The sequence below is a fragment of the Papaver somniferum genome, unplaced genomic scaffold, assembly GCF_003573695.1.
Source record: "Papaver somniferum cultivar HN1 unplaced genomic scaffold, ASM357369v1 unplaced-scaffold_19, whole genome shotgun sequence".
In the NCBI taxonomy this organism is placed as follows: domain Eukaryota; kingdom Viridiplantae; phylum Streptophyta; class Magnoliopsida; order Ranunculales; family Papaveraceae; genus Papaver; species Papaver somniferum.
Genome location: NW_020628818.1, coordinates 19,557,664 through 19,629,752, shown reverse-complemented (window position 1 = coordinate 19,629,752; position 72,089 = coordinate 19,557,664). Strand labels below are relative to the sequence as shown.

Below are 72,089 nucleotides of genomic sequence, written 5' to 3'. Positions count from 1 at the left end.
AGAACTAAAGTTTGAAAAGATAAAGGCAGTAACAAGAAAATTTGAATGCTAATCTACAAAACCTTTTACAAGTGTTTTGTAAGATTCAGCAAACTAAAATTGATTGAAAACATATACGATTTGAATAAGAACAAAATTAACAGATTGCGATGTTTACAAAACTCAAAAATCCAAAACTAGAGATTCATGGGGGAAAAGAAAATTTCAAAAACTATCAGGTCATATCCAATTAACTAAAGGTTGTTGCGCTATCTGATCCGTCTCATACTTGAGGTTAAATCAGTTTGTTTATGCTAAGATAAATTGTATAAAATACTAAAATAAACCAGTTCGTGAACTGAGCAAATCAGTACGTGTACACGGGTTAATTGGGATATTAAAAATCAAATCTTTGTATTTACAGGTTTAAGTTCCCGAACTAGTGAAATAGTTTGTGTACTCTAAGAATTAACTTGACTACTCCTTCTTTTTTGCAATGTTCATCATAAATACTAAAGACATATGACATGTTTTGGTAAACAGAATGGTAGATAATGTGAGTAAATAGGATAATTAGTTTTCATTTAACTTTGTTGATGAAGTTTATGTTGACGACATCTTCAGTCTTTAAATCTTCAAGGTCGATTGACCAATTCCGATACTCAAGTACCATGTTTTATTTCTTGTATGAGACTGACTTTAGTAAACTATAAATCAAGACATGATTTTGATCAACTAAAATCGACAACAAGATTTATATATAATATAACTTGTGAGTTTGACCGTGATGATGCTCTAACAATAGTAAATTTGTGACCACTCTGGTAATCCTTGCATGTATAGAAGATTTACAAAGGAAAAAAAAAACGAAAAAAAATGAAAAAATCAAGATGAGATCAAACATAAACATAATGAAAGAATAGATTAGTATCTGCCTTTGGATTTTTTTTCGATATCAGTGTAAAGACCAGGTCCTTTTCCCATTATTTCCTTATTTGAAAGACGCAAAACATCAAAAAACGCACGCCCGTCTTGTTAGCTATTTCATGTAGCGATTAAGTCAACTTTGAAATTAATTTCTATAGATAAAGAAGTGTCCATAATTTAATTATGAATTATTATCTCATCGTCCCTATACGTCACAATTTTAATTTGTATAAGCAATAAAATTTGTGGTTGCTGTTAAATTTGTATATCAAGAAAGCTACAATCTTTTTACTGAGAGACATTTTTATGGCTTTCGAAGTCATTATCTACGGTCCAATTTGGTGTTGTTCAAAAACCAGAAATTATTATGAGTATACGTTTTTGAATTAATCAAATAATAATTTACGAAACCTATTTTTGTATATGAGATGAAAATATTCTCACGATAACCTGGGGGAGACTATGTTAGAGCATTGCTCGGTTGAACCCACCAAGCGTTGGTATGTCAAGTTTGGTTGTCATATTTTAGTGAATCAAAACTCATGTTAAAAGTCGCTTGATTATGTACTAGAGTTAAACTTCGTATAGGTTAGCTTGAAAGCATTAGGATATGAGACATTACAAGTATTGCGAAGTCTTGAAGATGTGAATAAGCAATGAGATACAACGACAACAATCATCCTTCCACTTGAGGTTAGTGATATTTGACTTGAACTGTTTCATTCCCTAACGTATCTTTCAAGTCGTGCATATTGAAAACATAACTGCGAAGCATATATGAACTCTTAGACATAGTATTAAGGAATACAATACGAGGTTTATTTCTTAACCATTAAACTTTGTAGATAAGACATCGCCATAATCATTTGAATGCTATTGTGATTATGTATGGGTATGAGGTGAGGATTTCACCGTAGGGAACAATGTTTACATGTGTTCTAAGGAAGTAAGTTCATAAACTTGTTTGTGGACCGAAAAGGAAATTTCCAGGAGTTATTGGTTTTGTTATTCATTGCATATCTTATGAACAACCAATATGTATGATAGAGTATAACCGCTCACAACTTGTTGTGTTCTTGGTAGAACTATTCACAAAGTCCTGACTTTTGTATTGGTGTAACTTTTATTAGTAAAACCAATCTTAAGTAATCACCTGTGGTATGATCGGATTATGTCTGTCTTGGGGAAAGGGAACCGATCCTAGTAAGGGAAAGGGAACCGATCCTTATAAGGGGTGCAGTACATCAAGGGGAAACGATCCTTGTGTGGGGTGAAACAAGGTTTATATCAAAAAGGGTAACCGATCCTATGGAAATGTGCAACACATATAAGTTAGATGCCATATATATGTGGGTAACCGATCCTAGTACCTAGTCAACCGAATCTTTGGGAAGCTAGTGTGACTATGCGTAGTACTCACATGGAGGTAGAACCGAAACTTGTTTTGGTAGAACCGTAAACCCATGATTGTGATTGAATTTTGGTTTGATCAATCACATAGTTCTTGAAAGTCAGATGAACCAATTATAAACTTGTTTGGAAGTGTGCAAAATCGGTTTCAAGGTTGTAAGTGTGAAAGAGAACTTACAAAGTAAAGATGTCGACAAACTTTGAACACTTGCTGTGAATGTTTATTTATATAATTGTTCAAAGATATTCTTTAACGGCTAAGGGAAGAGAATCCCAGGATCGAAACATAAGTAAGTTAAGAATCTTTTAATTAAGGTTATTCATTTCACTTTGTAGGGAAATTACAGAATTAGTAATGTGCATTTACTGCTTAGATTTTGTGAGAGATTTCGATTGTTATTTTTGGACAGAGCACTTCCAGGAATTACGGAAACCTAATTTGTGCTTTAATGAATATCTTGAGAATATTTTCGGTTTTGGAAATTCCTTGGTGTCCAAACTTCCTTGTCTATAAATACACGAAGTTTGCCTTTCTAGCAAACTAATCCTTAACAACAGACTTCCTCTTTTGTATTTGTTACTGGTGTAGCCGCCTATCGGAGAGGAGAGTAATCTAATTAGGTGAAATTACGGTTGCTCGTTTTAAAGTCTTCTTTGGGATTGAGAAGCTCTAGCGCCACCCGTTGGTGGGAAACTAGACAATTGCGGTTTATCTTTGTTTTCGATTGATTTGATTGAATAACGGTGGTTGAAATATGATTGCACCTAGTTTGTTTATTCTTGAGAATCTTCTCTTCTGATATAAGATTCACTCAAACTAGTTTAGAGTTTCGACAGGGATCTTTAGACTGTTGTTAGTTCTAAAGATGATCTTGTGATAATCCATTATTAACAGACTCCGTTCTGTGCGTGATTGATCACAAGAGATTCAAGTGATTGTGTGCAGGTTTTTATTGAAGATTTAAGAAGATTTGAAGACAAAGAAGATATTGAAGATCTGACTTGGGTTTTATAATCTTTGGTGTGCACAATACTTGTTTGGATAAAAGAGGATCCAATTAATAATCGGTTTATCCTTGTGGTAAATTGGATTGATTAATTGAGTAGATCGACATCAACACGGTTATTTGGATTAATGGTGTTGTTGGCTTAATCTTAATTGATTACCTTTGGGTGATTGAACATAAGATATATCTAGACCCGACGAAGGAGTTTATGTTAAGATAAACGGAAGAGCCTTTGTCCGACTCATATCACTTGGTTGAATAGAGTTGATACCAAACAGATTTCTTGTTCCTTTACTGTTTGGAATACGAACCAAAGGGATTGTTCCAAGTACGTGACTTATACATAAGTCGGAGGCGTGGGAATACAGAAGGAACTAGGTGAATTATAGGGTTAGTTAATTGGTCTCAACTATACGAATTTAAGTGTAATTTTGTGTAGCGGCTTAATCTTGAGAGTATTCAATTCTGGACTAGGTCCCGGGGTTTTTCTGCATTTGCGGTTTCCTCGTTAACAAAATCTTGCTGAGTCATTTACTTTTATTTTCCGCATTATAATTGTTATTATAATTAAAGTAAATTACACAAACGTTAATTCCTATTTACTTGATAAGAAATCCTATTGTGTTTGGTTGAATCTGAACCTTTGTATCAAGTAAACATACTTCGTTGTTGTATTGTCTCGATCTCGTATCCATAGACGATCACATGAAGTGTGAAACGATTAGTTGTATTGTCTCGACTCAGTCCATAGACAATCACTTTCGGAGAAATGACTTATAGGTAGGAAAAGTTTTAGCTTGAGTTAAATTTGGGTACCGTCTCCTTTTCAATTGGTGTCAGAGCAGGCAAACACGAAAAGATCTGACAATATGTGTTTGATGCGATCCAACCTATAAGACATGAGTCAAAGTAGAGTTAAGCGAGAGCGAAAACTAAAGAAAGACCCAGTTAACGTATCACAAGACGTTGAAAGTTTTGATTTTAATAAATACTTAAAAGGATCTTCTTCATCAAGTTCTACTTGCTTTTCTGAGAATAAGTCTGAAGGTTCTCTAGACGAGACTAAGTTAAGCCCTGGATTCGAAATCAATGATTTAGACTCTGAAAATTATCATTTTGATAACGAGAAGTTTTTGAGTTCTATACTTGAGATTTCTGATGGAAGATCAAGTGTAAAAACATATGACCTAAAGAAATTGAGCAAAAAATTTCTTTTTAGTTTTAATGAACTTCTTTCAGCACTTGAAATAGAACGAGATTTAGCTTTAAAGTTTGAAAATCTCAATGAAAAGCATAACTTGCTGGAAGAAGAATCCTCACAACAATTGCTTATTTACAAAAAGGTATTTGAGGAAAATCAGAATGTTTCTAAAGCAATGAAAATTGAATTTGAAAGGATGCATCAAGATCACAAGAAATTTAGGGAAGATACTTCTCAACAAATACAGGGGCTTGAAGAAAAACTTTCTGAATCCGATTCAAGGATTAACTCTCAACAAAAGAGTTTTGAAGAGAAATAAGGTGAATATCTCTCCCGAGAAAAATGCCTTGAGGCTGATCTGGCAAGTGCTCTTGATAAAATCAGGATGTTGGAAGAAGAAAATTTGGACCTTAAAAAGTTCAATGCCAGCTCAAATAATTTAACCTCAATGTTAGAAGCAAGTAGAAATCATCGTGATACACGAGGATTGGGATATAAGGGAATAGATGCTTCAAATATTAGCAAAGAGGTAAAATTTGTTAAAGCTACAAATTCTTCTCAATCAGAGGCTTCCACTGATGACAACGATGCTCTTATTTCTTTTAAAGAAGAAAAGTATGTCAAGCCTAAGAATAATGTTCAACCAGCAGCAATCAAAGAGAGTACTTCTGCTAATGTCAAGAAAGCAACAACGTTGAACAAGGATCAGAAGAAGAAGAAGAAAACTCGTCGTGCTCCAATGCAAGAGGATCCACAAAGAGGTAACGTTAAAACTCATACTTCGTATATTTATACTAAGCATTATTTTTATTGTGGTCATAAAGGACACTTGCAATGGGGATGCAAAGTTCGTAAGATGCAATATGCACTTTCTAGTGTATCAAACGAATTGGCTAAGTTTTCTCCTCATAAGAACTCAGATCGGTATTGTCCTAAGTTTAGGCAAAGAACTATTATAATGATAGTTCAAATTTTGCATATCACTCGACAAGGTCATTTTATAAAAGGCCCAGTTATAGAAAGAGAAATGACTTTTTAAATGCAAAAACAAGATATGATGTTCCAAATTGGAAAAAGGGTGATTCGCAAAATGTTCAAAAGGACAATGATCTTAATGGTATGGAGTAGAAAGCTGCTCCTGCGAAATCCAACTCTAAATGGGTCCCAAAGTCCTCCATAGCCAAGAAGGGACCAAAAGTTAGTCACAAGAATGACTCTCAGCTGTTAATTGTTGGTGACAATAATTACAAGAGTCTTCTTGAAAGACTAAAGAAAGACATTGTGTATGAAATCTCTTGTACTAGTAAAGATTGTGATAATGACACTCTTCATCACAAGTCAAAGAAGAAAAACAAGAGATGGAACAAGAGAAAACAAACCAAGCAAGAGGTCAAGAATGATGATTCGGTCTTAGTCACTCGTGACGAACAAGACAAGGATCAAATCAACACAACCTAGTTGTGTTATAATGTGCTTGCTCACCTTATTGCTCAATCTTTTTAAAGGTGAGGAAGCACATGAAAAACGGAGCACATGATCTCTCGATTATTATATGACTAATTAACATCTTTAGGGAGATTTATCTTCTATACTCATACCTTATCTATCTATATTTGAGCTTTTGATAGAAACGGTAATTTTGATTTGATGATGTTGATATCTACTGATCATATATGTGTATCTCTTGCTTTTGTGGTCAAAAAAAGCCAAAAATCACTGAATTCGGACATCGTATGCAAAAGTTATGTCGAAAACAGTTGAGTGTTGTGATATGTCACAAGTACCCTCATGGGAACCGATCCTAGTACCATGTCATGGAACGGAACCGATCCTAGTGAGAGGTCCTCTTACGAAGAAGTGTAAAACTATTTTTCCCATAACTTCTTCGTCCGAACTCGGAATGACCTCATTCTTTTTGTGTTGTTTTGATAATTCAATTTCCTACAAGATTGAGGTAATTGCGATACTTGATTTTATGTTGAATATTTATGGTGCATTGCAAAGTGATTTATGGGATGTTTGTTTTCGGTTTTACTACCTTAATATTCGATCTCATATATTGTGAACTCTCATGGTTTGGGTGACTTTTTGATTTAGCGGGATTAAGTTCTAGCCCTAGTAGGTAGGCTTTATCAAAGGATTATGAGGGGTTCTAATAGAAACAATATGTGAAAAAGTCACTGTATGTTGAATCGGTTTTGGTTTAGCACAAAAGCATATGTGTTTCGACGGTTTTCAACTTTTGCTTACAATTGTTAAAACTGGTTTTCAACCTTTCTCTGGTAAAGGTTGAGGTGTGTTGTTATTCTTTTGTTTATGCATAAGGATGACAACGTGGTGATATTTCGATATCAATTCTCCCTGGACGAAGATACTATCATATTGGAGAAGTGGATGCGAAATTTGAGGTAACAATCTTGTTAGTTAATTGTTTTCCTGTTTAAGAAAATCCTTAGTTTATATTATATATATTTGTTGTTTTTTCTTAACAAAATTTAGGTTTAATTGATATTTATTCCATGATGTGTGTGTGGATGTGTGTTTCAATTGATTCATGTTAAGAAAAACTATTGTTATCTTGCTTTATTGTGGTATCAATCGTTTAGGCTTACAAAATTTCGGTACAACTGATGTGTTTGTGATTCAATTGGTTCCGGTTAAGAAAAACTATTGTTATCTTGTTTTTGTATAGTTTCAATGGTTTAGGCTTACAAAATTACGGTGCAATTGCGGTGCTTTTAATGTCTATGTTGTTTAAATTGCTTTCGGTTGAGGTGAATAATTATGCAAGTTGATTTATGTTGGTTTGTATGAATTATTTATGGATTAACGAAATAATTTATGTACGGGATGAGTTGTTTAGTCCAATTCGATTCCGGATAAGAAACTAAGTTAATTCTGATATTAGTTTGTCTTATCGAAGTGAGGTTTCGGTTATTCAAGTCTAACCGAATGCCTAAACAAGGAAATGCTAGTTACCTAACCTAGTATTTGGTTTGTTTAAAATTAAAAGGTCTAAGTTTATGGATAATTAGAACCCGATGAGAAAAATGGAATCTATCTTTATTTTGGTCTTATCGAATTAAGCGGTTGTTTTTGAACAATCGGTTTAGCAAAGGGACTAATGTGATTAGTTGTTTTTGGTTTGCTAAACTAATCAGGAAAAATTGTTTCGAGCAATTTTTTCCTTGGTAACATATCAAAATAAGACTACTTTTAGTTTTGGTTTTGATATTGGTTAACAGAACATGATGTGCGGAACCCTCGTGCCTAACTCTACAGGTTTGCAAGTCTATTATGAGATTTGTAAGATTCTTTTCGTGTTGTCCTTTATTTTTTCGTTTCTTTGTCATTTTTGTGACAAAAAGGGGGAGAAATATATGGAGTAAACAAGTGATACTGGCATTGATTTTATATTGATTGGTATCACTAAGGAAAATAACATTGGTACATGAATGTTTTATCTAACGAAAGAGTGAAAGCACAGACTAAGGGGGAGTAACATGTCATATTGATTGGTTTAATAAATACATGCGGATTGAATATCTACCTATATTCCTTAGCGGGAGTATTAGCTTTGTTATTATAATGTCAACAACGACATTTTCAAGGATTGAACGGAAGCAGTTTTTTTGTGCTGTTGAATCGGGAATCAAGCGGAGTGTAATGAATCCTTGTAATTTGTTTATCCATATGATGTAAGAGTTTTGTCACTAAAATTGACAAAGGGGGGTATTGTTAGAGCATTGCTCGGTTGAACCCACCAAGCATTGGTATGTTAAGTTTGGTTGTCATATTTTAGTGAATCAAAACTCATGTAAAGAGTCGCTTGATTATGTACTAGAGTTAAACTTCGTATAGGTTATCTTGAAAGCATTAGGATATGAGACATTACAAGTATTGCGAAGTCTTGAAGATGTGAAGAAGCAAGGAGCTACAACGACAACAATCATCCTTCCACTTGAGGTTAGTGATATTTGACTTGTACTGTTTCATTCCCTGACGTATCTTTCAAGTCGTGCATATTGAAAACATAACTGCGAAGCATATATGAACTGTAGATAGACATAATATTAATGAATACAATACGAGGTTTATTTCTTAACTATTAAACTTTGTAGATAAGACATCTCCATAATCATTTGAATGCTATTGTGATTATGTATGGGTATGAGGTGAGGAGTTCATCCTAGGGAACAATGTTTACATGTGTTCTAAGGAAGTAAGTTCATAAACTTGTTTGTGGACCGAAAAGGAAATTTCCAGGAGTTATTGGTTTTTTTATTCATTGCATATCTTATGAACAATCAATATGTGTGATAGAGTATAACCGCTCACAATTTGTTGTGTTCTTGGTAGAACTATTCACAAAGTCCTGAATTTGGAATTAGTATAACTTTTATTAGTAAAACCAATCTTAAGTAATCACCTGTGGTATGATAGGATTATGTATGCCTTGGGGAAAGGGAACTGATCCTTGTAAGGGGTGCAACACATCAAGGGGAACCGATCGAGGTATGGGGTGCAACAAGGTTTATAGCAGAAAGGGGAACCGATCCTATGGACATGTGCAATACATATAAGTTAGATATCATATATATGTGGGGAACCGATCCTAGTACCTAGTCAACCGAATCTTTGGGAAGCTAGTGTGACTATGCGAAGTACTCACATGGAGGTAGAACCGAAACTTGTTTTGGTAGAACCGTAAACCCATGATTGTGATTGAATTTTGGTTTGATCAATCACATAGTTCTTGAAAGTCAGATGAACCAATTATAAACTTGTTTGGAAGTGTGGAAAATAGGTTTCAAGGTTGTCAGTGTGAAAGAGAACTTACAAAGTAAAGATGTCGACAAACTTTGAACACTTGCTGTGAATGTTTATTTATATAATTGTTCAAAGATATTCCTTAACGGCTAAGGGAAGAGAATCCCAGGATCGAAACATAAGTAAGTTAAGAATCTTTTAATTAAGGTTATTCATTTCACTTTGTAGGGAAATTACAGAATTAGTAATGTGCATTTACTGCTTAGATTTTCTGAGAGATTTCGATTGTTATTTTTGGACAGAGCACTTCCAGGAATTACGAAAACCTAATTTGTGCTTTAATGAATATCTTGAGAATATTTTCGATTTTGGAAATTCCTTGGTGTCCAAACTTCCTTGTCTATAAATACACGAAGTTTGCCTTTCTAGCAAACTAATCCTTAACAATAGACTTCCTCTTTTGTATTTGTTACTGGTGTAGCCGCCTATCGGAGAGGAGAGTAATCTAATTAGGTGAAATCTCTTACGCCCTCTCGTTTTAAAGTCTTCTTTGGGATTGAGAAGCTCTAGCGTGACCCGTTGGTGGGAAACTAGATAATTGCGGTTTATCTTTGTTTTCGATTGATTTGATTGACTAACGGTGGTTGAAATCTGATTGCACCTAGTTTGTTTATTCTTGAGAATCTTTTTTTCTGATATATAAGATTCACTCAAACTAGTTTAGAGTTTCGACGGGGATCTTTAGACTGTTGTTAATTCTAAAAACGATCTTGTGATAATCCATTGTTAACAGACTCCGTTCTGTGCGTGATTGATCACAAGAGATTCAAGTGATTGTGTGCAGGTTTTTATTGAAGATTTAAGAAGATTTGAAGACAAAGAAGATATGAAGATCTTACTTAGGTTTTATAATCTTTGATATGCACAATACTTGTTTGGGTAAAAGAGGATACAAAATTAATAATAGGTTTATCCTTGTGGTAGATTGGATTGATTAATTGAGTAGATCGGCATCAACACGGTTCTTAGGATTAAAGGTGTTGTTGGCTTAATCTTAATCGATTACCTTTGGGTGATTGAACATAATATAGATTTAGACCCGACGAAGGAGTTTATGTTAACATAAACGGAAGAGCCTTTGTCCGACTCATATCACTTGGTTGAATAGAGTTGATACCAAACATATTTCTTGTCCCTTTACTGTTTGGAATACGAACCAAAGAGATTGTTCCAAGTACGTGACTTATACATAAGTCGGAGGTGTGGGAATACAGACGTAACTAGGTGAACTATAGGGTTAGTTACTTGGTCTCAACTATACGAAGTTAAGTGTAATTTTGTGTAGCGGCTTAATCCTGAGAGTATTCAATTCTGGACTAGGTTCCAGGGTTTTTCTGCATTTGCGGTTTCCTCGTTAACAAAATCTTGCTGTGTCATTTACTTTTATTTTCCGCATTATAATTGCTGTTATAATTAAAGTAAATTACACAAACGTTAATTCCTATTTACTTGATAAGCAATCTTATTGTTTTTGGTAAAATCCGAACCTTTGTATCAAGTAAACATACTTCGTTTTTGTATTGTCTCGATCTCGTATCCATAGACGATCGCACGAAGTGTGAACCGATTAGTTGTATTGTCTCGACTCAGTCCATAGACAATCACTTTCGTATAAAGGACTTATAGGTAGGAAAAGTTTTAGCTTGAGGTATATTTGGGTACCCTCACCTTTTCAGACTATACACTATCACAAGTTTTTGTAAATTAATTTAAAAGTTATGTCAATTTTTCTCCCATCATGATGAAATTGGTAAAAGCTGCCTGTATATGATTGGTCTGAAATGTCTCATTTTGCTTTTATACTAAGGTTATGCCCGATGAATAGGAAAATCCAGTCACACTTGTAACATTAAATAAGGGATACGGATAATGCTCTTATGAGGCTATCAAAACATGATTCACATTCTCTAAATTATTATTTCTTCATTCGAAGATGAGGAGATTATAATGCTTGTGGGTACTGGTACTAGTAATTTATTGAATTTTTCAAAGTGTGCATACAGTAGAGAATTGTGTGGATCATAATAAAAAAATGACTGTCAATTATTCATTTATAGTAGCTATTGAAATAAATTATGGTGGTCGTAAACTCCTCTGCAGAGAAATGTCGACATATGTGATCGGTTGGTGCACAATCCAAATTAAGTTGGATTAATCTCCCGATTGACGCAATTTTGGATCCAAGACTTAACGTCTTAAAATTGCCAAGTCTGGAAATTACAAGTTGGTGTAGTGTTCATGCGTTATAAGAAAAACATGATCATATGATGCATTTTCCGTTGTAGCCCCTAAAGGATTCATATTGCATTCATATACAAAATATTGTCGGGGAATATATTGGAATTTGTAATCCTTGAAGGATTCAAATTATATTCGGGCAACCACCTGACTCGATTATGTAAGATTTAACAATCATTTATGTGTTTTTAGAAATTTGGTATATAACCAAAAATCTGGATTAATTAATATATGTTATCAACTGTATAGGTCTCTTGAGGAGTTCTTAAAAACACAAAAATTAACGTTTTAGAAACATATATATATATATTTTTCTCTTAATTATGGCATTTAATATTATGCTTGCGTAAAAATTTGTATTTATAATTTAGACTAAAATCATGATTTTAACCTTTGTTTACTGTAATATACTCGTATAGTTGAGTTAGCGTCCATAAGTCATCAGTAGTTATACTCTTTTTCCTCCCTTACAGGTTTTTTTCTCATATGATTTTTCTTGACAAGGTTTTAACGAGGCAACATCTCACTGGCGTTTAATTTCAAAATGTTGATATTGTACTCTTTTTCCTTCGTCTAGATTTTGTCCCATTGGGTTTTACTGGCAAAGTTTTACCGACGTAAGTTTATTGAACATGGTGGTTATCCTGTGGGGATTATATCAATCTCATTTATTTGGTGGATTCCCACCATTAAGTAGGTCATTTTATTAGTCTTACATGGGTTATTAGCAAATATAAATAAATAAGTAAATAAATAAAATCATTTTGTTAGACCAAATCAACATAAGAAGTCCTTAGAACTTGGATGTCATTTTGATCCAAATAAGATATGACTACAATTACAGTTTCGTTCACTTACACTAATGTGTCTACATCTTGGCCATTTGTTAAATAAACTACATCAACTACTTATGAAAATCGTCTCTAAGAAGCTAACAATCCTTGACATAAGACCCTTTTGTATTTAACGAAGCATAAAAACTCATGAACAGTACTACTACTAGACAAACACAAAAAAATACTTTATCAATTAAAAAATTTATTCATGAAAGAACAACAATCTCATGCATTCAGGAAGTTCGTTTATCGAAATTGGAAAGTCTCGACTCAAAGATTTGCAAGATTTCACTAAAGTACTTATCAAGGGGAGTCACAATAAAAATTATTTTTCTGGACTATGGCATTGTACTCTTTTTCATTCGTCAAGGTTTTGTCCTATTAAATTTTTCCTTGTCAAGATTTTAACGAGGCAACATATGCATGTCCAATCCTGTTTTAGGTTTTCTCACAATTGTACTCTTTTATTTTGATCAGGTTTTATCCATTTAGGATTTCTTGACAAGGTTTTAACGAAACAATTATCTTAGACACAATGGTCACCAGGGGGTGTTCAATGTTGGGAGTGTTATAAACGTGTAATTTAGTTTATAAAATGAGGTTACAGTTGTTACTCCAAGAATCTCCAGAGATAAAATTATCATAGGTTTTTGGTCCTGTTTAATGCAATGAACTGGATCGCTGATCCAACCCAGAAATATCAGGGATTAAACATGATCCGGCGAGCCCTTACATCTAACAGTGATTAGTCCGCCGATCCTACTGATAGACACATATTTGTGTCTGAAATATCCTCAGTGTCTGTATTGCTAGTGCTTGATTTTATACTTATTATGGTGTTTTTATGTTTGTATAGGTGTTTTTGGAGAAATTCACTTGTGTGGAAAAAGTTGCTCGAAAAGTGCTATTTGGACCCCCGGAGGACATTTGCTAAACGGACCACCAAGTCGGATAAGGAGCACCTAAATTACTAAGGGGCACCTTCTTCACTATTTGCACCCTAGGGCGCCACCTGCTATTTGCACCCTCAGTTTGGTTAGGGAGACACCATCTTCTTAATTCAAGTTTCAGTTTTGGCGGGAACTTTTGCAGCCACCGGCCAGAGATCAGGGTTTGCGATGTGAGCGTGTTTTAGGTAGATTAAAAGGCTGAAAATCATTGGGTATTTTTCTCTGGACTAGACAGGAGTGGTAGGATCGCTAAGATCGATCCAGTTGGGATGGATAATTATTTGGAAGCAAAACATGGAGTGAGGAAAAACTCGTGTTTTCCTGCATTTAATCTGTGAAGATTGATGAAGATATTTGGCGAGATTCTTGGCTTGAACTGGATTGGTATTGATCTGTTATGCTAAAACAGGGGTGATCACTGCATTTGATTCAGAAAAGGAAGGTCGATTCTCTCATTTAAAGAAAACTGGGCCCATATATTCTTTGTGAAATATTCTCGGGACTTCTCGTTATTTTGGAAAGTTATCTTGTGGTAGAGGCGTGTTTGATGTTATCTGGTGCGTATAAAATATTTTTGGAGTGTGTTGCATATCTGTAGACGCATGAGAAGGCAAATCAGGGAAGAAAATATTTCTGAGAACATTTTACTTCACTGCATATAATGGGAGATTTTGTGGAGTAATGAGGAGTTATTCTTGGTCCTGTTGAGTATAAATACGACTCTGGGGTAGCATAGAGGGGGGAGGAAGAGTGAGGGGAGGAAACAGAGCGTAGAACAGGAAGTTGCAGAGCTTGTCTCTTCTGCTGCCATTGAAGGAGAGAACGAAGAACATAAGACGCTAAAAAACAGTCGTTCATCAACAGTGACAACGACACATACTGAAGCGTTGCATTTGCTACAGTGACATTGGCATTTTCCATTTATCGTTCTTCGTAACAGTTTATTTTGCAACACCTTTATACTATTGCAAATATCTGTTTTCTACTATTTTCCAATAAAAACACCATTTGAGCTATGAGTTATCTTTTTGAGTGTGTTTTCATCATGAGAAGCTAGACCCCATCGATGGGACGACGGACGAAGCTGAATTTCATCATGTGGTAAATTTAATTAATTCCTTATTTACTTTTTGCACCGAATATAAATGATTTCTGATTTCTATTAATCAATTGTTATCTTGTTTGATAGTGTATGCTTAGTCTTAGGTGTTTTTGATACACTATGCTTGTAATTTATAATTGATGTTTTACGAGATCTATTTTGGAAAAGAATAGAGTTAATATTTCTTGTGTTTGGAGCTATAATTGCCTAGTATTAATTTCTGAACCACTTGAATATGAAAAATAGTGAAATCCCGAGTCTCAGTGAATTCTTCATCCCGTGACATATTTTGTATGTAATTTCTTATTTTTATATTTTAGCCTAGAATCAATTTCAACAAAGTCTGAGTGAACGACAACTCTATTTACCACTATCAAAAATAACATCATTTTGGCGCCGCCGACGCGGATTTGTTTATAGATTTGTTTTTAGGTTTTATTTTTATTTGTTTTTTTTTACGAGTTTTGGTATTTCTGTTTGCTTTCATATTTGGAGCTTAGCTAAAGGAAAAAGAGAAAGTGCTGAAAAGAAAGGAAAAGCCCAAAAAGGAAAGAAAAGAGAAATCCAAAAGGAGTGAAGAAGAAGATTTTGTAAATATTTTTATTTTTATTTTTTCAGAAACTGTAATTAAGGTTTTATTTTTGTAATATTTTATTTTTGGATATTTTTTTCTTCGTTTCTTTTGGACATTGAACATTGGACTTTATTTTTAAAACCCTAAGGAAGGATTAGTTTAAATATAAACTGCACAGGGAAGGATGGCGATTACGATATCGCCTCGGCCCCTCGGGTTCGTACACTGACATTGGAGTCGGTAGCCCGAGTTGACTTCAATGCTTCATCCTTCGTATGGAACGGGAGGTAAGAATTATAAACACCCTCGAATCCCCTGTCAGCGGGTTTACTGGATGATTTCGTATGCATATATGTTGAGGACCTGAAATCGGATTTAATTTTCTAGTAAAAGGCAAGGCCTGGCCAAATCAAGATACAGACTCGGATTTCATCACCGTTTCCTTCTTGTCCGCCTTAGGAACACGTAACCTACGTGAACCTAATCCTTAAAATTTGGACTAGAACGAGACCGATTGGGTAACGATCTTATTAGGAAAGTCGTTCAGAAACTACTGGTTACTCTTTTGAGCATACTTTGAAGTTCATGATGGTTTCTGTGAGTTGAATACACCGCCTTGTAACTCCGGTGAGGCCTTGGGTATCAAAGCTCCACTGAGCTTCCCTCGTCTCTATTCAACTTACTTTCACTCCGATTGATTCCAGAGAGGTTTGCTCAGATTGTAACGAATTCCTTTTCGAAAGAATAGAAGTTGGTCTAGAAAAAATCTAAGGGAGCCATCATGCTTTTTGTTTGTTAGATAAAATAGGCTTGTTGTGGTCGAGTCAGCCTTCCTTGTGCTTGTTTAGAATTCTCTTGCAGTTAGGATGTCGAACTGGTATAGCCAATATAATGATTATTCGACTGAGCAACATGAACATTATTCTTTTTATGACCATAGTGTGAATAGTGGTTGGGAACGCGAAACTTTTGAAGGTTATGGGTCATACCATGGTGAGCCCAATTATTATCCACACGGGCATCAGTCATACGGGAAAGAAGATTATAATACTAGTTCTCCGTCTTTAGAGGATACAATCAGACTATTGAAAAGTAGTCCTTTTTATGATCCTTCAGTTCATATTCCTTCTCTAGAAGAGTCTCTCAGGAATTTAGCCGAGTCATCACGTAAGTTAGCTGAATCGACATACAAGGTAGATAAGGTGAACAACGTAGTTATGGACGAAAGAACTGCAATAACGACTGAATCTTCTTTGGAAGATATCCTCAATAGGTTAAGTGAAAACTTGGATCCAACACTTATGGAGATTTCTTTAGAAGAGACCCTTGAGAGGATAGTTGAGTCGACACGTAGACTTGAGTTAGAGACGAACGAAAGTATTGCTCGAAATGACTTGAATTTCCAATATGGTGTATCCAATAATACTCTTGAAAATGAGGATAGTTATTTGCATAATCAAGATATCAAGGTTAGAATTGGTGACACTCCTTGTGTAGATGAGGTTCAGCCATTTCCATGTTATGATAATGATGAGTATGATGTGGACAATGTTGATGAAGAATCTAAAGTATTTAGGCTTGGTGATCAGGAATTTGTTACTCCTATTGAGCTTGATAATGATAATGATATTTCTGGTTCAAATCCAGATAATTTTAAATATTATCCACCTATTCAAAAGGAAGGGGATTTGACTAGAGATAATACCGTTTTATACGAAGTTGTACTTCCTTTTGATTACGAAGCCAATGATGGTTTAGAGGAACTAGTTTATCCTGAGAATATTGTTTTCGAGTCTAGAAATTTAGAAACTATACTCTTAGAAGAAAATTAACTCATAGAGATGAGTGAGGATGAACCTGACTTAGAAGAATCAATTGACCATTTCCAAGAATCTGATGACCTAGAAATTAGGGAAGTTGTGACTAGTCTTTCTAGAGACACTGAAAACTCTAAGTTTAGGGGTGATCATCATTCTCCATTTGCTTTAACTCTTAGAAAGGCCCCTCACTTGGGACTTGACATATGTGCCTCAAACATTTTACAAGATTATCTTCATACGCGTTTTCCCGAACCTAATAATGTCCAGAAAGAAGTTCAGTTGTTAGAAACCCATCCTCTGGTTGATGTGGTTTACCCAGGCTATGATACCCAGATTGATTTTGTTTTCCCACCAAAAACTTTTATTTCAATTGTGGGAACGTTTGAATTTGAAATGTGTTAGTTATTGAGTTTTGAGACTAAACCTAATTACTTTAGGAGATTAGGGTTGACACATTTGTTTAAGGAAGACCACCTCTTTCATTGTGGTCAGCTGTGTGAGTCAAATATGACTGACTTAGAGGATACCCAATTATTCAGGCTTTTGTTATGCGCTTCTAAGTTCTTAATTGAATATTTCCAGACTCTTCAGCCTGATCTTCAGAATGCCTTGGAGGAAATCCAACCGATGAAAACTTTTTATTTAGACCCTTTTATAGAGCCTGAACCTGAACCACAACTAGATGTAGTTTTCTTAAGCAAGGGTATGTTCGGTATCTTCTTGGTCTATTGCAGTTTCCTCTTCTTGTGGATAACACTTTTTGATCCAGATGACCCACAGTTATTCCGGCTACTGCTATATGATTCTACGAGGTGACTAATTCTTCCAATGTCTGGCTGAAGACTTTAAACTTAGCACTTCTTGGGAGGTAACCCATTTTCATGCGACACGGTAATGTTCATCCTTATTTCATTTCCCTCAAGTGGTAATAGTTTTTCCTTGTTCATGTTTTTAATTTTATCTTTAGAACATTGAGGACAATGTTAAATTTAAGTTTGGGGGTAAGGGAGAAACTTCTAGCGTCACATAATATCCGGTTAGCTAAGTTTACATATTGTTTCTCACCAAAAATATAGAAAGTGGAATTGTAGGGATAACATTCTATTAAGACATTAGAGAAAAAGACATTGAGATCTTTGAAATTCAGGAGAGAACTTGTTCCTTTTAGAGGATAACCATGATGGACCTAACCATCCATGATGGAAAGGCAAGTAGGTCACAAGGAAACGCCAGAAAGACAAAGCAACCTCACAATGTAGTCTTAGTTACTGGATTACAACTCTCTCTCAGTAGAAACTTATCATCATCAACAAGCAGAGCGACATCAAAATCTATGAAGAAAGTTGAAGACGTTTAAGGTTTAGAAGCAACAATATAAAAGAATAATTCAAAAAATCAAAGTTGAAAATTTAGTTAAAATAAGTTATAAGAGCAAATGATATAAGTTGTTGAAGTTCATGATACCAAGACATCACAAGTTGCGAAGATCCAAGTTCTAAAGTCCTTCTCTCATGGCCATTTAAATTTTTGTCTTGTTATTTTTGTGTTGAAATAAAAAATAAAAAAAAATAAAAAAAATCATCGTTGGTTTTTGTTCAATAAGGCCATAGGGAAGTAAAAATCTATAAGGAATTTTCAAGAAAGAAATTAAGAAGAAAAGTTAAATTGTCAAGGTTCTACGAGGTTCTAGAGTTTATCATCAACAGTTGAAGCCAAAGAAGGCGTTGTTTCTACTGAGCACTATGAGAGAGTCGAAGAGAGATGTGCATATTTGTTGCTTTTTTAGTCCGCTTTCCATTTGACACAAGATCTTTCTAACACTGGTTCAACTCATCACACATAATTAGTCCAGCTGTGTAGCAGATGTCCCTCTCATCTTTATCTCTCTCCTAATCTTATCTAGCTGTAAAGCGGATGTATCTTACAATGTTTATCTAGCTGTGTAGTGGATATATCTTTATCTAGCAATGTTGCGGATGTGTCTCCCATTTTCTTTAGTCAGCTTTAGAGTTGACACCTTTAATTTCTCTGGCAGTTCTAGTTACTTGGAGATATGTTGAGAATATGTATGTCCTCATAGCTCTTTGGATACTTGTGACCAATTATAAGTCATGGTTTTATGGGTACACCTCTGGTAAACCCTCCCGAGTTTATAACTCGGTCACTAGAGCCACCTAGTGAGTTAGGATTATATATTCTAGATTATTTTTGCTCGCGGACTAGCAAATAATAAGTTTGGGGGTATTTGATAGACACATTTTTGTGTCTGAAATATCCTCAGTGTCTGTATTGCTAGTGCTTGATTTTATACTTATTATGGTGTCTTTATGTTTGTATATGTGTTTTTGGAGAAATTCACTTGTGTGGAAAAAGTTGCTCGAAAAGTGCTATTTGGACCCCCGGAGGACATTTTCTAAACGGACCCCCAAGTAGGATAAGGAGCACCTAAATAACTAAGGGGCACCTTCTTCATTATTTACACCCTAGGGCGCCACCTGCTATTCACACCCCCAGTTTGGTTAGGGGGACACCATCTTCTTAATTCAAGTTTCAGTTTTGGAGGGAACTTTTGCACCCGTCGTCCAGAGATTAGGGTTTGCGATGTGAGCGTGTTTTAGGTAGATTAAAAGGCTGAAAATCATTGGGTATTTTCCTCTGGACTAGACAGGAGCGGTAGGGTCGCTGGAATCGATCCAGTTGGGCTGGATAATCATTTGGAAGCAAAACAGGGAGTGAGGAAAAACTCGTGTTTTCCTGCATTTAATCTGTGAAGATTGATGAAGATATTTGGCGAGATTCTTGGCTTGAACTGGATTGGTATTGATCTGTTACGCTAAAACAGGGGTGATCACTGCATTTGATTCAGAAAAGGAAGGTCGATTCTCTCATTTGAAGAAAACAGGGCCCATATATTCTTTGTGACATATTCCAGGGACTTCTCGTTATTTTGGGAAGTTATCTTGTGGTAGAGGCGTGTTTGATGTTATCTGGTGCGTGTAGAATCTTTTTGGAGTGTGTTACATATCCGCAGACACATGATAAGGAAAATCAGGAAGAAAATATCCCCGAGAACATTTTTCTTCACTGCCGTATAATGGGAGATTTCGTGGAGTAATGAGGAGTTATTCTTGGCCCTGTTGAGTATAAATACGACTCTGGGGTAGCATAGAGGGGGGAGGAAGAGTGAGGGGAGGAAACAGAGCATAAAACAGGAAGTTGCAGAGCTTGTCTCTGCTGCTTCCATTGAAGGAGAGAATGAAGAACATAAGACGCCAAAGAACAGTCGTTCATCAACAGTGACAACGACACATACCGAAGCGTTGTATTTGCTACAGTGACAATGGCATTTCCCATTTATCGTTCTTTGTAACAGTTTATTTTGCAACACCTTTATACCATTGCAAATCTCTGGTTTCTACTATTTTTCCAATAAAAACACCATTTGAGCTATGAGTTATCTTTTTGTGTGTGTTTTCATCATGAGAAGCTAGACCCCATCGATGGGACGACGGACGAAGCTGAATTTCATCATGTGGTAAATTTAATTAATTCCTTATTTACTTTCTGCACCGATTATAAATGATTTATGATTTCTATTAATCAATTGTTATCTTGTTTGATAGTGTATGCTTAGTCTTAGGTGCTTTTGATACACTATGCTTGTAATTTACAATTGATGTTTTACGAAATCTATTTTGCAAAGAATAGAGTTAATATTTCTTGTGTTTGGAGCTATAATTTCCTAGGATTAATTTCCGAACCACTTGAATATAAAAAACAGTGAAATCCCGAGTCTCAGTGAATTCTTCATCCCGTGACATATTTTGTATATAATTTCTTATTTTTATATTTAAGCCTAGAATCATTTTCAACAAAGTCCGAGTGAACCACAACTCTATTTACCACTATCAAAAATAACATCACCTATCCGTTCGTGTTATTACGAAACTTGAGTGGGATTCAAATCGTGTAAGTTGAATAAAACGCTTGTGCTCTCTTTCTTGGTTAGATTTTTTTTCTTCTTTTTTTCTTTTTACAAAATGCAGGGACGTACCCTGAAATCTTCTTGGGGTAGGGATGTAATATCACTAGTTGATGATGTGGCCGAATATGGTGGAAAATTCTTTTGAACAAATCGCATGATTGGTGGTTAACTGAGATTCATCTATGAAATACTAGATAGGTAAAAGATTAAAAGGCACAAAGCTAATAATGAAAGTGATTAGAGAGAAAAGTTATAAATATTTGAAAGAAAAATTGAAAAATAAACAGATGAGATGAAAAAATATTTAATGTTTAATGACGATAACGGGCTAAACATTATTTAGGCTGAAGCTATATTAACTAATCACTAATATTTTTATGAGTCCGGAATAAGCAGAGAATAGGTTTATGGGAGGCATGCAATGGGTTAAGGAGATGAATGTAGACAAGATGAAGTTTGAGGTCGAAGATGGTGGTAGATGCTGTTAACAAAGATGATTTTGACTGGAGAACTCGTAATTTAATACTAGACATTAATAATTTATTTCGAGATTTTAAACTTTGGTAAAGCAGGAATATGCCAAATGAAAAATGTAAAATAGCTGACATGCTTTCAAAGTTAGCAAGAATAAATAGAATGAGTGATGTTTGGTTATTAGTTCCTCTTGATAACATAACTATTCAGCTACAAGAGGAGGTTGTTTATGTAAACACTCAAGTTTTTCGTTTAAAAAGAAAATGAAAAAAAGTCACTAATATCAGTTTTTGTTTAAAAAAAAAGGAAAAAAAATCACTAATATAAATAGGCTGAAGACTGATTTTTAAAAAGTTTCCTAATACATAAAAAAAAAGTTTGGGTCAAAAACAAAACAGGGACGGGCTATAGCACGGGTTAGCCCCTAGCTAGGCCCGTCCATTAGTCACTATATACAATTTATTCTTCTCTTCTAGTCTCTTTGATCTTTTCCGAGGAGTTGTAAAGAGAGTCGAGGGTTTTTGATTTCTTCCCTGAAATCCATCAACCTCCTTTCAATTACGAAATGCAAACAAACCTAGACAGAGAGAAAGAGGAAATCCAACATAATTCTGGACATTCTTTTTAGGTTTTATTTTTCTTTGATGATTTATGTCTCTCTCTATTTGAAATCTGAAATTAAATTGAGATAAAAGAAAGAGAGAAGGTTGAAGTTGAGAGCATTTAGACCAACAAATGATAAGATCGTTAAGATTCAGCTTCATCCTACCCATCCATGGCTTGTTACTGCTGATGCTTCTGATCATCTTGCTGTCTGAAAATGGGACAGGTACGTATCTCTCAAGAATCTCTTTCTCTGCCCAAATAGAAAGGGCGGTAAGATCTGATCTTGAGTTATTTTGTAAAATGTGCAGGTGATTTATGAGTTAAACGTAGGTGGAGTTGATGCAGGGCGTTTGATTGGAGCCAAATTGGAGAAGCTACCTGCGGGAGAATCCGCAGGTACACTTATATCTAACTTCACAAGTAAACTTTCAGTCTCGTTTCACATTTCTGCAATAGGCACTCTATATATATATCATACGGAAGAATAAATTACGTTCCCGTTCGTTTCAAACTGTAGATATACATCAAACACAAATAGGCACAAGGATACCTGAGGAATTTTCTTATATTTTCATAATTACTGTAGTGATACATTATTCTATTCCTATCAAAAACATTGAAATAAGCACAATGATATATTTTCAAGCTCTATAGTTAGGTAAGTAGGATGATGATTACTGGATTGTTTCATTTGGGTCTATCTCAATTCGCCCCTCGTCTTACCTGGGTTTTTCAACACAAGAGTACTGAACCTGGTGGCTTGACTGAAAGCTCAGGAGCTCTGGGTAATTTATACTGCTGCTGCTGGGTTCCATTTACCTAATTCCTAATATTAATTTTCTAATCCAGTATTGTGCCTTTGTAGAAATTTCGTGAAGACTTTAGTTAGGACAAAGGTTTTATCGCCAGAAAATAATGTATTGAAGATCTGAGATGCCAGAACAGTGAACATGTCAGAGAGTCTTGTTCACAATTGTTGGTTGCATCTTACAATTGTCAAGTTCCCGGCTCAGTCTGCACCTGAGTAGCTCGCAAGTCACCTCTTACCAAACGGGATCCTGTCACCTCTAGGTACTCAATAGGATTAGAAAGAGGTTCATCCTCTTAAGCGCAGCAGCTCTGTGTTTGAACTCTGTAATTAGCGTCCGGGAAAGGTGAGCGGGCGAGTTTTAGGCCCAATCATTTTGGTATAACAAGAATATTAAAGGCATATTTTGTTTGAAAAAGGATGGTTGTTTCTTCTTTTAAACTCAAGGAAGAAGTGAAATAACTTAAATGGTGATAGGAAGGTAGGTGCTCGAAAGAGAATAACTGAGTTATATGATATCATCTGCATAGATGAAAATACTATTTTGCGCAGTGCTACTTTTTGAACAGATAAAGAGGCGTGAGCTTGAGAAAGAAAGGAGACTAGGGAATGATCAAATGAGCATTTACGCAAGCTTGAATTGTTTAATGTTGGCAGTTATGAATTATTTTATTAAACACCTTTATCATGCATTCTAATCTTCTTCTGCATAAGGTTCTCGATATTCCCTCAGCATTCGGCTCTAGTTTCTGTTTCCTTCTCCCTTTAGTTTTCATCTCATAAGAGTAACATACTAGGTGGACGTGGGTAAATGGCACGCACACACCATCTAAGCCTTATCTGCTGAATGGTTTGTAACAAGAAATAAGTAAAGTTAATATGCACCATGATTTTAAACACTTGAAGCCGGTCCTACTTACATTATATAGCTCTGTGTTGTAATGTATGTGTAATACTAGAACAGTTTGATGTTTCAATTTGCTAATTTTTGTCTCTCTTCTTTGTATTTGGATGGTTGATAGTCCAAAGGAAAACCCACTGAGGGCCGTTCGTGGAGGAAGGTAATTCGTCTAATATGATCATTGCCACTTTCTTTTGTTTCTTTTGGAAATTTAAGTACCATTAATGACATCTCAGTCTAACGGCCAAACCTACAATTTTCCCCTTCAGTGTAAAGCAGGTAACTTTTTATGATGATGATTTCCGATTTTGGCAACTTTGGCGGAATCGCTCTGCAGCTGCTGAGGCTCCATCTGCTGTTTACCAACACTCGTCGTCTTTTAGTTCTCCTGCATCATCCACCAGAGGGAGGCATTTTCTTGTCATTTTCTGTGAGAATAAACCCATATTTTGGATTTGGTGATCATGCGCGACCATGATGTGCCCAAGCAGGATCTTGATAACAAGTCTCTTCTGTGGTAAGTTTTAGCAGTCCTGTATATAAAATTCTCATTTTACATTGTTGGAGTTAAGCAAAGAAAGTCTAATATACTCACTGCAGGTGGAAGTTCTTTTATTTATTTATTTATTTTTGAGATTTAGTCTGCCCTTATGAATTGGAGTCGGAAACTGAGAAACTTACCTCTTATGTTCCTTCACGGGTGCTCTATTCTTGCTCTAAATAAGCTTTTAAAATGTTGGTCCAATTTATATCTCGTTCTTATCTACGAATACTAATAGTAGAATAATAGCGTATCAAATACAGGGTCCGATTTATGGGAACTATATTCTCGACTACAGTGTATTATATTGCACAGTAGCTCACTTTTAGTGCTTAATGTACAGTTTTGTAAAAAGAACAGAGAGAAGAAAGAAATTGATTCTCTTGGTCAATTGCTGTTCTTGCCTCACTTGCCACAGAAGTGATTATTCACTATTCTTGATTCCAAAACTTTTCTACATATTGTCATATTCAAATTCTTGTATTTCACACTTTCTTCTTTGATTGCAACACATTTGATTTGTCGTCTAAATATCTCCAAAATTGGTGCTCTACGCTTCTGTCCTTTTTGTTGTTTACATGTTAAAGATGTTAAAATTCTGGCAAGTGCCTTCTTATTCTGCAATGGCCATATCTTGGCATATCTGGGGGAGTTTCAGTTTAAATTCTTTCCTGAAAGTTGAAGTTCCTTGACATTTTAGATTCAATGGAATATTGGTCATCACTTCAGAAAATCTCATATATCTTTTCTGTTTGACACTCTTTGAGGCACATGATGGTGGCGTTGACGTGTCTGTTGAGCTTTCTAGGGTGATGGGGGTTCGCCACAGCTGACCACTATTGGTGCAGATAAGACATTAGCAATCTGGGGTACCATCTCTTTTAAGGTGCTCTAGATTTATCTCAAGTTTTTTTTTTTTTAAACAAATCTTTTATAAATAAACAAATGCATACTCATATATGGTGTTGTGTGTATATTCTCTAATTTTTTTAATGTAGGAGCTCAGGCGTATTAAACCTGTCCTGAAACTTGCTTGCCATACTGTGGCATCTTGGTGCCATCCCCGAGCTCCGAACCTTGATATATTGACTTGTGTAAAGGATTGTTATATCTGGTATGCACATCTTTTAATTATTGCTTAATTGATTTATAAAATTTTGATTGTTTAGAAAGCGTGCTATTTCCTTTCCCAAGTTATACGATCCAACTTGTTGTAATGTACTCTATGTAGGGCTATTGAGCACCCTACTTATTCTGCTTTGACGAGGCCGTTGTGTGAGCTTTCTTCTCTCGCTCCTCCTCAATTACTCGCATTCACCAAAAAGCTTAGGGTGTTTAGCTGATTCTATTTCATTTGTATACGCATTTAAAATTTGTTATTAAACTAGTATGCATAGGTTTTGACAGTTTTATTTTTTCCTAGCATACCACTTGGAAAAGATCTACGCCTGATAATGCTTTTACAGGAAAATGGAAATTTAGTCCAATACAAACTCTTGTTGCCAAAATTCTTTGTTTTTGAGGATGACCGCTGGTTTTGTTTTGTTTGTAATCAACTCTGCACTCCCGCTGTAGGTTTACTGCGTGGTTGCAGCTGGCACCAACATTGGTGTAAGTCTTAGTGAATTTGATGCAAGATCTCTTCCAGCTGTGGCTTCTTTACCAACACCATCGGGAGGCAGAGAGCACTCTGCTGTGTACGTAGTCGGAAAGGAACGGGAAGGGAACTTAAGCTACTGAACTCCAGTTATCCAACAGAGCGAATCCATCTCCTGGTTAGGTGGTTCCTTATCTGAAACAGGAAGATCCAGAACCGAGTCATTAGAGCAATTGCATGTCAAGCAGTTGAAGAAGTACATTAGTACTCCCGTTCCTCATGAATCTTATTCGGTTCTTTCAGTAATCAGTTCAGGTATTTACTTTTTTTTTTCTACATCTGTTGGTAGTCGTTTGAGATAGCTGTCTAATTTTGGTATCCATTGTCATGTGCATTTTTCGTCGCCATCTCTGTGAATATGACATTTATTATGATGTTTGAACATTGTCATGTGCTCTATAGTTTTAAACATGTTCCCCATATAGCCTCTTTTCTATGCCAAGCGGAGACCTTCTAGTATAGATTTGTGCGTAGCTGCAGCGGACCATGTAAAAACATTCATTGGACGAGTTATCTATTTATGCTAGGGATTTCTAATATTTTTTTGTCCACATTCTGGTTTTGTTGCAGGTATCTTGCGATTGTGTGGCCTGATATCCCTTATTTTCGGTGTGCAAGGTTGATGATTGGTTGCTTGTTGATAGGGGGACGGGAAGGCTTTTGCATGGTATACGTGTAGTGACAGGTTTGCTTTGCTGGACTCAGCATTTCCTTGAAGACTACCAGTAATTCACAAACCAGGTTCCGCAAGAAAAGGGAAAGAAGCTGCTGCTTGTGCAGCTTCTTCTGCTACTGTCCAAGTGCACATCATATTTGATGATGGGACATCAAATATCTTAACAAGGTCTATTGATGGTCGCAGTGAACCGGTATGAAGAGGTCCTACTTTATGTTTTGCCATTACTTCGGTCAAAGATACTGTTGCTTCAAGAGTTTGGGTGGCTGGATATTCTAGAATGATGCTCCGTTTTTGGAAAATTTGGAGGCCTTAGAGGCCATGTTTGAAATAGATGTAGAGTGTTAGCCTAATGTTATCTACTAGTACATCGTCATCAAGCATAGTTCAAGTAATCCTGTCTTGGGGCGTAACCCCTTACGTCTTGTTCCGAAGGGAGGGGATTGTGCCTCAAAATTTTAACCACGTCAGTGTTAGCTGATGGAGCTACTATAACTTTAATAAATTAATGTTTACCAGCATTAAACTTTCAACTTAACTGAACTTATGTGTTACAATTGTCTTATGTCATGGTCATTGACTTGTCCAATTTCTTATTTGTATGTTTTATAATTTATCTTTTCTAGGTTATTGGTCTTCATGGAGGTGCACTGCTTGGTGTTGCTTATCGAACATCTAGGCGGATTAATGTTGTTGCTGCCACATCAATTTCATCAGTGTATACCATTGTCAGGCTTTGGTAATAGTGGAATTTCTTCCTTTACTACATCTGATTATCCGTTTGTTTCTAACAAATCAAGTGCTGCTGAAGCCGCCCCACATAATTTTCAGCTTTAAAGGTATTAATGGATTTGTATTCAAGGATTGTTTTACATCAATGCCTTTTTTAAATGCATTAAGAACACTCCTCTTTCTGCGTGTTCGCTGTCTACAACACATGGATGCTCATGTCTTAACACTTGCCACAACTTATGCATGTACTTGACACTTGCCACAACTTATGCATGTACTTGCATATAATAATACCGAGTGTATTTGAATATCTATACAGAATTCTTTTCTGTGCTTGCACATATTATGTTTAATTAGTATACGCTGTTCTAGGTTGATCTATTGCAGTATATTTATCAGTTCCAGATCTGAGACTGCAAATTGTAATAAAGACTTTACTTGAAAGGATAAATTGCTTGCCGGACATTGTATATATAAATGTTAGTGCTCGCCTATGGTTCTAACGTTGCATGCTGTGTCCAGTAGACCTAATGTTGTTTTATATATATGAAATATGTTGGTAGTTGCATTACGATCCCCTCGGTTTGTAAATTATAGGTATAAAGATTTATTTCTTCCCTTCTTCTGTTTAACTAAAGGGCTGCAATCTTGCAGTTGGGAAACTTTTCAGCCTGTCAATGGCCTTCTTTCCCAGCCAGAATGGACTGCATGGGACAAAACTGTCGAAATTGTGCTTTTGCTTACCAGCAATATAATGTGATATGTTCGCTGCACCCTCGATATAGATACCTAGCGGACGTGGCAATCCCTGGCGCTACCGGTGCTGTTCGGCATCAGAGACAGCTGTTTGTGGCCACACCAACTACCATTGAGTAAGATATTGTGGCCTCTTATTTTCTCTGAAACTCCATTTGCAGTCGTGTTTATGAAGTGATTTTTTTATTACTAGGAATACTTGGCCACTTCGGTGCTATTGAAAAATGTCAACATTTTCATAGTTGGAAAACAAGTGTGTTTGTAACTTACTGAACTTAAAGTGATATATACGTCATACACATTTTGAATATAAATGTAAATTTGTAAGGTTGTAGAAGAAACTAAAAGTTCTGTAGCTTACCACCTTCTACGTATTTACTTGAAATGTACACAAAAAGCCCTTTCTTTTAACTTTTCTTCACATGGGGACTGCATGAATGCAATTCTGGAATGATATAACTCAACACATGTCAATGCAAATGGAAAGTTCAGAATAAGCAGTGAAACCTATTTTAACCGAACACCAGATCTCTTACTAGGTTGTCATCTTCTACTTTGATGGTAGCGTAATACCTGTATGGACTGTTTTGCTTTTCTCATTTAACGAAGCTGTACTAGTCCTACATAGCTTTTAGGACCTCTGACCAAAATAGTTTTAAGAATATATATACCTTATCTCTAAATTGACCGTTGTCTTCAGGTGCGCTTTTGTGGATGCTGGAGTTGCACCTATTGATATAGAAACAAAAAGGAGAACAGAAGAGATCAATATGAAAGAAGCACAGGCCAGAGCTGTTTCTGAGCATGGAGAGTTAGCATGAAAGAATCTCATTGAGGTCCCCAATGTCGCAGGTAATGATTTGCATTTCTGGGAATAAAAATATAGAAAAAGAGGAAGTCGTTCTTATCACATAAACATGTTTCAAAAAGTTGAACTTGGAGCATGTATGGTTTGGGTTCATAATTTAGGCTATGTTGCGATCAGTATAATGTAGGTCTTAAGTCATGTGAGTGTTGACTTGAAGTCAGATTGAGGGGGTATTACTATGATGCAGGAAAAGTTTAGAGAAGTTAAGTTAAAGACTTAACCAAATGTCTTGGAGAAATTAAGAACACAAGAAAAGACTGCAAGATACAAAAACTGCTGTATGGATATCGATGCATATAACTCAACTTGCACAGGGGGGGAATATTAGATGTCAAAACTTAAATCTAGGACGTATGGCGTATGTAAAGGAGAATTCATTTACACACAGGAAAGGAGCAGAAGATATAAAACTGCTATATGGATACAGATGCATATAAAGCAACATGCCTAGTTTCTTTTTTAGCTAATGAAGTATTGTTTTACAATGATGCTTTCAGGTAGAAAGCTTATTCTTTAGAATCTTAGATGTATAGATCACTCTTATATGTGTACCTTGCAGTACTTTGGGTCCATTAGTCATTACACTTTAAAACCTGCAAAGTTGTATGTCAACGAGTTCAAAGTCTTCATGTATAGTATCGACTATTACTAACATTTCATTTGTTTAACCTCATACTCGAAGTTTGCCTTAAATCTGATTACTAAAAAATAAATATAAAATGATTCAAATAAAACGCTGTTGTCTAGACTCTACACCTATATATACATTGATGAAACACTTCAATTTTCAGGTAGTGAGATTAGCATCGCATGTGCCTTCTGTGCCACCGTTTTTATCTTTGCCAAAGCAATCTAAAGTAGATGGAGAAGTTGTCCCAAAAGATTTGGGATACAGAATGGTCAATGAGATTGCCGTCGATGGTCAATACTTTGAATCTGGGATCACATCTTGAATAAGTTTTTTGTATTTTGCAACTTTTGTATTAACCAAAATCCGGATTAGTTGGTTATATCATCTTTACTGGTCTCTTGAGGACTACTTCAAAACACTACAATCCACGCTTAAAACACACTTAAAAACACTACGGGTTAAGTAGCATAACTTTGATCAGTAATGTTTAAGAACTATCCTCGCATAAATACGTCCACGAGATGGGCAATAGTTAATTGTTCTAATATTTGTACTCAGCGTGTCTCTTAAGATCATCTCCAATGGAAGGTGGAAGATTTATTTTTCAATGACACATAGGATTTTTGACCTCCATTTGATCTAAATCCATCTTCAATAGTAGGTCCTACAAAACAGGAGGGATCAAATACTAATTTTGAAGGTTTTGAAGAAAGTCTTAAAGCATCTCCAATAGAGGGTGAATTTTTTGTTTTTCATGACACGAAGGATTTTAGACCCCTAATTAACATAAATCAATCTTCAATTGTTGGATCTTACAAACTAGGAGGGATGGGAAAATAAATATGAAGCTGTTAAAGAAAGTCTGGATTGCATCTATACGACTCAGTAGTGTAAATCAGTTTCAAAATTTCAATCTTTTCTCTTTAACCTTCTATGTTCTGATGCACTGTTCGTTGCTTTCTTTGATTTAATTAACAGTGTATCTGTTTTAAGCTTAATGCTACTTGTATTTTGATCTTAGATTAACTTGTAGAAGAAATCTGAGATTTTTTTTTCTTTTTTTTTTCCCCTGAAAGTTTCTTTCATAATATCTTTGTTGATTTATTTGCTAATGGGGTGTTAACTTTTTTGGCAGATCTCCTGGTTGATTTTGTGTAATCTTCAGTCGTGAACACTAGTAGTGGTGAAATCTTCATTGATTCTATCTCTCGTTTATCGCAGTAATGCTTGCTCTCCGATAGTCGTATTGTTCCTATTCATCATTGTGTTACAAAAAATGTCGTTTTTGGTTCCAACATCAAAATTTTCATACATTGTATGCTTCTCCGCATCAAGATTAATCATGAAGATTAATCATCATCATCTCTATTGTTTTCCATGGGTTGGTATATTTAAAAAAATGGTCAACAATTAGTTTAATTTCAGTTACCATAATTGGAATTATTTCCCACTGTGATATTCAAAAAAAAGTCAAGCCTTTAATCCCTCTAATTAAGCAAGACAGTTGTCTTGGCCAATACCTTAAGGAACAAAAATACTCTGTTTATCCTCAGTCCTTCTATAATCCAATAAGATATCCTACATTTTCTCTAAACCCTATTTTTCCAAAACCTTATATACATCAACATATTAGGTCTAGGAAAACATATTAGAGTATGCAAGAAGTTGATATTGGTGCGGGTTCTTCAAGAAGAATCCGTAGAGCTATCACCGCAGCAAAGATGGTGAAAGATGCAACAGATGAATGAATGTATAGTTTACTTGGTAAACTTATATCTAAAGATGCTCAAAATCATGAAAAAGTCAAGGAGGAAGTTAATCTGAGATGGAAGTGTTATCGCCGTTTTGAGATTATTTCTAAAGGAACTAATCTCTTCGTTTTCAGATTTGAGAGAAAGTCAGCTTATGATAATGTGGTTGCCAATGCCCCATAGTCAATGCTAGGATTTCTTCTGAGTCTCCAAAAATATGACTCTAATATACCATTAGAAGACTATAAATTTATCAGTCAAGTATGGTGTGTAAAGCTTCGAAATCTTAAGCAGATAATATTAAATTAAATACTTCTGCATGATATATGTTTGGATATTGGAAAGAGAGTAACTCCGGAAGGGAGAAGAAGAATGCCAAGAGAACATGTTACCAATACGATATACATTGAAGTCAATCTGAAAGAACCATTAAGAAGAGGTGGATGGCTGGAAGCTCCAAATGGTGAAAAAGTTTGGGTAATTTACCACTTTGATATGCAGCCATATGAAATATGTACTAAATGCTGGGTAATAGAGCATGTTGAAGAAAACTGCAAGCGTTTACAGCAAGAGCACATGGTTGAAGCGATGACTGAGCCAGAACTAGTTGAATATAGCCAAACAGAAGAGGGAAGACAATTCTTGGGTGCCTATATCCTAGACACGGAAGCGGCTAGTCTTGTGAACTCTGTAGCGGGGTCATCTACAAACATGCCTAATACACACTCAGAAATAGATGTTAATGGAGATGGAGATTCAAGGAAGAACAAGAGAGTTAGAGATGAGGATAACCCTTTATCTAAAATCATCCATCAATCAAAAAGGACCACACATACCAACCAAATCTTCCAGAGTGATGAAACTATGAGCGAGAACGCGGCATCTGATGAAAATAGATCTATGATGGATCTACATATGGAATATCAACACAATGATGAAGGTCTGAGAGTAATTGATAACGTAGCTTTCCAGAATGGAGGTTTGGTTGTACAAAATCATCAGGGGGGGAGCTTCCAATTTTTCAGGTTTTTTACGAAACCCTAATTTTCTTCCCCATTTTCTTTTTTAGGTCTTTTACTATATACTTGAATTTAGTTCTTTCTGTTTCTAGAGATTTACTTTTGCGTTTTGGGTTTGGTCTTGCTTTAGGTATTACTTCTTGTTGTGTTAAGCATCTACACTTGCTCTGTGATAGACATTTGTATGTGAACATAAAGTTCATTTACTGGAATGTGCAAGGTTTTGGAAACAAATACACTAGAAATCACTTAAGAGACTCAGTGAACATGAATGATCCTGATGACATATTTTTATCTGAAACAAAAACTTGTTTCAAAAAGATGTCATCTTTTATAAGACCTCTAAAGTACCCAAATTTCTTTGTTGTTGATTCTATTGGGTTATCTGGTGGTCTTTGTCTTCTGTGGAAAGATGGTATGAGTCTAGAGATTATTAGTTCCAATTTAAATGTCATAAACTGTTTGTTTCAGTTTGATGGTAGAACTAAAGTGAAATTTTCTTGTATGTATGGTGCCTTAGATAATGGAAATATAACTGCTCAGTGGGACTTTATTATGCAATTCAGATTATCAACCTCTCTTCCTTGGATCCTTCTAGGAAACATGAATTTCATTTTGAGCAATCGAGAAAAATCTGGTGGGAATTCTCATTCTCAATCTTACTTAGATACTGCTAGAGACTATGTTAATGCCTTAGGTGTTCATGATATGAGTTTTTCTGGAAATCTTTTTACCTGGACAAATAGGAGACATGGGACTGATTTAATTCAAGAGAGGTTAGATAGATTTCTTGGTGATGAATCTTGGTTTAATCTCTTCCCTGACTCTCACGTTTATCATCTTACTCCCATTGCTAGTCACCATAGTCCAATTGTCCTCACTAGCTCTAGAAACTCAAGTTATATTAAGAGACCTAATAGATTTAACAAATGCTGGCTTAGAGACTCTTCTTGTAAATCTGTTGTTTCTGATAACTGGGAATCTCTAAATAATGGTTCTGCTTCCTTCAGACACAAAACTTCTCTTAAACAAGTTAGATTTGCTCTTAAGGATTGGAACCTTAATAGCTTTGGGAATATCCAATATAAATTAAAGGATATCAAAGCCAAAATAGAATCTTTGTATTCTCAAGGGATAGTGGATACTATAAATCCTAGACTAGCAGACCTTAATAAGCAACTGAATTATTGGCAACAAGTAGAATATGATTACTGGAATCAAAGAGGTAAAGATGACTTAATCAAATTTGATGATAGAAATACTAATTATTTCCATTATAGAGCTAATTTTAGAAGGAAAAAAACTAATATTGAGTCTCTTAGAGATAATTCTGGATCTAGTTAACTAATAAGAATGATATAGCTACCCATCTAAGAAGTCATTTTTCTTCTATTAGTAGAACTAGTAATCCCAGTAATATCAACAATATCCTTGATTGTGTTAGTACTTGTGTTACCGAGGCTTATAATGCTTGTCTTATGAGACTTCCTACTAGTGAGGAAATTAAAAAGGTTGTTTTTGATATGAAACCCTGGACTTCTCCAGGTCCTGATGGATTTCCACCAGGTTTTTATCAAAATATGTGAGACATTGTAGGTGAAGATACTGTGAAAATGGTAATTGGTTTTTTTCAAGGTAAATATCTCCTTAAAGAAAATAATCATAACTTTATCTCCTTGATTTCTAAGGTTGATTGTCCTAATACTGCTAGTGAATTCAGACCAATAAGTTTGTGTAATACATCTTATAAATAATTTCTAAATTATTAGCAAATAGGCTGAAACCTTTGCTAGATAAGATTATTACTCCTTACCAAGCTGCTTCTGTACAAGGAAGACTCATGATTGATAATATCATTATTGCACATGAATTGGTTGATACCATGAAAAAACACGAATCTAAAAAAGGTTTATTGGCTTTGAAACTAGACATGTCAAAAGCATTTGATAGGGTAAAATGAAAATTTTTATATGATTGTCTTAAAACTTTGGGATTCTGTGATGATTGGTGTCATTTAATTAACCAATGTGTCTCCACTGTTTTCTCTTCAGTCTTGCTTAATGGTGTTCCAGGTGAACAATATTGGCCTACCAGAGGAATGAGACAGGGAGATACCCTGTCTCCATACCTTTTTATATTGTGTTTGGATGTCTTTTCTAAAAATCTTTTAGATGCTGAAACTAAAAATCATATCAAAGGTATAAAAGTGACTCATTCTTCACCTGCAATTACTCACCTCTTTTTTGCAGATGACTGCCTAATCTTTATGAAAGGGGTTATTTTGTTTTTGGTACTTAGGTTTTGTTCAGCTTTTGAGTTTGGTCTAACATTTGTCCAGCTTTGCGGTTGATACTTGGAATTGATGTTGACTGTGATTGACTTTATTTGACCTAATTATTTTTTAGTTTTCTATTTTCTATTTCTCTTTTATTATTAATAATTGAGTCTTTTACTCATTTAACCCTTCTAAAGAAACCACCTTAATATCAGAACCAATTCTTATTCTAGTAACGCTCACCCTCTTCACTTCCACCACACCACTGTACCGCTCACCCTCTTCACTTCCACCACGCCACTGCGATTAACAGAAGAATGTAGAATCAGAAGAAAAAAAGAAAAGAAAAAAAGCTGATGTTGATTTTGAGATTCTAGACGCCAAATAGATCTCCCAAAATCAAAGAAACATGGGATGGTTTTGCACTGTCTCTTAAGATGCTTGAACATACTGTCAGTTGTTGATTAGGATCTAAAAATAATAATTTCATCATCAGGAGCATCAAATGCATCATCATCGGGAGCGTCTGATTGGTTTGATTTTGGGTTTTGGGGTTTTTAATTTCATTTGTGGAGTAACAATTTTGTGGCTTCTATATCTTGTTTGAATTTGACTTGAGATTGAAATTTGGATTTGTGATTGAACGATTTATAATTGGGTACATATCTTGCAATTGAACCAAATCGTTACTTTTGAAGGTTTAAAATTTCGTATTGTGAAGATCATCGGTTCATAAGAAGAAGATGATGGGAGATTAGGGTTTTTCTGAATTAGGGCAGGAATCGACAGAATTAGGAATTTTGTTGTCAAAAATCAACACGGAAGTGAATCGAGAATTTGTACTTGTGGTGTCTGTTTCCCTTTACATTGTTTTAAATTATGGTTTACATATCATATTTGAAGAAGATGAATGTACAGTATTGTATCCGAGATTCAAAATGTAAGAGGAATTTCGTTGTGTGTGTGCTGCCATTCATGTTGACAAGGGTATGTTAATGCAGGAACTGATTGGGGCCGAAATAATATCTTTCTGTTGTTGGTAATGGAAAATTATTTGAGTATCAGAAGAGAATTTGAGATACTCAAGAATTTGGTTTTATGTGAGTGGTGATTTTAATAGGACTGGAACCGAAGAAGATAGAGGCACAAGATTTGAGGAGATGGGTTGCATCTAGAATTCGAATTTCAGAGAATAAGCTGGTGATACACGAAATCAAGATATGAAAATGGTTCACGGCATTATGCAGACGTCGTGATTCTTGCGGAGGCGTAATAAGATGAAGTAGCAAATGAATTAGGGTTTCAGAGAACTGGTTTGGTAAAAGTGAAAGGGCCTAACAGTAACTTAGATTAATAATTAGATTTTATTTAATTTTTTAATAATTATTAAACAGAAGTCAAAAGATAACTGAGTCAACATAAGTCAACGTTAATTCCAAGTACCAAACACAAAGCTGGACAAATGTTAGACCAAACTCAAAAGTTGGACGAAACCTGAGTACCAAAAACAAAATAACCCTTATGAAAGCCAATGCCAAGGAGGTAAGATATTTGAATAATATTCTAGATAACTTTAGAAATGCCTCTGTCCAAGCTATTAATTTTGACAAATATTCAATGGCTTTTAGTAAAAAGATAGACAGTCATGAGAAGCAGACTATTACCCGGATCCTAAACATTAAGAATATGGCTATGCAAGATAAGTATCTAGGAGTTCCTCTCTTGTTGCAGCAAGATAAGAGTCAATCCTTCTCAGGTATGTTATCTAAGTTTTATGGAAGATTATCCATGTTGAAATCTAAACATTTTAATCAACCAGGTTGGACTGTTCTTTCTCAAACTGTTTTAGGTTCCATAGCCACTCATCAGATGGCAATGTTTCCAATGCCTAAAAAAATCACTGATAAAATATATAGCATTCAAAGGAAATTATTTTGGAATAAAGACAATAATGGCAGAAAAAGGTTTCCTAAATCCTGGGATGTTGTGGCTAGCCCTAAACATTTAGGTGGTTTGAACATTAGGAAAACATATGAATTTAACAGAGCTCTTCTTACTAAGCTTGCCTGGAGATTAGTCAATGAACAAGATGCATTGTGGGTTAAAATTATGGCTCATAAATACTTATCTGACTTCAATCCTCCGTCTGATTCTATGAGTCCTAATGGCTCTTAGATTTGGAGGGGAATCCTTGAAGGTTTAGAAATAGTTACAAAACATTCATGTTGGGAAGTAGCAGATGGTAAGGATATCAATATTTGGAAGGATGTTTGGGTTCCTAGTTTAGCAAAGCATGTTCCTAGTGATATGTCTTCTAATCTAGTTTCTAAAGTTTCTCAGCTAATTGATGTTGACACTAGAAATTGGGATATTAACATGTTAAGGGCCTTATTCACTAATGATATTGTGGACCAGATTTTGAGAATTAGAATACCCATGCAAGGAAGAGATCAAATTAGATGGTTAGGCACTACAAATGGTAGTTTTACCGTCAAATCTTCTTATAATATTTTATTGCATGAATCTCAATAAATTCATAATATTCAAAATACAGGTATCCCTCTATTTCCTTGGAAGAAACTATGGAAAGTCCAGTTTCCTCCTAAAGTTCTTCACTTTATTTGGAGAATATTACATAATTGTGTTGCAACTAGAGATAAGCTCCATAAAGTAGTTGACAACATTGATCCTCTCTGTCCCCTGTGTAAATCTAATGATGAAACTTGTCAGCATTTGTTATTGGATTGTCCTATATCTCAACAGTTATGGTTTGCTCTTGATTACTCTTTAGTAGGTTTAAGTGTAAACACTAATCTTACTGCCTGACTTTCTGACTTATTCAATGCTAATAATTTCTGGGACAATGCAATGCAGGTAAGAATAAGGTATATTTGCTGTGTACTTTGGTGGATCTAGAAACATAGATGTGCAATTGTTTTTGATAAAATGAAGTTTAATCCAACCAATTTCATTCATACTTTTAAGGAATTCATTAATGATTGTGAATATGCTATCTTACCAGTACCTAGGAATGCTGTGGAACAAGATCCTGTCAAGTGGAATCCTCCGGCAGAGTCCTTTTTAAAACTAAACTTTAATGCCTCTTTCATTTATGTGGAACAACCAATGGGTTTTGGTCTAATCATCCGTGATGCCAAAGGTGCCTTCATTGAAGGCAAGGGAGGGATCAACAAAGCCATAGATGAAGAGCAGGCGGAGGCTGTTGCAGTTCTAGAGGCACTGACACGGGCTAAAGAAAAAAATACTCAAAAACTGGTGCTTTAAGGAGACAACCTTAATGTAGTTAACGCTATTAATGGTGTTGTTGGCTCAATAGATTGGACTACAAATAGCGTGGTCCAAGATTGCATTTCTATTCTCAGAACCTTTTCTAATTGGTCTTGTTGTTATGTTAAGAGAGAAGCTATTCAGGTAGATGATTCTCTAGCAAAAAAGTCAAGAACAAGTAATATTTCCTTATGTTATGAATATCCTCCAGAATTCTTATTAAGAAATCTGGAAAAGGATAGAGTCATGTAACTCTTTTCTTAATCTAAATAAAGTACTATTTCCAATCAAAAGAAAAAAGTTAAAGAAAGTCTTATTTACACCTTCACTTGCACCCCCTCTTTTGAAATATACACTTGTTAGAGGAGTGTGAACAAATTTGGAATCTATCTTGACCTTGGGGATGAGCTCCATGTCATATTTTTTTTATTTTTAATAATTAATTAAAATCCAATTAAACAGTTAGGATTTTATCACATAAGGTTTTCTAAGGGTTAAACCTCTATACCGTTGGAGATAATTTATTAGTCATGGGGTCCTACATTTACTAAATATGCAAATCTTTTAATGGTTTCCCTAATTAGATAAATCTGGATGTTTTTTTAATAAAAAACTACATCCAGATAAATGTGTTTCCCTAATTAGAACCGTTAATGTTAAGAAGATAGACCTAAATGACAAATATCTAGGTATTCCTCTTTTCATTAACAAAAACAAAGCCGAATCTTTTGCTTATCTTGTTGAACACCATGACAACAAGGTAGAAAAGTGGAAAGGCAAACATTTTACACAAGCAGGTAGATCTGTGATGGTCCAAAATGTCGTAAGTTCTTCCTCTGTTTATCATATGAACTCCTTCTTGATTCTGGATAATATTATTTATTAAATAGAAAAGTCCCAAAGGGATTTTTGGTGGGGTAAAAATAATCAAAGAGGAGTTTATATGGAACAGTGGCCAAAGGTTTGTACTCATAAACACTTAGGGTGTCCAGGCTTCCGTGATTTAAAAAAATTAATCTTGCCTTAATATCTAAAATTTCTTGGAGGCTTATGCATGGTTCTGATGAGTTATGGTTTCAAATTTTGAAATGTAAATACTTTAGCAATAATCATCCCCTTCATTGTAAGAAAAAGGATGACTCTTCTTGGGTGTGGAAAGGTATATACAGGGGTATAGAAATAGTGAAACGAAACAGTCATTGGGAAGTGAAAGATGGAACTAGCATTAAGGCTTTTGAGGATAACTGGATCCTTAATGCGTCTTATCCTATCTGTAAGCAATATCCTAATTCCAATCTAGTGGTAGCAGACTTTATAGATCAACACACTAAACAATGGGATATGATCATGCTAAATGAATTTTTCACTAGGAAGAATGCTGATATGATCTCTCAAATTAGAATATCTTTATCTGGTAGAGATAGATTAATATGGTCTTTTTCGCATAATGGTACTTTCTCTGTGAAATCCTCTTATAGGACTCTGGATAATGGGGTCTCTAATGGTTCAGTTGATTCTGGTCCTGTTCCTATCTTTAAAGCTTTATGGAAAACTAATCTTCTATCGAAAGTTCAGCTATTTCTGTGGAAGTGTGTTGGTGATATTCTGCCAACTAAACTTAGGCTTTCTCGATATGTGCCTGCTAGTGATAGTTTGTGTAGCACGTGTAATGATAATATAGTTGAATCGACTGAGCATCTGCTTTTCCATTGTCGATTTTCCAAAACTGTTTGGTCAATTACACCAAATGCGTTTATAACATTGCAGGATGCAGGTTCCAATCCTACTGTCAAAGATTGGATATAGAAATGGCTTCTCAACAATCAGCATGGAAACACTCAAATAAAAATTCTCACTACTGCTTGGAGCATCTAGAGAGATAGATGCTTTAAGGTTTTCCAGCAAAAAGTTACCCAGCCTTCTGCCACAACTAGATTAGCCATTAGGCTTACTAATGATACTGTAAATTCGTTGGTGTTGGGTAATACAAAAATAGCTAGTACATCTGATAGATCTGTGAATAACCAAATAACTAGTAGCTTCAATCCAGTGATTAACCATTCTCTCCCAAGTAACTGTACTATTATATATTGTGACGCCTCGTTTGATAAAAATACCAATAACATTGGAATTGGTATCTACATGACCACAGGTTCTGGGCACTACAAGGGGTGCAAATCAGTCAGAGGCATAGCAAGGAATACAGAGGAGGCGGAGAGTCTAGCAGTTTTTGAAGCCATTAAAAGGGCCAGTATCAAGAACTTGAATTCCATCATCCTCTATAGTGATGCAAAGAAGATCATGGATTACTTAGAGAATAAAAATAACGGTCTAACTTGGTTCAATAGTACCATTCTAGATGACTGATGACTGTTATGTAATATTAGATTCCTTTTCATTTTCTAAAACTAGCCATCTCAGTAGATATTTTAATTGAGTCGCCGATAAATTGGCAAAGCATTGTAGAAGAACAAATACTTGTAATGAGTGGTGGGAAATTGTTCCTGATTTCCTATCACAACAAGAAAAAACAAAAAAATCTTTTAAGGGTTTTAGAAAATTTTCAAATAGATTTTTAACACCCACTATTGAAGATGCTCTAAGTAGGAGGTCAGCGAAAATAATCCCTATTGAGCTGTTCATAAAGAAGATGAACCCGTTGACATGCTGAAATTTTACAAGATCTAACAGTGCCGCACAGCCGTTGGATATATCAAAGGCTCAAAAGTAGATAGTTTGGACCCATCTCACATATCCTCTTCCAAACGGGTTTCCGAGTCAGTATAGATATCAAATTCATCACCAGTCTTTTTTAAATATCCATTAACACTTCCTTCCCCAGCATAGTAGAAATCACACCAGCGGGATCCCTTCCTGCACGCCCATCGTTCATCTATATTCGTATTTAGAGGTGTTTCTTCCGAGTTTATTATTATAGTTAGGTTATTCTTTCTCTCTTTCCCGAATTTGATCACATTGATTTATTTTTATTTTTTTGAATTTGACAACTTTTAACTGATGTCTCTGAAAGAAATTTACAAATTATCCCTTTGATTTGATTTAATAGATTTGAGAAATTAATCGAGTCTGAATCATTACTAACAATACAGTGTGTGATCAATGTCGACAAAAAGACTTGCTGCTACTATCTTTGCACCCAGTACGCCTGCTCTAATCTTTGGATATTACTTAGGTAATAATGGATGACTCTTCACGTTGGTATGTTTACAAGTGTCTAACGTATGTGTCTGTCTAATATGCTGCTCGGTTCATTTTTGTTTTGTTTTTTGGTTGTGTGCAGCCATAATCTACTCAACTGCCTATGCCCCAAAAGAGGTCAACAGATCACCTTGGGAATATTTACCGGAAACCGATAAGCAGCCAATAACCACCTTCGATACCTTTTACTTGTTGATGATCATGCAGTTCCATAATGAATAATCACCTGTCCTGCTGTTTTCTATTCATGCAGAGAGTCCTTTGGATGTATTTTATTGAATCGGGAGCTATGTCTTACGGTGGCCTCGCATTACTTTATTTTACTAAAAGTTTTGGGCCATTAGCTTCAATTGCAATAGCAGATTCCGCTTTCATTTTCTTGGTTCCCCTTCTGGTGGGAAGTTTACCTCACCATAATATGAAAGAGCTGTTTGTTGGATTGTTAAGTATAGGTTCCGCTGGAGGAGCATCTATCATATTTCTAACAATGTACATTTCAGAAATTTCTCCCCGTAAAAGCAGAGGTGCCCTCGTCAGTACTATTCCAAATACTTTACCATCTTCTCAAACTTCTAAGCTCCTCCTCGCACCTTCACCTTGAGGTAATTTTCAGTACACTTAACTCACTCAATTTGAATCTCTCAGTAGCTCCACTTACTGACGTACAGAAGATATCTTCTAGTCGACTTCGATGACAATGCTCTCTTTCTCATTATTGCTACAAACACCACTGCATTTTTTGTTAATGAAAGCTTATTCTGTGCAGGAGGTTGAGATATGGCATTGGAGGCTTGCAATAGTTCTACCTATAATTCATCTAGCTTTTCTGATAGGTGGAGCACTTCCTGAGTCTCCTAGATGGCTCGATCATAAGGTAGGTGATGATGATAGTATTAGATTTTAGGAGACAGAGTTTAATGAATTCACAACTGTGAATATTTTGTTTATTCTTATTGATATATATAGTGAATTAGATTACATAGGAATTAACTAAGAAGTTACAACAAATAGAGATATTCTAGGAATATGACTATATTTACGTAAGACTAAAACTAGGAAAGAACTAGTAAACTGGGAAACCTAGTAGACTACAGATATATCGCTAACACCCCCCCTCAAGTTGGAGGAGTCGATCCACATCGAATACCCAACTTGCTAACCAAATGCTGAAACTGCTTGACACCTAAAGGTTTTGTGAATAAATCTGCAAGCTGTTCAGAAGACTGTAGATGTTGTGGTTTGATTAAGCCGTTGAGCAGTTTTTCTCGGACAAAATAACAATCAATTTCGATGTGCTTCGTCCGCTCGTGGAACACTGGATTTTGAGCAATATGAATAGCTGCTTGACTGTCACAGGAAACAATTATTGGAAGAATGCAAGGAATTCTTAAATCCTGAAACAAATAACGAAGCCATTGTAGTTCTGCAGTTAAATGTGCAAGGGCCCGATATTCAGCCTCAGCAGAGGAACGAGCAACAGTTGGTTGCTTTTTAGATTTCCAGGAAACTGGGCTGTTACCTATAGTAACAAGATAGCCAGTAGTGGATCGTCGGGTCATTGGACATCCTGCCCAATCAGAGTCGGTATATCCTTTGAGTATCAAAGGAGTGGAAGAGGCCAAAAAAATTCCATGACCAATAGTACCTTTAAGGTATCGTAAAACATGATTAGCAGCATCCAGATGAGAAGAATGGGGACGTTGCATAAATTGACTTAAATAATTCACTGCATAAGTGATATCCGGTCGTGTGACTGTAAGATATAATAGACGACCAATTAAGCGCCGATAAATACTAGGATCTGGCAAAGGTGTACCAGCCTCGGATGTCAATTTCAGGTGCGCATCCATAGGGAACGAAGAGGTGCGCGATCCAGTGAGTCCAGAATCCTTTAGGATATCCAGAATGTACTTCCTTTGACAGAGGAAAATTCCTTTGGAAGAACGAGAAACTTCTATGCCCAAGAAGTATTGTAATTTTCCTAAATCTTTGATTGAGAAATAGGACGCAAGTCTTGATTTGAGAGAAGTGATGAAAATATTATCAGTACCAGTGATAACTATATCATCTACATAAATAAGGACAAAAATGGATGTGTTGCCTTTATGATATGTGAAAAGGGAATTATCACATAATGATTTTTGAAAACCTTCAGCAAGTAACACCGAAGAAAATTTGGCAAACCATTGCCTAGAAGCTTGCTTCAGCCCATATAAAGATTTTTTTAATCGAAGAACTTTGGAGTGGCCCTCAGAACCTAAACCAGGTGGTAATTTCATGTAAATTTCTTCATCAAGATCTCCTTGGAGAAACGCATTATTGACATCAAGTTGATGGAGAGACCAGCCTCGAATGGCAGCAATGGATAATAGCACACGCATTGTGACGAGTTTAGCAACAGGAGCAAAAGTATCATAAAAATCAATTCCTTCTTGTTGGGTATATCCTTTTGCCACTAAGCGAGCTTTATATCGTTCTATTGAACCATCTGCATTAAATTTAATTTTAAACACCCATTTACAGCCTATTGCCACTTTACCCGGTGGAAGATCAACCTGAATCCAAGTGTCATTGGCTTGTAGAGCAAGAATTTCTTTCGCCATAGCTGCTCTCCATTTAGGGCATAGCTTGGCCTGTGAGTATGTTTTGGGTTCCTCCGTAAGAATTACATTAGTGAGGAAAGCTTTATGAGTAGGAGAAAATTTATCAAATGACAAATATTCAGTCATTGGATAAACTGAAGTGGAATTGCATTTTGGAATAGTGCAGTGATAATCCTTCAAGTACGAAGGAGCGGACTTTGTGCGAATTGGCCGTGATGATGATATATCCGTAGCAGGGGAAAGGTCAGAAGAATTATTTCCAGTTTGCAAACGAGAGGATGTCATCTCGGCATTAGTGAAGATAGGCCGAGGATTTATAGAAGAATCCTGTGCCATTGGGACAGGTGACGGCGGTGAAATAACAGATTTTTGTGTAGAGTTATCTCCATGTGGAAGTAAAATGGAGTCATAGAAAGCAATATCAGAGTCGCGATCATGGGGAGTGATAGTTGATTGCGGAAGAGAACTGATATCATGAAATGGAAAAATAGTTTCATGAAATACAACATCTCTGGATGTGTAAATTGTCTTGGATTCAAGGTCATATATTTTATAGCCTTTCTGATTATAAGGATAGCCAACAAAAATGCCCGATCTAGCACGAGCGTCAAATTTGTGAGATGGACGTGGGTTGCGTCCAAAACAAAGACAACCAAAAATCCGTAAATGAGAATAAGACGGTAAGGTGGATAATAACATTTCATGAGGAGATTTATGTGATAAAACTGGGGTTGGCATTTTGTTGATTAAATATGCCGCAGTTAATATGCATTCACCCCAAAAATTCAAAGGAACATTAGACTGAAAACGTAAGGCACGAGCTACATTGAGAAGATGTCTATGTTTACGTTCGACAATGCCATTTTGTTGGGGCGTGTAGACACAACTTGTTTGATGCAAAATACCATTCTGATGAAACCAAGATTGTAGTGTTTTAGATTTAAATTCAGAACCATTATCCGAACGAAAAGTTTGAAGTTGAGGAATGAATTTAGTATGATTTCCAGAAGTTATGGTAGCAATCTTGTGTCCATATTGTCGGATTCCAAATTGGAAAAAATTTTGTAGACATGTGAGAGTCTCGGATTTTACAACCATAAGATAAACCCAAGTGCATCGAGTGTAATCATCAACTAAAGTGAGAAAATATCTGGCACCCGTAGAAGATGCTACGGAAAATGGCCCCCAAATATCAGCATGAATTAGCTGGAAAGCATAAGAAGATGTAGAACTACTTTTATTAAATGGTAACCTTGTTTGTTTAGACAAGGGATACACAATACAAGAGTGAGTATTTTTAGAATCAATGCAATCAAAAGTACGAGATAAGAAACGAAAACAATCCTCGCTGGGATGGCCTAATCGGCAATGCCATATATCCATTGGCTTCTTATTTGCAATAAAAGAGAAAACAGAAGGACGTAAGCTAAAATGATATAGGCCCGCAATGCGCCTACTCCATCCAATCTCCTTGTTAGTTTGAAGGTCCTGGAAGACACATGAGTCATGAGAAAATTTAATACAACACTTGGTTGTTTTGGTTAGTTGACTAACCGATATGAGATTGAATTTAAAACTGGGAACATGAAGAACATCAATTAATTTGATTGCTGGGGATAAATCAATAGTTCCAATATGGCTCACAGAGGTAAACGATCCATCTGGCAATTGTACTTCAATTGGTTTAGCAACCACCTCATAAGTGGTGAAAGATGATATAGAAGAGCATATATGGTGCGTAGCACCACTGTCGACAATCCAGGTAGACAAAGAACAAGTAAATACATATGGGAAGGAAGGCAACAGGGCAGTAGAGACCATACCTGCACAGGTTGCTGCTGTAGAAGACACAGCACTGTTGCTGTTCGGGTGCAGGAGGTGAAGCAGCTGAGCGTACTGCTCAGGAGTGATCGATGGGGCCATTGGAGCAGCAGGTACAGCAACGGAGGCTAGAGCATTGGGAGCAGCAGTGTGGACAGCAGCAGCAACGTGAGAGTTGTGGGCAGCAGCGGTGGAAGAGCCAGTTGGATATCCGTGAAGCTTCCAACAGACCTGGCGTGTGTGACCATGTCGATTACAGTGATCACAAAAGGGTCGAGGTCGTTTGTTGCCATAGGATGGATTCCCAGGGACTGGACGGAAGTGCGAGGAATGACGCTGTGGTCTTGCGTCTGTGTGAGAAGCATTCAAAGCAGCCGATTCAATTAGTGGAACAGCAGCGGAATTTATTCCTTGTTGCTCTTCTTCTTGGCGTACGAGGTTGTACAACTTAGCAGCCGATGGAAATGGTTCAGTGACTAGGAGTTGGCTTCGCAAGGCAGAGAATCGATCTTGAAGCCCCTGTAAAAACTCCATAGCACGATCTTGATTATGGTGTTCAATAATAGACTTACCAGCATGGCAAATACATGGTGTTGGAGGCCGAAAAGAATCCAATTGATCCCAAAGAGTTTTGAGTTGGGTGTAGTATTGAGCAACCGAATGATGCTCCTGTTTCAAGGTGGAAATCGATTGCTTGATTGTATATAATTTTGTGGCATTGGACTGAGCAAAACGACTCTTCAAGTCCATCCACATCTCATGAGCAGTGTCGAAGGACATTACACTACGACCAATTTCTGGTTCACAGGAATTACAAACCCAACTGCCAACAAGATCATCACAGCGTTGCCAGTACGGTATATCAGCTGGAATGTCTGGCTTAACAATTGTGCCATCGATGTAGCCTAGTTTGGCCTTGGCACTCAAAGCCTTACGGAAACCACGAACCCAAGTGGCATAGTTTTCACTTGTGAGAACTGGTTGATAGAGAATAGTAGTAGGATTGTCTGCCGGATGAACATAGTAAGGGCTAGAAGGATGAAGGTGAGGGTTAGAATCAACAATACCAGTGTTTGTGCTGTTGATGTTTACAGTTGGATCAGAGATATCACCCATTGGAAGCGATGAAGAGAGAAAATCAATTGCTGTTATGGAAGCAAGATTGGCTTGGATTACAGCTGATGCCGGGAGAGTCTTAGCCCTGGAGAAGAAATTTCACCGCAGTTGTGAAGAGAACTTGTTGCTGGAAAGAAAAACTCGTTTTTTTTTTTTTTTTTTTGTTTGGAGAGAAATACCTAGCACGAAGATACCATATTAGATTTTAGGAGACAGAGTTTAATGAATTCACAACTGTGAATATTTTGTTTATTCTTATTGATATATATAGTGAATTAGATTACATAGGAATTAACTAAGAAGTTACAACAAATAGAGATATTCTAGGAATATGACTATATTTACGTAAGACTAAAACTAGGAAAGAACTAGTAAACTGGGAAACCTAGTAGACTACAGATATATCGCTAACAGATAGCATATCGTAGGTGTTAACTACAATAATCTTCATTGTGTAGTGTTTATTTATAAATTGCATTACTTAATGTGTGAGTATGTATCCGATGAGATCGAGTTTAATGTATTCTTTTGTTCTCTTGATGTTCATCGTCAGGGTCACACTGAGAAAGCGAAGGAAGCACTAATTTTCTTACGTTCTTCTGATGAAGTTTCCAGTGAAGTAAAGTCCACGGAATTATCATTAATGGAAGAAGCGGAAGAAGATAAAGGACAACAAGAAAAAGAACTTTAGAATGTGAATTGCTATCCATTTTCTGTTCCTTGGTATGGTTCCTTCTAGAAGAATCATTGCTGGTTACGGTCTTTTTGTGGCTCAACAATTTGTGGGTTTGAACATGATCATGCATTACAGCTACACCGTATTTCACTTGACTATTGACCGTTATAGTAGGAAAAGAGAGATTGGCAATTCACAGCATATAATGAATATAACGTCCTCTTTGGAAATTCCTCTCATCCTGACTTCTCTTGTTCTAGTTGGTACTTTGATCTGTACCACTTTAGTTGATCGATTTGGGAGGGGAAGACTTCTTCTTATTAGTATATCCGGAATCATAATGTCTCTTGGGTTGTTATCTTGTTTGTTTCATATTGGGATCAATTATGCCGGAGGCCTGAAACTTCCTTTTTCGAACATCGGTGTGGTAGATGACAATCGACTTTTTTAGTACAATGTTGACGAAGAAAGGGCATCAAGTATGGGACTATTGGCATTAGCTGCTCTTGCAACGTACATGATCTCGTATTCGTTGGGTGTAGGAACAGTTCCTTGGATCATACACTCGGAAATATATCCAGTTAAGTATAGATTCATCTGTGTGATAATGGGAAGTGTGGTTTACTGGATGGCGAAACTATTAGTGGGACATTTCTTTCTGGATAGTTTGGGGCAATATTTTTCTGTTGCGGATATGCTTTTTTTACTGTCTTTGTTTTCATGGGCGGTGGGATTCTTCATATACTTTTACATACCAGAGACCAAAGGATTACAACTTGAGGACGTTGAGAAGGTCTTGCTACAACAAGAAACGCATATCAAGTATAATGTCGGTAAGGAAGGTCAGGAGTCCAGTAAAGAACTCAAGGTTCTTTTATAATGTAGTCTTCAATAGTTTGCTTTATCAGTTTTCTGATCTTGGATGAAGAAGTCATCAAGGTTATATATATAAGAAGTCCAGTTCGGTAGTTTGCTTTTTCGTTTTATGTATATATTGGAATACACAATCACCGAATCCATGACTATTCCGATTCCGAAAAATCTCCCACAAACGAAGGTAAAAAAGTTATCATACACAATTTGCAAGTCTCTTCGGAGTTTAACACAATAAAAGTAAAGAAGTAAGAAAACAGTACTTGGACCAATGTAATCGATCTCGGATTCTGGTTTGTCTCGGTACCGAGCGAGACACTGGTACAACGTTGTCTCGGGGAGATTCCGTTTCCAAATCTCGGTATAATTTCGGTTCCAACTTTTATATATATAATTTCTACATATGTTATGATATAATGAAATACCATCAATCCAACAAAAAATGAACAAGTAATCATTAAGAAAACACAAAAGTGGGAACACTTCAGACTTAACTAATTAATCCCGGAAATCTTTTTTGAACAAAAGTGAAAACACCTAACAAGAACATATCTAAAATGTTACTTAAAAGAGAAACTAGTACAACTTCAGTTCACTGTCTAAAATTTTAATTAGCTCTTTAAAATTTTTATGTAACTGTCTGCTTAGATAGGAAATGCTTGGATCGATTTTGAAACGGGTGTCAAGGGAATGTATGACTTCTTCTGGACTCACGCCTTGATATCTGATGAGGTCAATCAAGGAATTCAACTAAACTGCAATTTTTCTACCCCAAATGCTGTAACCGAGAAATGTGAGGAATACCTTGACGAGGCAGATGATTTAGTGGAAGATATCTTCATCTTTGACATCTACGCTCCATTGTGCTTTTCTTCTTCAACCACTCCCCATGTACGTAATTCTTTCCAATACAGGTACATTAATATAATTGTCAGTAACTCTAATTAGTCTATTCTTACTTGAACAGATTGCAACCTTTAATCCATGTTCTGACAACTACATTTCCAATTACTTAAACATTCCTCAAGTACAAAAAGCTCTTCATGCCAATGTCACTGCTCTTCCATATCCATGAGAGTCTTGCAGGCAAGAAAACAACAAATTTCCATGACATCATTCACTTTTCTTCTTCTTTTCATTTATCAAATTTTTTTCTTAAAGAAATTCCAGAAAACTTGGCAGAGATAATAATTACTCATTTTTTTTTTGTAATTTTTTTAAAAGAACAGCGATATGGTAGAAAAGCTTTATCATGATTCTACATTAACAGTACTTCCAGTGATTAAATAGATTATGAACAGTGGGATTTATGTTTGGATGTATAGGTAACAAGCTCATATCTATAGTATTTCGCTTTAGAATTCGGGTTCTACATGACTTAGTACAAAGTTAACATTAATAACAAGATTCGAGTTATCCCTGTCTCAGTCGGAATTCCGGTTCGTTTCCGCCTCATCTCGGAAGGAATTCCGGTTCGTTTCCGGGTACTTTTCGTCTCGGCGGAAAGTTATGTTTCTTTTTATGTTGATCCGAAAACGAAAATTCCTCCGCAATTCCGGCCGAGATGTCCGAAATTGACTACATTGACTTGGACTTAGCTACAGAGCTGGACATAAAAAAGTAAAAAAGACAGTACTTGGACTTCCATAAACAACCCTTCTTAACAGACCGCGAAAAGAAAACTCAGTGAAAACTGCCCCTCATAGAGGGGTGGGTCCCGGGGACAGGAGACTAGCAGGGGACCACTTTAGGGCCCCATCTTTGGGAGAATGTGAGAGCGGCGGTTTTCTTTTGGTTTTTTTTCGCGATCTGTTTATAATTTCTGCTCCATAAATATGCAACAAGATGAACTTGAAGGATCAAATCGAATCAAATACTCTGTCGCACTTGTATTGGACCCAATAACTATGCAACAACCAACAAAAAAAAAATGAATTTAATAAGAAACCAAAACAAAAATAAAATAAAATGTTGAATTCAATTTGACCCCGTCAATGTGCATCCACATATTACAACTCCAATGCAAACCTCACGAGGTTGGGGTATGATTACTCAGATTAATCGGGGTAAACCTAATACAACAAAATAACATTATTAGGAAGTAAAAATCAAATCCCCTTATCCATATATATCCACAAATAGCTAAATTGTCCTTGTTTAATTAACACTAATAAATCTGTTTATCTTAATTAACATTGCTAGATTAATTAGTAGGATTAAAAATAAGAAATCATTTTCAGTTGGATTGAAATTATGGATTGTGTGGGGGATTTTTGAGAAAAAAATATTATGTAATGTTGTTTGTAATGAAAATAAAACCACACTAGCCAAACACTTTTAAAAGGGGTTTTGGAATGATGTTTGACGGTTTCATTCGCAAAATTATAGTGGAAATCAACACTTTCAAAAATGAAAGTATGAAAAGCTTGTAAGGTCGACAAACAAAGAAGATAACAACCATAATTAGCCAGCATGTTAGTAATAAAACCTAATGCCGACTAATAAGTTTTGACATACATAGAAACGTGTTATAGATGCTCCATTGGTTGGCAAGATATTAGTTTCTTAACCTATCGCTTATAAAGTTATCGTCAGGGTTGTAATTTTAGAGAATGACGAAAATGCCTAGTCGGCATGCTATGCATGTTAAAACCCCGAAGAATTTTCATACTTTGTTCAGTCCATATTGGTTAGCTCATTCATTGAAACATAAAATCTAACTACTTTCGTGGGCATCACGGATGCACTTAGCACGTGCATTAAGCCTTTGAACCCCTAGGCGATCTTAGTGGACGAGTTATATTCTCGTGAGGGTTTACATAAAGATCCACCCACAAAATATACTAATATAAGTCTTAAAACTATTAATCCTCATTGGACGAATCGGAAGAATATTCATGCGATTCATACTCCAGAATTTTGGATACTAAGAAATGATAGCTTTCATCAAATTTGAATGCTTTTCTCTTTTCCCCCCCCAAGTAACGCGCTTTTACGGCTTCGTGTTACAAAAACACAACACAAACTTACTTTGTTAGTGTTGTTTAATTGGAATATCAAACAACCGAGCTTATGTGAAAGAAACTCTAAATATAATTACAAATTGTTGAGGGGAATAAGCTAAAGTGGATAACATTGAAGATCCCTTGTTGGATAGCTATAAATATTCCTTTTTGGATAACTTGGTACCTATGATGAATCTGTTGATGACTTATTCTCTTTGGATACCCATAGTTTCGGCTATATTGGTTATATATCTTCGTCCAAAATGTTTCGGTGTCTACCCATACGGGAGAGAGATCTATAACTCGACTTTCGGCGTACCATGTTTTGATTATGGCCAAATTTTCACTTGAATCAAATAATGCCATGTTTGTATGTAGAGGTATGGAGATAATTATAAAAAGTAGATAATGAAATGATTTTTGAATAGTATATGTAAATAGGTGTGTGTTGTTTTATAGAGAGAACTAGTAAATTTATAGGATGCCAAAATATAGCCATTCAGATAGCAAATCAAAGCAATTGTACTTATAAAAATTTGAATTATGAACTCGGCGTCAAGGTTTAGTTTTCCTTACAACGACGACTAGTTATCATCGTCACGATAGTTTTTTTGTTACCCGTCGACTATTAGTATATTTGCACATAGGAAAATGGCCACATCCATCAACATTAGTCGGCAGGACAGTTATGTACAAGGATGCCGACTAATATATAGTCGTTTGGGTTTTAATTTTATAAACATACCGACTAAGACCAATTCTGTACACAGAAATGTGTAGTCGTCTGGGTGGTAATGTAATTTACATGTCGAGTATTAACGATTTTACACACAGGAAATAGTCACATCCATCAATATTAGTCGGTACTGTAGTGGTCAAAAAAGATGCAGAGTCGTTATGTTCTTAACATGCCGACCCCGGTAAACACACAATTTCTGGTGCCATGGTCGTCAGTATGGAAAAAAAAGGGTACCGACCCTGGTCAGGTCGTCAGCATACAAGTATTAAGACCCTAACGACTAAGTTGTTGAAACTTAACATTACTAACCATTCATTCAACATCTATATATCCAACATTGTTCCAACAAAAAAAGAAACATCCAACATTGGTCTAACAAAAAAAAAAGAAATATTTTCCCAAACATCCATGAAAGAACATATGTTTAACCATTAACCTTAAGATACTTTTCCATAAGAAATACTGAGAAACTAGAAATCCACTCATGACCAAGACCATAACTCTGGCCTCATTTAACAGCATCGCCTCCTTGACTTCCACCTCCATGACTACGAGGCCTTTTTAGTTCAGCATTACCTCGGCGGAATATTTCTGCGGCATCTTCATTATCAACATTCTTAGCAGAGTCAATGCGCTTGGCTTGCTGTTCAACTGACAAAGACTCTTCTGTATCTCTCGCACAACACATCATCTTTACAGGGGTCTTAAATTATCCTTCTATTTTTAGATAAACAAAATATAATCAATTAAAACTCAATAATCTTCATAAATCTTAAAACAATAAGAGAGACTTCGATACTCAAAAAATTCGGAAAAATTGTTGTTGGGTCTTTCGCGGTGTTCTTCTTCTTACGAGCCGGTTGATCAACAATTTGTTCCCCAGTCACAGTAGGAAGAGAAAAACCGGAGTACCACGACATGTAATTTTCATGAGCTTCATGAAATTTGGTAACCTGGTCTGAAAGACTCAAATCAATCCTATGGTTACGTCTATCGTCCCAATAAGAATTTTCTGTTGGTGGAGCGTAAACGACGTCAATAAATATTTGGGACATACTGCACTCATCCTTTACCACTTTAAACAATGATTCATCACTGTGATGGCGTTCTTCTCGGACGTTACGATTTGTTGCATTACCCGATATAGATCGTACACTGAAAATCCATGGGGGTAAAACATGAGACCGTAGTAAAATGCAATGTCATTTCTCCTTATGGTTATTTTATCAGTTCTATCGTCTCGGTACTGATCGAGGATTACCTCATTCTCAGTCATGTTGTCCAAGGCAACTCTGATATTGATAAGCTTCTGAGGAATATCTACATCCCAACCACCAGTAAAAGTGTATTTGCATCCTTTAGGCTTGTGCTTCGCAAGATCACTCTTGACTTTGATGTTGGTTTCGTTGTTCATTCAGTTGTTATTCCACCCTATCTACTTCTTGCTCCCATAACCTAAGTTGTTGTGAATTCATTATTGCAGTGTTTATGGAGGGCAGCTTGTTCCTGTTAAAATCCTTGTAATGTTGTTAAAATCCTTATTATCTCAACTTTGCCAATAGACGATTACACTTGGTATCAGACTTCTAAGTTAAACAATTATATAACCTTGTTGTCAGATATAATCTCTTATTATCGGACTTTTTGAGCCCATAAGATTAAGAACTGCCCTGATTGATTTAAAAAGAATGATTAAGAGTACTTGAGGTGAGGGAATCAGGTTTGGTGGTTTTGGAAATCAAGGATAAACTTAAAACAAAGTTAAAAATAGAAGATGATGAAGGTGTGTTTCATGCACACACGTCAATTAAGGTTTTAAAACTTTCTAAAAGGGTTGTATTTAACGTGGGTTGTATTTATTAATCACTACCTACTAGAAAATTAAGAAAACTAAAGTGATTACTAATTGTTTGGAGATGTATTGACTACTGTAGACGTGAAAAAATTGGTACAGACGTACAGTGTAGAGAAAATTTGCGCCCTTGGGCAAGTATAAGGATCAACTAGCACAAATCAAGAAATGGTCCAAAATAAATAAATAAATCAGATTATTCATTTTTTTACAAAAGAAGAATTTACAATTCCCATCATGGACTAGCCAATACAATACATTTTCTGATACTTTTAGAGCATGCTAAAAGTATATCCCCACTAAAGTAGGCTTATGGATTTTCTGAAACTAACTCCAAGCAATAAAGCAGAACCTAAGTTGGAGTACGGTGAGCTGGTTCAAAAAAGAGTAGGGGGTGCTGGCCGTTCAAACAACGGCGGGAAACTTCTAAATATACCGCAGAAGCAACAGAACCACAAGCTGTGTAGATTAGAGAAAATTCTTAGATAGAGAGTTGAGGTTACAAATTAATTATGTAGTAGTAATTGATAAGTGGAATTTAAGAAGAATTACAAGTACTTCAAAACTTACCATAAAGGCAAGAATCCGCAACAAGATTGTTCATGGCGTGGTGCCGATGTAAGAAACGGTGCATCGAGAGTGGATGGGGGTGGCGGCGGCGTAGGCGACCATGGCGGATCCATATTTGTCAGATGACTAACAAGTTAAAAGAAGATGAAAGAACAAATTTGAAGTTGATGGTGTGCATAATTTGGGTTTATTTGTAGTTTGGCGTCAACTTCCCTTCTCCATCTTCACTTCCAATCTACCATTCTATGCTGCACTATAAAAACGATAGAGGAGACCAAAATAAAAAAGTATAATAATAATAATAAACTAAAATCGTAAAAGTTTCCCATGGCATTTTTCTTTAATTACTATGTTTCTTTCCAGTGCCTCCACCCGTCAGACGCCGAAATTTGCACTCTAAATGGATTTATTTTCTTCTTCTTGATTTCTTTTTTACTTCTAGCGACAATAGACATACCCAAATTTCTAGCGATGATAGACATACCCAAATTTCTACTGAAAGGAAAATCAACAGAAAAAAACAAAGCCATCTTAGATTACAATGGATAGATCCTTGAGCAGTCGAATTCTCTATTCTAGTCGGGATAAATCTCGATAGTTTTTTCTCTTACAATTTTCATAGCCTACTACTAAGCCAATATATTGAAAATGTCTCAACATGTGTGAAAATACGAAAATAAATTATCTAGCGTGAAAATGTTAGCATTACTAACATTTTCAAAAATGTGTATAAGACAAAAATGGAGAGGATACCAAAAATGGAGAGGATACCAAAAATGTGTATAAGACAAACCAAAAACATATTATCTTATATGATATTTAGTACCCATTATCAGCCATAAGAAACATCAAGGCTGAATTCTTTTTGGAAATCAAATATATCTCTAGACCATTCCAGTCTCTAGACCGCTCCAGTATTGGTCCACTCCACTGATTGTCAAATGTTAATTGGAAGACCGCTCATGCTACTCGTCTAGTGTACAAAATACATATGTACCACTGACAGGTCTTAGTCCGTGGGAAGTGGAATCTTGTGACTACTCTTCTCTCTCTTGAAAGGCTCATTTTAAAATTTTTTTTTGGAAAACTTTAACTGTTTTATACGTGTAGTTAAGACAGTTAATGTGTGTGTATTCAACTATTTACACGTGTTTTATCATAAAGTCCCCCTTTCACTGCTAATCAATAAGCATCATGTTTGAGATAATTCAAACGTTTGTTTGTTGTCAATCCATCTATGTGTTTAAGATATTATTAATATGTATTGCTTTTAGTTTCAATGTAGTTAAAACAGTTAATGTATTTGTATTCAACTATTTATACGTGTTTTTTTATCATGGTTTATAGTTTGATAAATGAAAAGACCTAGTTTGTGCTCATCTCTTGAAATTATTTTTTTCTTCTAAATTTGTCGATCCTCTATTTCCCAACATCATCTCTGATTTCCAACTTTTGGTACTAGAACTTGGTGCCTTCGACATATTTGTTGTTATTGTCGTAAGAAGTTAAAGAATGGCACAAGAGAACTATGTGCAACCATCAATACCATGTTTTGATGGTCATTACGACCATTGGAGTATGTTAATGGAGAAATTTCTAAGATCCAAGGAGTACCGGAATATGATATAAAAACGAGTTTTAGAACCATCAATGGAAGCGGAGTTACGAGCATTATCGGTTGCACAAAAGACGAAGTTTAAAGAACTGCAACTCAAAGATTCGAAAATGACATATTTTAAGCAGTTGATAGAAGATTTTTGGAAAGAATTTTTTTAAAAGATTCATTAAAACAAATCTTGGACTCAATGAAGAAGACGTACGAAGGAACGACGAAAGTGAAACGTGCACTTTTGCAAGCACTTCGTAAGGATTTTGAGAATTTGAATATGCAATCAAGTGAGAGTGTTATTGATTATGTTTTCAGAACTATGGCTATTGCAAATAAAATGAGAAATCAATGGAGAAAAAAAATGAAAGATGTAGTGATAATCTAAGAAATTCTCCGTTTTACGACATCAAAGTTTGATTATGTTATTTATTCTATTGAAGAGTCGAAATACATTGATCTCTTATGACTGATGAGTTCATTGTTGGTTCATGAGAAAGGAATCATTCAACATGAAGAAGGTTGAAGTTCACTAGATGATGAGAGGGCTCTTATGTCAAGACTTAACCATGAAATGAAGTAGCAAAGGTGATTTTCATTTCAATTCTCAATCATGTCCAATCTGCAAGAGAAAAAATCATGTTACTAATAATTGTTGGTACATGGATAATAATAAGAAACCATCATTATAAGAAATTTGGCCATACTGAAAGATAATGCCGTGAAAATTGAAGTTCGAGCATGCAAAATGTTTGTAACTAAACAAATGCTGATGGTAATGAAGTATCCATGCTCTAATGGAGTATGGTGACTAGAAATCAATGATTACATTATGATGATGATGTTTGAAGATGATGATGATGGTATTATTAATGTTTGAATTAAGGCGATGTTTGAGATATTATTAATCAGTTATGCGTGTCAGTGTCAATGTAGTTAAGATATTTAATGTGTTAGTATTCAACTATTTATACGTGTTCTTATTATGGTTTATGTAGTAAATGAAAAGACACAATTTTCGTGTATCTCTTGAAATTATTAGTCTTCTAAATTTATTCATCTTTTTTAACCAACATCGTCGCAACACATCAGAGAAGCTTAAAATTGTTTCACTAGTACAAGTGTGGAAAACTTCAAATGGAATATGATGATTATTATCTGAATCGATGCGGAAACTAGACATCGAAATTAGTACATAAATATGCAGGTATAATATTCCCTTTTTTTCTCTTATTTTTCAAGTTTCATATTTATTTTACGATTTGATAAATAAATTAGACGAGAATTTTTACATGGGTTTACTCAATAAATGCTTCTATAGATTTATAGAGATTTAAAAAGAGTCACGAAAATTAATAATTGTCCGAGAGTTCTACAAATTCGGGTAAAATCTCTTGTGGAGTTATGCCGAGTTATCTAATGTCTGACAGAGATGATAAATTCATCTTAAAGATTTTATAAAAACCTGACATGATAAATTCATAGCTTATTTAGAACCTATATTCGGGGATACTCTCACAGATTAGGGTATGCTAAAAAAGAAAAAAAAAATATTATGAAATAATTTGAAGAACCCCTTATCCAAATATTTTTAGCAATGGATAAATTATCCTCGAGTATCCCCATTCTTTTTTTTTTTTTGCATCTGTAGGCTCGTTAATAGTGTTAGATCTAATCTTGTTATGCGTTTAATTTTTTGTTCTGAGATATCTTAGTTTGATTATAACGTGCTTATACTCTGTTGCATGTTCATGGTAGATAATGTGAAGAGGGACAAAAGTGGATAACTTTAGCTCAAAATCATGAAATTTTAACATGGATTTTGCTTTTGTTTTTCATTTCGTGGACCACTAGTTGGGTTTTTCTATCAATTATGAGCAGAATAGAGGAAAGTAAGATGTTTATTTTGTGGCAGTTCTTTAGCTACTAGAAAAAAGACACCTAAAGATTTGGGTGGTTCTTTCACTGTAATAGGCGGCATTGTCTCCATCATGTACACAATGCCGACTATGGTACCGATTCTTGAGAGTCGGCATTGCATTCATCATTTCGCTATGTTAACTCTTAGGCTTTTTTTTTTATATATTATTAGCCCCTTAGCCAAAATCCGGCCACATATAATCATGAGTATCCCCAATTGTTGGTTTGTTATTTACTATAGTAAATTCAACGAATTTTTTTTAAAAAAATAGCTATTATATACATGATAAGTGCATAATTCATGTGATTTTAGTGTTCGTTCCATACTTGTTTTAGCTATTATTCTTGTACGTATTCTTGTTATTACTCTTGTTTTCTCTTATTTGTATCTATTTGGTGAAACATCCAAAAAGGAGATAGAAAGTGATAAAAATAGCTAAGAAGAGAAGTAATCCAAGTATCCAAGTGTTCAAGTCGAAGAAAAGTTGAAGAAGCGCGACGAAAAGGAGCAAAGATGCTCAAAATCAAGACACGGGCCAAAGAAAAAGCTTAACTCATTCAAATCAAGTATTTCCCATAACCATCTTGAATAGAATTCAATTACAAAAAGAACTCAACAAAAAATGAGGAAGAAGTTATGGGCAAAACAAGTTTATCGAATACCAGAGACAGCAGGGTACGCGTACCATGAAAACTCTGGAATTTCGTGAACCGGAGGGTATGCATACATGGTACACATACTAAAAATCTCCTGGACACTTTTCTGAAGGAGTGTATGCATACCTGGTACGCGTATTCACAAGAAATCTGAAAATTTAACCAAATCAGTCAAGGCCTAACAAGGCAATCACATACACGTTAATATAAGTGAAACAAAGAACTAATAAAGTACCCATTCCTTCATTTTTGCAACAATCAGAGCTAGAATTCAACATAGCAACAAATACCCCAAGCTGCAACACAAGAGAGTTAAGATGGCATTTCCATGTCTTAGTAAAATTTTATGATTACTATGAAGAAAACACCAGGTATAATACAGTAAAGTAAACTAAGACTTGTACAACTAAAGTTTAATAGAATGCAAAGAATTTCCAGACCATAATTTTTGATGGAATAAGGTATCTGTCAAACTTTCGGCTATCATAGGGGTTTCAAATTCAAAGCTTTTGTTGTCATTTTAACGAATAGTTGGTAGGCTAGTTTAGAAATTCAATACGAGGCTTTGTTATTGATGGAAACCAAAACTTGGATGGCTAGGAAGACTTTTAAATCTTAGCAAAACAAATCATGACATTCAAATTCATCCACAATTCGCATGCAAAGATTGAACACCAGAAAGTAGAGGCTTTATATAACCAAATTTCTAGTTGGGTGAAATTCATCAAAATCATCTAACCTGCTTTCCCAATTTAATTCACAAACAAAAATTTCTACGAAAGACTAAAATTTGAGTAAGTCAGCTGAAAGTGATGTCACTAAAACAAGCATAAATCCATCAAAATTGAAAGCTATATAACATCATCATCATCAAAAATTGAAAGCTGTGGCCATTTTTAAGGATTCAAACTGTGGCCGCCCCTTTCAAGGAAATATCAAATTTCCTTGACCTTCGCTCTTTACAATACAATGAAAGTTGTTTGATATCTGCAATGGTTTGACCCACGGTTATAATAACGGTTAACAGTTGTGGATGAGACCATTTTATTTACAATTTCCTATTACAGTTAGTATAAATGTGAAAGATTAATAAAAAAACATAAGATTACTTGGTACGTAAACTTTAGTAATAGAGTTGTCCATTAACTTTCTTGAACTTGGAGTTTAGAAGATTAAGGGATTATGATTGTACTTGATGACACTGTACAATGTTTTCGTTGATATAGAGGTTTGCAGACCTAAGACTATTGATATTCTATGCTTACAACTTATAGAGCTGCACTAGATTAGATTGTTACCAAACAACCAGTACGAGTCATAATAGGGACCTTATCTGCAGTAATTGGATCACACATTTAATTTAAGGAGTAATCCAAAACTTTGGGATGTAGATACTATTTTCCACGGAAAAATTTGCTTATGGGACTATAACTGAAGTACACTTAGATAGTGCACATGCACTCTTACTCTTGAAATATTGTTTCTGGCCACACTTGGAGATACGAGCAGCGTAGAAGGAGATTAAGGAAATTTCTGAAAATTGAAGTTCTAGTGGATTATGTTGATGTGCTTACTTGAAATTTCTATCTTAAAGATTGGGATAGTCTTAGATTAATTATGATGGTCGAGGAAATTTGTGAATAGAATTGCAGAAACATAGTATCACTAATTTTTCCTCATGTTTCCGTCGTGGAATTTTGCTCTCATTTTTCCTGATAGAATTTTTAAATGGGAGTTTTACTCTCATTTTCCTTGAGTCAAGTATTTATGTCGTATGTGTGTTCATGAATCACTTGAGGTTGTTTTTCAGTGGGAGTTAGATTCATATTATTTCCTTTAGTAAAAGCTAGTTAAGTCCATCTGATATTGTTTTTCAGTGGGAGTTAGATTCAGCTAAGTTACGACATTACTGGTACAGTAAAATGTTTTCTATTTGGTTCAGTAAAGTTGATTGAGTTTTTGGTTATGCTACAGTCATGGTATTACAGTGAGATAATTCTTTGTTTAAGTAAGTTTATTTCCCATTGATGCATCATATACAGTAGCCTTAGAAAGCTTTGCATAAGCTTTAAGTGCTTGAGATTAACATGGGTAGGCACCATCGCAATGAGCTTTTGTCATGAATAGTTGGTAACGGTTTGTTACACGGGGAAGCAGTAAAATATTAGGAAAACATGAACATTTTGTTGCATGAAGCATGGACTAATGTGAATGACATATTAAGGATTACAGTAAGTATTGTGTTCGACATCCACAACACCTCAACACCACTTTTGAAAATAAAGATGGCCTGAATTTTCAGTAATGCTAGAGATGAGACCAATGACTGACCTTGTATCTCATAGAATGCATTGTCTTCACGATCCAGCTTAGTGGTGCTGCTATATTTAGGTGAAGGTTACTACATCGTTATCTATATATATTACCTATACGACTGATTTTCGAACAAAGGGTGGCCACCCATTTTTCAAAAAAACTTGATCCAGTGTTGTATTCATAAAACTAAGTGTTTTGTATTGACCAAGTGGGAGAATGTAAGAATAAAACTCCAATATGTGGTCAATACTAAACACAACATCTTTAAAACTCTGGATTTGGTCGTATAGGATATTCATGTCATTAGAAGTAAAGATAACTAGTTGGAGAAAAATCTTAGTTGTTCCAAGTTATCCGGCGAATTACAATTGGTTTTTATCTACCTCTGAATTCTCATAATGGGTAAGGATTGGAGATTACTATAAAGGAGGTGAGTCCCTCTTCTCATCAAACATGCAACGAGTATCCCATATACAACAGATCTGAGAGAGAAGGGAAGACTCAACTCTCAAACACATAAATGTTGATTCTTTTAATCTCTTCAGCACCACAACTTTCTTATCAAGCTCTCGTCAGGTATGCTACTAATTCTTTACTTGTTTCTTCATGATTTTAATCAATGGAAAGATCTTTGTTTTTTTGTTGATTCAAGGATGTGTTTAAATTTGAAGAATTTCTTACATTGGTATCGTAAATACAAATAATTTATCCCAGTAACTAATTGAATTAACTGAATTACTAAGAAATGAATTTGTTTTCCGTTGTTCAGTTCACTTGAAATAAATCAGTACTCCAGTAATTCAATTTTATGGAATTCATTTCCAAAAGGCGAACATGCTAAAGATCAAGGATAACAGTATCCCCATCCAACAAGAGCTAACTAAGTACGAACACCTACAGTGGTTACACAAAAGAAGTAAATGAAAAAAAAAGAAGGCATCCATCCCTATGCAGATAAACTATTGTGATACTTTGAATAACTAAAAGGAGTACAAGGGAAAAAATATAAAAAAGCTACCTGTTAAGCAGCCTTCAACGATGGGAAGCCGCTTCACTGATGTTTCCAGAAACATTCTGCGTCCATAAAACAATATGACTAACTTCTCTCCAAAAGGCCTGGCTATTTTATCACTTATGATATGAGATGCAGAAATTACTTGCTCGTAACATAAGATCATGTAATCAAAGCAAATATACTGCAAGGTAAGATGCTACTTTCAAATGAACTCAACGATTGAAAATGCTTAAATTACCTCCATAACAGAATTAGGAACCATCTGATGCAACCACTCCACCACCTTGGTATCGAGGCCAGATTCATCTGTAAGTTCTACTGTAGAGAACCACTTTTCCCCCTTGTATTGAGTTCCTTCTACAACTTCCACCTTCTGTTGTTGTTTAACGACAACTTTTGGTTCTTCAACTACAAGTTTTGAAGGTTTTTCTCCCATACCATCCTCATGGCGAGCTCCCAACATTTGAACAGACTCAAGATAATAGGATTTTTCTTCATGGAGGGTACCGGAACCCTTTAGTTTGGGTCCACTAGGCTCAACACCTTTTTTCTTACTAATAACAATCTGCCTCTTCAGGTGCCTTTCTTCTCTCTTATGCTTTATCAAGTCCCCAAGTGTTGTAGTCCAGAAATCACAATCCCCACCTCGAACCTTTCTCATATTAAAACAGAAATTGTTAAACAATCACGTAAATTAGAAAATAAAATAAACCCTATAATACAGTAAAACATCTATAAAATAATAGGTTTGGGACCACTCAAATCCTATTATTTTAAAGAGATATTACTTAATCGATAATAATATATTAATTTTTAATCTAAAAAATTCTTTGGAAAAAACGAGAATTTTCATATTAAAAAAATACTAATAAAGTATCTTATGATAAATATCGAAATAGATTTTTAAAAGTGGAAAATATAGAAAAAGATAAAAAAAAAACATTAACAAAAATATTTTTAAAACGACATACATGTGTTTATAAAGTAATAATCTTATTAATTTCCATGAAAAAAGATTTTTATACAGAATATTTTTGTATTTAACATACAATTTACAATTCAAAATTGAAGTTGATGGTGTGCATCACTTCCGATGGGCCTGGGCCAGGTAATACAACAACAAAGAGGAAAACTTTATCAAAGCCGAAACAACAAGGGTACTACCGACTGCAATTGAATTATCAGAGTAGAAGAGTTGTTTTCAAAAACACGAAAAAAAAAAGAGTGGAAGAGTTGTTGATTTTGAGAAAGCTTTGCAGCAATGGAGCTCTGTAACACCAAAACCATCTCTAATCTGAATTCCCATCGTTCATTTTCCTACCCAAATTCTTCCCGTATGCACTCTAAGGCATTTCTTCCATTTAAGAAAATCAATGCTTCTCAAAGAAATCCAGGTTCATTTTTCTACTTTTACTTTCCTTTTTCTTTTTTACATTTCATATAAACCCTAACTTCCTTGTTTTCGTTTATTCCTCCGGTGAATTTTGACAATAAAGTATGAGTATTGAAGTATAGAAGGGTATTTAATTGGTTTTGGGATGAGATTTCGGGGTTAGTGCACATGCACTCTTACTCTTGAAATATTGTTTCTGCCCACACTTGGAGATACGAGCAGCGTAGAAGGAGATTAAGGAAATTTCTGAAAATTGAAGTTCTAGTGGATTACGTTGATGTGCTTGCTTGAAATTTCTATCTTATAAGATTGGGATAGTCTTAGACTAATTATGATGGTCGAGGAAATTTGTGAATAGAATTGCAGAAACATAGTATCACTAATTTTTCCTCATGTTTCCGTCGTGGAATTTTGCTCCCACTTTTCCTGATAGAATTTTTAAATGTGAGTTTTACTCTCATTTTCCTTGAGTCAAGTATTTATGCCGTATGTGTGTTCATGAATCACTTGATGTTGTTTTTCAGTGGGAGTTAGATTCATATTATTTCCTTTAGTAAAAGCTAGTTAAGTCCATCTGATATTGTTTTTCAGTGGGAGTTAGATTCAGCTAAGTTATGACATTACTGGTACAGTAAAATGTTTTCTATTTGGTTCAGTAATGTTGATTGAGTTTTTGGTTATGCTACAGTCATGGTATTACAGTGAGATAATTCTTTGTTTAAGTAAGTTTATCTCCCATTGATGCATCATATACAGTAGCCTTAGAAAGCTTTGCATAAGCTTTAAGTGCTTGAGCTTAACATGGGTAGGCACCATCGCAATGAGCTTTTGTCCTGAATAGTTGGTAACGGTTTGTTACACGGGGAAGCAGTAAAATATTAGGAAAACATGAACATTTTTTTGCATGAAGTATGGACTAATGTGAATGACATATTAAGGATTATAGTAAATATTGTGTTCGACATTCACAACACCTCAACACCACTTTTGAAAATAAAGATGGCCTGAATTTTCAGTAATGCTAGACTTGAGACCAATGACTGACCTTGTATCTCATAGAATGCATTGTCTTCACGATCCAGCTTAGTGGTGCTGCTATATTTAGGTGAAGATTACTACATCGTTATCTATATATATTACCTATACGACTGATTTTCGAACAAAGGGTGGCCACCCATTTTTCAAAAAAACTTGATCCAGTGTTGTATTCATAAAATTAAGTGTTTTGTATTGACCAAGTGGGAGAATGTAAGAATAAAACTCCAATATGTGGTCAATACTAAACACAAAATCTTTAAAACTCTGGATTTGGTCGTATAGGATATTCATGTCATGAGAAGTAAAGATAACTAGTTGGAGAAAACTCTTAGTTGTTCCAAGTTATCCGGCGAATTACAATTGGTTGTTATCTACCTCTGAATTCTCATAATGGGTAAGGATTGGAGATTACTATAAAGGAGGTGAGTCCCTCTTCTCATCAAACATGCTACGAGTATCCCATATACAACAGATCTGAGAGAGAAGGGAAGACTCAATTCTCAAACACATAAATGTTGATTCTTTTAATCTCTTCAGCACCGCAACTTTCTTATCAAGCTCTCGTCAGGTATGCTACTAATTCTTTACTTGTTTCTTCATGATTTTAATCAATGGAAAGATCTTTGTTTTTTTGTTGATTCAAGGATGTGTTTACATTTGAAGAATTTCTTACATTGGTATCGTAAATACAAATAATTTATCCCAGTAACTAATTGAATTAACTGAATTACTAAGAAATGAATTTGTTTTCCGTTGTTCAGTTCACTTGAACTAAATCAGTACTCCAGTAATTCAATTTTATGGAATTCATTTCCAAAAAGGGAACATGCTAAAGATCAAGGATAACAGTATCCCCATCCAACAAGAGCTAACTAAGTATGAACACCTACAATGGTTACACAAAAGAAGTAAATGAAAAAAAAAAGGCATCCATCCCTATGCAGATAAACTATTGTGATACTATGAATAACTAAAAGGATTACAAGGGAAAAAATCTAAAAAAGCTATCTGTTAAGCAGCCTTCAACAATAGGAAGCCGCTTCACTGATGTTTCCAGAAACATTCTGCGTCCATAAAACAATATGACTAAATTCTCTCCAAAAGGCCTGGCTATTTTATCACTTATGATATGAGATGCAGAAATTACTTGCTCGTAACATAAGATCATGTAACCAAAGCAAATATACTGCAAGGTACGATGCTACTTTCAAATGAACTCAACGATTGAAAATGCTTAAATTACCTCCATAACAGAATTAGGAACCATCTGATGCAACCACTCCACCACCTTGGTATCGAGGCCAGATTCATCTGTAAGTTCTACTGTAGAGAACCACTTTTCCCCCTTGTATTGAGTTCCTTCTACAACTTCCACCTTCGGTTGTTGTTTAACGACAACTTTTGGTTCTTCAACTACAAGTTTTGAAGGTTTTTCTCCTATACCATCCTCATGGAGAGCTCCCAACATTTGAACAGACTCAAGATAGTAGGATTTTTCTTCATGGAGGGTACCGGAACCCTTTAGTTTGGGTCTATTAGGCTCAACACCTTTTTTCTTACTAATAACAATCTACCTCTTCAGGTGCCTTTCTTCTATCTTATGCTTCATCAAGTCCCCAAGTGTTGTAGTCCAGAAATCACAATCCCCACCTCGAACCTTTCTCATATTAAAACAGAAATTGTTAAACAATCACGTAAATTAGAAAATAAAATAAACCCTATAATACAGTAAAACATCTATAAAATAATAGGTTTGGGACCACTCAAATCCTATTATTTTAAAGAGATATTACTTAATCGATAATAATATATTAATTTTTAATCTAAAAAATTCTTTGGAAAAAACGAGAATTTTCATATTAAAAAAATACTAATAAAGTATCTTATGATAAATACCGAAATATATTTTTAAAAGTGGAAAATATAGAAAAAGATAAAAAAAAAAAACATTAAAAGAAATATTTTTAAAACGGCATACATGTGTTTATAAAGTAATAATCTTATTAATTTCCATGAAAAAAGATTTTTATACAGAATATTTTTGTATTTAACATACAATTTACAATTCAACTTAGTCATAAACAATACAAACTTCTAAATCACTAGGATGTCTTCTCATCTCAAAGGTGTATTAAATTTATTTTTTATTTTCTAATGGAATTATTATTTTATATAATATTTGGGACCTATTAATGTTTAAGGGGAATTTTTGAAATGTATTATATTATAATTTTATCGAATTTATTATTTTAGCACTAAGGGCCCGAATCGGGACTGTAAAATTTTATTATTTTAGCGAGACTATTATATTATCGAGTATTATTTTAATTTTTTTTAATGTACTTAAAAAGTAATATTACATAAACCTTTACAAGAAGAATCATCAAAATAAGAACCGCAATGAAATCCTAACCTAAATCAGAAACTATAACCAATCAATCAATTGTGGAACATCCATACTTACTAGAAGAATCATGAAAACAAGAACTTTAACAAAACCTTACACATCAATCAGAAACTATAATCATCAATCAACATCTTGATTTACAAGAAGAATCATGAAAATAAGAACTGCAACAAAACCGTACACATCAATCATGGAACGTCAAGATTTCCAAGAAGAATCGTGAACAAAGCCATAGTAAATCTGCAAACATCAATCAATTACCAAACATCGAGAGTTACTAGAACAATCTTTAAATAAGCATTACAATAAAACCCTAAACTAACATGAAGAATCATGAAATTTGAACTACATTACAACATCGAATTACTAACTATTCATCAATTATAAATGAAAACTTACTTTGAACTCCGGTGAAATTATCTGCCATGATTATTAAAGGTTGCTTCTGAAAGAGAAGAGGACGTCAGAGAAGAGATGGGATGGAATCAAATGCAGTGGGGTGAAGTTCAATTGCAGTGGCATCTGAGTACAATGAGAAATTACATATACTCATCCGGGGAAACAAAAATAAAAGAACAAAAGGGTCCAGTCGGAGAAAGACGCGTCCAACCTTAGTGTAAACAAGGTGTAAAAGACGGAAAATAGTGACGATCTAATTGTTCCCTCGAAAACTAAAGTTAACGTTCAAACTTTAACATTTATTACAAACAAAAGAAATAAAAAAATAAAAATAATAACGTGTTATGTCTAAAGTCTGAACTATTTACTTTGTCCATGCTACCTCAGCCCACTATTAACTGATTTGATATGGAAAAGAGAGAATGCGAAGCAATGGTTTGTAGACAAGGGTATAAAGATATCTTTCTTTTTTTAAATTAGGTTTAGATCCCAAAGGTTATATTAAAGTTTAAACCTCAAAGAGGTTTACTACCTATAAGCCCAGGTAGCTAGAAAAAAAAAGTGAAAAATCCCCCCACCTCGCTGATGATGATTTTCGAACTCTGGTCGCTGGTATCAAATGCGTGTTAATTTTAGGCCGTCATTCAAGTCATAATTTTTTTTAAATTATTTGCGAGATAGATGGAAAGGAAGAAAGTCAACGGACAAAGGGAAAACTGTATGTTAAGAATACGATTAAGGTCTACATAACTAAATCAAAGAAGTATAATGCCCATTTAATATTATAGTCAATATACCAAATGGTGGTGTATACAAGATCTCTAAAATGAGGAATTATTGTCATGATCATGATGATCTGGAATCTCTAATTGAACAACTGTCGTTTGTGGGCTAAAAACTCATCAATTGGAAACGATAAAGTCGATGAAAGCATGTAAACCAAGTGACATCCTTAGGAATATTAAGGAGGATGATAAGAATAACTTGTCCGTTTTGAGGAAAATTTACAAGCAAGAACAACCATCAGGAGGAAGGCATGGGATGATAGAGCCGTCACGGAACAATCTCAGTGGTTAGCCGATCAACACAAATACATAATGAGGAAACAGATAATGGAAGGCAAAGTGGTTCGTATTTTCTTGGCGCATCCGTAGATGACCAAATTGGCCCAATGCTTCTGTCAAGTTTTGTTAATAGATTGTGCGTATGAGACAAACAACTAGAACATGTCGTTGTTAAACATTGGTTGCCACACTTCCAGTAAGCAAACTTTCACGGTTACATGGGGAATTATGGATCAGGAGAATGATGTGAGTTTTATTTAGATGTTAGAGACCCTGAAAAAGATATACCATATTTATCAAACTCCGAGGATCATAGTAACAGATAAGGATCAAACACTAATGAATGCCATAGGGGTAGTTTTCCCGGAAGACAAACATTTTATTTGCGCATGAAACATACAATAAAATATTAGAAGTAAATGTAGGGGTCATATCCAAAATCCAAAGCCATAGAAAGGTACACTTGTGTGAAGGGAGAAGATGAGCGTCTTCAGAAACTAACTCCGAAACAATGAGAGGAGGAGAAGAAGAAAAGCAAAAAAAAATGTATGAAGAGACTAGGTTAAAGTAGAAGGATTTTCAACATCATTGGTATTTAATAGTACATTTAATATCCGAGGCCGAGTTTAAATCCGAATTGGAGAGTTTCATTTTTATATCAAAAGAACTATGAAAAATGTATGGTTTATTGCTTGAAGAAATTGTTCGATCTGTACAAAGAAAAATATGTGTATGTGTACACCTACCAACATAGGTAGTACAAAAGTGAGGCGACAAGTATCGCCGGAGGGTCTCATGGACGTTTGAAGAGCCTGGTGATGGAGAGTCAGAACAATGAGATTACGGTGTGAAAAACAATCCATCAATACACTCTTGATGACATCGCCGAGATAACAAGGTAAATGGAAGAGAGTAAGACAAAAGTGGTGATCTCCTACAAGGATTAATATCTGTTTCTTAAAGGTATAAGTTATAGAGTGTCTCAATGGGAAATATTTTTTATGATTAAGGATTACAAGTTTTATGAGGAAAAGGAGATGAGGAGCAAGAAGATTGTATGTTCATGTACAATGACGGTCTGGGGACTCTCGTTTTGTCAGAATATTGCTAAGTAGCGCCATGGAATTCCGTTTGATATCATTTATCTTTTTTGGAAGCAACTAACTTGATATGGATAAAAGTGTTTTACAAAATTGACGAAAAGCTTATTACGTTTATATGGCTAACGTCGGTTAACTATTATTGAGCATAATCATTGTACATGGTTTCAATATATATATATATATATATATATATATATACGGTTGTTTGAGGGTAAAAACGATTTCTGCTGATTTTGGTAATTTCGGGTGTGTGGGTGAGAAACGAGTTTAAACCCTAAACAATGTACTGCAAGGGAGTACTTTAGATTCGAGAGATCAATCTGTACAAATCCGGCCTAAACCAAGAAACAGCCGTTCCAGACTTGCTTCGGTCACAAAGTGAAGGAGAAGGGTTGGTTTTGGGGAGGGAAGCGCAGAGAGTGTTGAGACCAGAATAGTTGATTCTGGAAGAGTAGCTGTTTCACGACTTGTATCAGAAAGTGGGAAGCTAACAGATGGAAAGCTAGCAAATATTTTCTGAGTGTTGTATCCTCCTGACCTGAACCTGTTGTTCGGTAGAAATAGGTAAGACCTATTTATACAAGTCGAAGTGAAACGTACTCTGGTCTCGTAAGAAATGTAAAAAGGATGAGTAAATGGGAGGAGGTGGTAACCGGTAACGCCTGGAATTGATGTTCCATAAAAGAAAGCGTTTCACCATTACTCCATGTATTTACTAACCGCCTCATCCTTATGACACTGTCTTATAACGGGCGTAGTGTACGCCGCACGCTGTGAACCGCCAAACCAATACCCAATGAGCATCCCCCAGTTTGTGACATGTGTTGATGTCTCGAGTGTTTTCGTGGAAAACATGTAGCATGTTGTTGTTCGGAAATTTGAGCTTGGGAGACTTGCCGGCTCGTCGGTGACCTTCGACGGTCGAGATTTTGCATCTTGAGAGGAAGGGGAGTCGTTGATTATTGCAACCATTCGTTTGGTAGCCAGTGGTATGAAAGCATGGACGGTACGGCTTTAATATGACCTAGTTTAGGCGCGGCCAAAAGTTATGGTTTTGTGTTGTTTAGGCGCGACCAAACTAGGGCTTGGCGTCGGGCCAAAGGTTGCCATGTGTTAGCTGGTAACCTTGGACGGCTAATATTTTGGTAGCCGTTGATCTTATATGGAAAAGTGGCCGTTGATCTTCGCAAGCCTTTGTTTTGGTAGCCGCATAGGGAAGGTCGGCAAGCCATTGACACATGTGGCATGGCTGGCATGCCTTGGCGCGGTTTGGGCGTGGCCAAAACAAAGGTTTTGGCGTTGGGCAAAAGGTTACCATGCGTTGGTTGACGACCTTGGACGGCTAAGATTTGCATCTTAGATGGAAGGATGGCCGTTGATCGTCGACAGCCTTTGTTTTGGTAACCGCATAGGGAAGGACGGCATGGTATGGCGCGGCAAGGTGGATGGCATGCCATTGGAACATGTGGCATGTACGGCATGCCTTGGCGCGGTTTAGGCGTGACCAAAACTAGGGTTTTGGGACAAAGGTTACTATGCGTTGGTTGGCGACCTTGGACGGCTAAGATTTGCATTTTAGATGGAAGGATGGCCGTTGATTGTCGCAAGCCTTTGTTTTGGTAACCGCATAGGGAAGGTCGGCATAGTATGGCGCGGAAAGGTGGATGGCATGCCATTGGCACTTGTGGCATGGCCGGCATGCCTTGGCGCGGTTTGGGCGTGACCAAAACTAGGGTTTTGGGCCAAAGGTTACCATGCGTAGGTTGGCGACCTTGGACGGCTAATATTTTCATCTTAGATGGAAGGATGTCCGTTGATCGTCGCAAGACTTTGTTTTGGTAACCGCATAGGGAAGGCCGGCATGGTAAGGCGCGACAAGGTGGCTGGCATGCTATTGGCACATGTGGCATGGACGGCATGCCTTGGCGCGGTTTGGGCGTGACCAAAACTTGGGTTTTGGCGTTGGGCCAAAGGTTACCATGTGTTGGTTGGTGACCTTGGACGGCTGAGATTTGCATATAAGATGGAAGGGTGGCCATTGATTGTTGCACGCCTTCGTTTTGGCAGCCGTGAAGGGAAGGCCGGCATGGCATGGCTTAGGCGCGACAAGGTGGATGGCGCGGCATGCCATTGGCACATGTGACACGATCGGCATGCCTTGGCGTGGTTTAGGCGCGGCCAAACTAGGGTTTTGGCCTTGGGACAAAGGTTACCATGCGTTGGTGACCTTGGACGGCTGAGATTTGCATCTAAGATGGAAACGTGGCCATTGATTGTCGCACACCTTCGTTTTGACAGCCGTGAAGGGAAGGACGACATGGCATGTATTAGGCGCGGCAAGGTGGATGGCGCGGCATGCCATTGGCACATGTGGCATGGTCGGCATGCCTTGGCGTGGTTTAGACGCGACCAAACTAGGGTTTTAGCGTTGGGCCAAACGTTAACATGCGTTGTTTGGCGACCTTGGACGGCTAAGATTTGCATCTAATATGGAAGGGTGTCCGTTGATCATCGCATACCTTCGTTTTGGTAGCCACATAGGGAAGACCGGCATGGTATGGCACGACAAGGTGGTTGGCATGCCATTGGCACATGTGGCATGGCATGCCTTGGAGCGGTTTGGCGTGGTCAAAACTAGGGTTTGGGCCAAAGGTTACCATGCGTTTTTTGGCAACCTTGGACGGCTAAGATTTGCATCTAAGATGGAAGGGTGGACGTTGATCATCGCACGCCTTCGTTTTGGTAGCCGCATAGGGAAGGCCTTGCAAGGTATGGCGCAGCAAGTTGGTTGGCATGCCATAGGAACATGTGGTGTGGCTGGCATGGTTGGCATGCCTTGGCACGGAGATGCGGCT

At 35.8% G+C, this 72,089-nt stretch overlaps 1 protein-coding gene, 2 long non-coding RNA genes and 1 pseudogene across 3 annotated transcripts; 3 read left to right on the top strand and 1 right to left on the bottom strand.

Annotated features, from left to right (window-relative positions):
* Positions 1–21,715: 21,715 nt before the first annotated feature.
* Positions 21,716–23,750, top strand: LOC113338892. Its single transcript, XR_003354880.1, has 3 exons — positions 21,716–22,162; positions 22,248–22,335; positions 22,805–23,750. It is a non-coding gene; the product is annotated as an uncharacterized LOC113338892 (long non-coding RNA).
* A 1,134-nt stretch (positions 23,751–24,884) lies between these two features.
* Positions 24,885–30,002, top strand: LOC113338890 (annotated as a pseudogene).
* A 17,756-nt stretch (positions 30,003–47,758) lies between these two features.
* Positions 47,759–49,225, top strand: LOC113338641 (inositol transporter 4-like). The gene is made up of 3 exons (XM_026584014.1): positions 47,759–48,145; positions 48,799–49,041; positions 49,118–49,225. Exons 1-3 carry the CDS (start codon positions 47,759–47,761, stop codon positions 49,223–49,225), a joined length of 738 nt encoding a protein of 245 aa, XP_026439799.1.
* A 4,682-nt stretch (positions 49,226–53,907) lies between these two features.
* On the bottom strand, positions 53,908–54,497 carry LOC113338282. The gene is made up of 2 exons (XR_003354713.1): positions 54,317–54,497; positions 53,908–54,205 (listed from the first exon to the last, which is right to left on the bottom strand). It is a non-coding gene; the product is annotated as an uncharacterized LOC113338282 (long non-coding RNA).
* Positions 54,498–72,089: the final 17,592 nt, after the last annotated feature.

Excerpts from the sequence above, each read along its gene's own strand:
- LOC113338641 (XM_026584014.1), top strand. The coding sequence starts at position 47,759 with ATGGGACTATTGGCATTAGCTGCTCTTGCAACGTACATGATCTCGTAT. Across the intron at positions 48,146-48,798 it reads AGTCCAGTAAAGAACTCAAG|ATAGGAAATGCTTGGATCGA; the intron begins GTTCTTTTATAA and ends CTGTCTGCTTAG. Across the intron at positions 49,042-49,117 it reads CTTCTTCAACCACTCCCCAT|ATTGCAACCTTTAATCCATG; the intron begins GTACGTAATTCT and ends TTACTTGAACAG.